At 38.4% G+C, this 60,499-nt stretch overlaps 1 protein-coding gene across 8 annotated transcripts; it reads right to left on the minus strand.

Moving 5' to 3' along the window:
* Positions 1–429: 429 nt before the first annotated feature.
* On the minus strand, positions 430–58,668 carry ICA1L (islet cell autoantigen 1 like). Of its 8 annotated transcripts, XR_009729852.1 has the most exons (14): positions 57,892–58,385; positions 37,785–37,953; positions 34,834–34,906; positions 30,724–30,847; positions 29,365–29,563; positions 26,324–26,449; positions 24,837–24,935; positions 23,538–23,623; positions 21,570–21,613; positions 16,151–16,225; positions 11,321–11,575; positions 10,391–10,480; positions 3,248–3,507; positions 430–2,646 (listed from the first exon to the last, which is right to left on the minus strand). XR_009729852.1 is itself a non-coding variant. In XM_061382058.1 (13 exons), exons 2-13 carry the CDS (start codon positions 37,890–37,892, stop codon positions 3,392–3,394), a joined length of 1,395 nt encoding a protein of 464 aa, XP_061238042.1. In that variant the 5' UTR covers positions 37,893–37,923; positions 58,581–58,668; the 3' UTR covers positions 430–3,391. The 8 variants fall into 8 exon arrangements, 7 of the variants coding, with proteins under 7 accessions (XP_061238042.1, XP_061238015.1, XP_061238025.1 ...); XM_061382058.1 differs by lacking the exon at positions 57,892–58,385 and adding an exon at positions 58,581–58,668 and having other exon boundaries at positions 430–3,507; positions 37,785–37,923; XM_061382031.1 differs by lacking the exon at positions 57,892–58,385 and adding an exon at positions 58,581–58,668 and having other exon boundaries at positions 430–3,507.
* Between the last annotated feature and the right edge of the window lie 1,831 nt (positions 58,669–60,499).

The raw sequence follows: 60,499 nt of genomic DNA on the forward strand, positions 1-60,499 counted from the left end.
GTATATTTAAACGAACCCTTATTGTTGTGTGTTTTAAATGCATTACTTTCAGTACTGCTGAATTGGTTAATATGTTAAAGTTTGTAGTTTAATGTAAAGTTAAAGTTTCCCAGTTTAATGTCTACATCCCAAGATTCTGGGTGTGTTTCACTGCTCAAGGTAAGGAAATGCAGGGCCCTGCCAGTGCTATGGAAGATAGAAGTAACTGGATCAGTTAATCCTGGCTTTCTATTCCTCCTGTCAGCAAATCAAGTTAAATAATATGGCTTATATTTCACTGGTTATTGCGTCCAGGCTCAGAACTTTGCTGTTTAGTATTCTGTATTTTGTTACTAACAGTGTTTACACAAAGAACACACATTCTGTTATTTCCCATATCTTACAAAGTCCCTCCTGCATGAAATAGAAAGAATCAGTCTCACAAGGATATTAATTGCCCTGGTTTTATTTTCATTCTGTGGTATCTGTATCATTCAAACTACCTTCTTACTACTATGGTCCTGAGGTAAAAACCAACGTTTTTGAATAGGGAAACAACAACTAGATTTGTATTGAACACTTTAGAAAATAAACTTTTTAATGCCATCTTATAGTTTTATTATTAATAAAAGAGGCTCAGAAAAATAGCACATTCAAACTTCCTTTGTTCGTACACAGTTAAGACCTTTACATTTCCAGATGGTCTGAAATACAAACACTTTTTCATTGTGGAAATACTGAAACCTGTTTTGTTAAAACAGGTTGTTTCTAATCATATCAGAGTTATGTTTTACACTTAATGAAAGATTTCAAAAAATACAAAGTCACACCAATTTGATCTTAATCTGCCCTAAAGTTGGTTGAAGAAAGATTAGGCAAATTTTAGTTCTTCTGGGGGCTCTTCTAAGTTTAAATGCATTTTTGTCTGCTATTAAAAAGTATAAGATAGCTATCCCCCCCCACTCAACATAAAAAGCATTCATTTATTTTGATAAGAGTTGTTCTCAGCTCACCCTTGGTTAAGGTTAATTCATTTATTTATTGAATGGTGGTTCTAGATTTAAGCAAATAGCAACTGACCACCTTTCTGTTCTGTGTTTATCCTGTCCTTTCCTTTCACTCCCAACTGAATATGTGCTTGGTTTGCTATTATACCTAGTTTAAGTGTAATACAGCCAAATTTCTGTTTCTGGCTCTTAAATTAATGATTGAGCTTCAAATAACTAACCTTGAGGAAAAATAAAGTTTTAAATGTGCACTTCAAAAATGGAGTCATTAGACTTGCTGAAGTTATAACTGGACTTTCTAAGGCAGTGTTGCTTTTGGGTTAAAGGAGCAAATGGATACTCTGTTGAAAGCAAAAATGTTAGAGAAACTAAGAACTGAATAATACAAATTCTGATAATGTTTCTATTTTTTGATAACCTTTGCTCTTGGAAAACTGGGGGGCAGTATCCCCCTACATCCACTGTCAGGGATTTAGGCCTAGGGAGAGTACTGGTTTTCCTCTTTGTTTACGCCATAACAAGGACTGCTCTGCATGGATGTGAGGGAGCTATTCAAGTATTTTTTAACTAATGCATTAGTGAGAATTAATAAGAGAAAAATGGCAAAACTCAAGACAATTAACACTTTCTGAGGTACTCCCAAAGTTGAGAGCTCAGAGTGACCATGGGTATAGACTTCAGATTGTGATTCATAATCATGACCCTGGTGATGGATTTTGGTGGAACAATGTACTGCACTGGCAAATGTCACTGAATACAAAGGGAGAGTTACAAAATGCTTAAGGGTTAAACCAAGTAAATATGAATAAGCACGTGAAAATATTTTAAGGAAAGTTTTACAGACTCTTTTAAGTCCATATTCCTGACCCTCAGTTAAGGTCTTTCTAGCCAGCCACTACTTGACCACAGTTGTGGTTTTCCAAAGACCCTGTGGGCAGTTCAGATCGTAGTTAGGCCAGACTGCTATGGATGGGAAGTGGACTGCGATTTACCTGCCCTAGTCGCTCCTAAGAAAATGTTTTTTCTATATACAGTGACTCAGAGATTACAAGCAATTCTCCTGTAAATAATAGTTAAGCTTGCTTGGAACTAGGAGTATAGTGAAATCTGCTGTGAACATGTTCGTGAACATGGTCACTTATGCAGATACAATGGACTGGACGATGATGAAACAGGACAGCGGGTGAACTGCCTCAGAACTAAGGCTGGGCAGGAAGAAAGAACAGGACATAGAGTGACTGTGTCTACAATGGCTGTGCTTGTATCAGCATATACTTCAACTTCCATTAAAGGAACTGCCTTCTGATACTTAAGACTCTAAACCTTCCAAGGGTAAGTTTGTCCTTAGTAATCAAACAGAACCTCAGCTGATGTCACCCACAGAAAAGTGGAAAAATGAAAGACTGCTTTACTGATGGTATAGAGCTTTCTGTAACTGTGCCAGAAAGTATTCTGGGTTAAATCATGTTAAGAAATACTGGGTAAGTATTGCACATCTGTTCGAGGGTGAGTTAATCAGATTTTTCCCTCATTCAAGTAGACGTTTCCGGGTGGTTGCAGGAATACGACTGCCAGTTGCCCAGGGAGTATCCTCCCTGGTCTTCTTTCAGGCAGCGTGTGAATACAGGGCACTGTGACGGCAGTGTGTGAAGACTTAGGCCTGAAGACAAAATGAAGTACAACGTCTGAAATACTGTTGGACAGTCCTGTGGTTTATAAGATGGGAAGAGAATTTTCTGTTTCTACAGAGGGTGGACTTAGCAAATAACTCGTCCTGCTACTTTCCCCAAAAAATTCAATAATGAAATTGGAGGGTGTCCATGATTTTGTATGAAGGAAAAGAACTGAGATACTACATTTTAGCCTCCAAGTGGAGAGAACAAATACCAAGTTTCTCTGTGATTTCATCAAAGAAAACTGAGTTCTCAAATCTTATTCTACCTTTCTAAAGACAAAACTAGTCTTGTTTCTAGTGCTATGTTCCACAACAGAAAATCCCCCCTGCCAGTGTTTTATTTAAAAACCAACCCCAAATCACAACCCAGTTTACATGCTGTCCTTCATCTATATATAGAAATCTCACAGCCAGCAAGGCAACTCATACATAAAAGGTTTTCCAAATCAATAAACCCAATCCCTACTAAGTTTTGGTATCAATTTCAGACTCAATAGTTTTGTAAAGGTTTACATATATTACCAACTGCTGCAAATCCAAGATATTAAATAGACACTTAATGTATAAAAATGTGGTTGGTCCTTACCATCTGTCTAAAGTTGGCTGTCAAGTGTTAAATTTGCAAACACAGTGTCTTCATATGTGAGTGACAACATAAACTCCTTTTCACTAAGGCAGTAAGTTGCAAAACTGGTGTCTCAAGGCCATTGAAGTGGCATCGTAACTTCAGTCAAGCATTAAGAAGTTCATCATCTGAGTGTCCGATAGCATCTGGGTTTGAAAGTGGATCCAAGTCTGCAAATAGATTGAACCAGGCTGACATGTCTTGGTTACCACTGTTGGGAGCTAGTAAAAAAGAAAAAAAAAAACAACAACACATTGAAGAGTCCCAGATTTTTAAAAAATCACATCACTGTACCACATTTATAATTTTAAAGTAGATGCTGCTTCTTTTGAATCAAATTTAAGACAACTGACAAGAATAAACATCGATTATGTCTCCTTGAGGATAATTTGGAAAGCTAATTGCATGTTGCTCTGAGAAGGACTTGATTAAAAGTGAAAAGGCAGGAAGTAATAGAAGACTCTCAGATAAGGCTCAAGGTTAAAAGTAACCTTTGTTCCTACACTTGCAAACTTAGTGCTTGGAATACATATTTATTATCAAAGTAATCTTAAAATATAGATGTAGGGAGGAAACAATCCCCTAATCCTGTCTCTCAGCAGTTGTCCTTTTCATTTACAGTTGTTTTGTCTTTTCCACGTGTACTTTACAAATTTTTGATAAATATGGAGTGAATTATGTCTCAGACACAACTTCCTGTTAACCAACTCTCTCCCTGTGGAGAATGGAAAATTGCATATATGGATAATCTACAAGTAATGGGCAGATAGTCAAGAATAATACATTTATGCTGAAGGCTGGGGCTAGTGAAAGACTGTTCAGTGGCATGGACAGTGGGTCATCTCAGAAGGCCAGGGGGTCCAGAAAGCAGGGCTGAGACCCAGGGGACAATCCGAAGGTTACATATGAGACCAGAGACGCAGTGGACAGAGGACGGAAGGCAATCCAACTCACGAGGCTAAAGCAACCCTCTCTTACAAGCATGGCTGTCACTTTACACAGAGGAGGGGGCTGGAGACTGGGCTGTGGGGATCCCAAGCCTCAGGGATCCGGACAGAGTGAAAGGCAGCTTTGTGTATCCAGTTCTGTTTCTGGGAACCCCAAGGTAGTGTCAGTGATGCCCACACAAAATTCTGGCTCTGAGTCCTGGGTGTACCTACTAATAAGTAATAATGAGCAAGTCATTTAACCTTGGGTCCTCTTGCTTCCTCATTTGTAAAGATCATATAATTTATTATTAAACCAGGATACTTGAGAGGAAGTAGGGCGGGGCGGGGCTTTTAATAATTAAACTTGAAGAACAGTGTCAAGCAGGACATTTGATCATTTCATTAACACCTGAACTCCCTCAAACAGCTGTTGAGAGGTTCTGATGAGCATACAAAAGTCGTACAGTATTCTACAAATGTGGCATGGTTTTATATTTATCTGTCACAGTGGGAAATGAAGGTCTTAATTACGTTATTTTCATGGGGGCTTTCCTTGTGCACTTTTCTTGCCTACAGAGATTCTTAGAGGACAACAAGTAGAGGGTGAATGAGTGAGTCAGGTGGCGCTAGTGGTAGAGTCCAGCTGCCAGTGCAGGAGGCATAAGAGACGTGGGTTCGATTCCCTAAGTTGGGAAGATCCCCTGGAGGAGGGCATGGCAACCCACTCCAGTATTCTTGCCTGGAGAATCCCTTAGACAGAGGAGCCTGCTGGGCTATGGGTGGCCCAGAGTCAGACATGACTGCAGCGACTTAGCACGCACACATGTACAGAGAAAAAGAGCCTAAATAACTAATTTTCATACAGTAAAAGCAACCATAAAAATACCAACATCAAGAAACAGAACATGACCACTCCTTAGAAGCTGGCACCCTCCGGTCACTACTCACACCACCCTCACCCAACCTCTCACCCAGCATCACAGACAAAATAAATACCATTGGGGCTGTTAGCAACAGTGCTGTCAAAACATCCTTTTGCATCTATTTTGGTTAACAGTTGAATGCATTTCTGTTGGAAAAGTACTTAGGAGTGGAAAGGTACATGCATCTTGTGGTGCGTGTATTTCAGTTTTAGCAGAAACTGCCAGTTTTCCAAATGGTAATGCTAATTTACACTCCCACAAGTAGTGTCCAAGTTCTTCCATATCCTTGTTAGCATGAGTGGTTTTCAGTTTTTATTTAAGCTGTTCTGATAGGTGGGTAATGGTATTATTGCATTTTTGGTTTTAGTTTGCATTTCCTTAAGGTGGATCAGCTAGTCAAAGAACTCACCTGCAATGTGGGAGACCTGGGTTCAATCCCTGGGTTGAGAAGCTCCCCTGGAGAAGAGAAAGGCTACCCACTGCAGTATTGTGGCCTGGAGAATTCCATGGACTGTATATAGTCCATGGGGTTGCAAAGAGTCAGACATGACTGAGCAACTCACCTCACTTCACTAATGACTAATGAAGTGGGGGGTACTTAATGAGTGAATTTTAAAATTGTTAAGAACTTTAATTTTTATTAAAATTCTAAGGTTTAATTTTATTGTAGCTTTTTGCTGAAAGCTTTTTCCCCCTATTTTCCCCCCACTAAGCCTCAAGGATTATAAGCAAATAGCAGTATTCTCAGTATCTCAGCTTTTTTCTGTTCAGTGGTAAAATTTACTCACTTTTTTAATGATTAAACACAATTAAGTTTTAGTGAGTTTAAAAAGAGAAAACTAAATAGTCTGAATCCCTAAGGGTGTCTGTATTCAGAATTGGCTGCTGTGAATCTGTGATTTGCTTGGAATTGACAGATTCCCCAACTGATTTATCCCAAAGTATTAGGAAGAATAAAATAGGATTCCATGAGTCCACAATGATACATATCAACAAGTAAGTAAAAGTGAGGACAAGACAAAGCTTTTCTGTACAGCAGAACGCCAACTAGTAAACGTAGAAGGAATGACCAAACAGAAACCTATCATCTGGTAACAACCACAGTAACAGACGTTTCATGCAGGAATTATCAAGGAATGCTGAGTTAGTGGGAGAAACTTTGGTAATGAGAAACAACCCATTCTTACAGTTTCAAAATATTTTTCCACATGATAATTATTCATCACAAAGGAAAAAACAGAATAGTAATTTGATAGTGAGTAAACCTGGCAGACACCGCCTTAACCAAGTGATCGAAGTTAATAACATCGTGAGCAACGGAGCACAAGAGGCACCGTGTGCCTCCCGGTATGGTTTCCTAAGAACACACAACATCATTCCTGTGCTGCTAGTCCTGACAAAATGCATAACCTGAATCTATGAGACAGCGTCAGATAAACTCAATTCGAGGAATATTCTACAAAATTAACCACACACACACACAAAAAGCCACAACAATGGAAGGCAAAGACTGAGGAACTGTCCCAGATTAAGAGGCTAAAGAGACCTGACGACAAATACAGTGTGATCCTGCATTGGATCCTGGATTGGTCTAGGAAAATATCTTTTTCTCTTGTTATAAAATACATTATATAATTTGTAACACTACTGTATTTTATAACAACTGAAATAATCTGAATAAGATCTATAGATTGCATAACAGTAGTAAGGTAATGTTTAATTTCCAATTTTGATCACTAAATTGTGATTATGTAAAAGGATGTCCTTCTTAGGAAACAGATGCTAACGTTTTTAGCGGTGAAGGGCATTACGTCTGCTATTTAAGTCTCAGAATAATTTCAGTTCACAAAAAATTACATATACTGCACACACAGAATAAGGCAAACATGGTAACATTTTTTGAAATCTAGGTGGGAAAATATGGGAATATTTGGTACGATTTTTGCGAGCCTTTCTGTAGGTCTGAAATGGTTTGAAAATTTTAAAATATTGATACTACAAAGATTTAGATGTCAGTCTAAAAGTGCTCCCACTGGTCAACATGGGGACAATTTGAGAACCAAAATGATTAAGAACAGCAGTGATTATAAACCACAGAAAAAGTATGAATCCATTCTGACAGTGAACACATATGTAAATAGGGAATAAGAGATAGTTTTCTGCTTACAGCAGAAGGGATAGGCCACTCATTCTAGTATTCTTGGGTTTCCCTGGTGGCTCAGACGGTAAAGAATCTGCCTGCAATTCGGGAGACCTGGGTTCAATCCCTGGGTTGGGAAGATCCCCCTGGAGGAGGACAATGGCAACCCACTCAAGTATTCTTGCCTAGAGAATCCCCACGGACAGAGGAGCCTGGAAGGCTACAGTCCATGGGGTCATAAAGAATTGGACACAACTGAGTGACTAAGCACACACAGCACCGGGCAGGTCAGTCAGTCAGATCAGTCACTCAGTCATGTCCGACTCTTTGCGACCCCATGAATCGCAGCACACCAGGCCTCCCTGTCCATCACCAACTCCCGGAGTTCACTCAGACTCACATCCATTGAGTCAGTGATGCCATCCAGCCATCTCATCCATCCTCTGTCATCCCCTTCTCCTCCTGCCCCCAGTCCCTCCCAGCATCAGAGTCTTTTCCAATGAGCCAATTCTTCGCATCAGGTGGCCAAAGTATTGGAGTTTCAGCTTCAGCATCAGTCCTTCCAATGAACACCCAGGACTGATCTCCCTTAGGATGGACTGATTGGATCTCCTTGCAGTCCAAGAGTCTTCTCCAACACCACAGTTCAAAAGCATCAATTCTTTGGTGCTCAGCTTTCTTTAGGAGACGGCAACGGCACCCCACTCCAGTACTCTTGCCTGGAAAATCCCATGGACGGAGGAGCCTGGTAGGCTGCAGTCCACGGGGTCGCTAAGAGTTGGACACGACTGAGCGACTTCACTTTGACTTTTCACTTTCATGCATTGGAGAAGAAAATGGCAACCCACTCCAGTATTTTTACCTGGAGAATCCCAGGGATGGGGGAGCCTGGTGGGCTGCCGTCTATGGGGTTGCACAGAGTTGGACACGACTGAAGTGATTTAGCAGCAGCAGCAGCAGCTTTCTTCACAGTCCAACTCTCACATCCGTACATGACCACTGGAAAAACCATAGCCTTGACTAGACAGACCTTTGTTGGCAAAGTAATGTCTCTGCTTTTTAATATGCTGTCTAGGTTGGTCATAACTTTCCTTCCAAGGAGTAAGTGTCTTTTAATTTCATGGCTGCAATCACCATCTGCAGTGATTTTGGAACCCAGAAAAATAGTCAGCCACTGTTTCCACTGTTTCCCCATCTATTTGCCATGAAGTGATGGGACCGGATGCCATGATCTTAGGTGGAAGAAGCCAATTGTATGGCATGTGAATTATATGTCAATAAGGCTGTTTAAAAAATGTGATTAACAGATGAGTGGATAAACAAAATGTGGTATATCCATACAATGAAATATTATTCAACTTTAAAAAGGAAGGACACCCTGTCACGCACTACAACACGGATGAACTTGGAGGACATTACGCTAAGTGGAATCAGCCAGGTACAAGAAGACAAGTACTTGCAGGACCCTGTTTATATAAGGTGTGAAGGTAGTCAGATTCATAGAAACAGAAAGTAAAATGCTGGTTACCAGGGGCTGGGAAGAGAGAACAGGAAGTTACTGTTTAACGGGTACAAAGTTTCACATTTTTCACAGCAATGTGCATATACTTTACTGAACTGTACACTTAAAAACGGCTAAGATGCTAGATTTTGTTCTGTGTTTTTACTACAATTTTTAAAAAAGTGTGGAGAGAGTGCTAGGGTTGGAAAATCATCACTTTTCACCTGTAACAGGACAGGCTGAATCAGGCAAAAAGCAAAAACGGATGCTAAACCTAAGTGGAAATTCTGACAAACAGAAAAGCAGGACGTGTCCCAGGTTTCAGTGTCTTCCCACAGACTGCTCAGTAACTGTCAGGGAGGACAGAACGAAATAGTGATCATATAGGAGAAAACCTGGACAGCTCCCTGGGTGAGTGGTCAACGTGACACCCCTAAGGGAGAGAGGGACAGCTCTGAGCTGTGAAACACTGAGAAAGGAACATCACCTATGTGTGTTCTAGTCAGGATAATCTGACTAGATATTCAGGAAAACGAACAACCTAAATTTAATTACAAGGAGACCTCAAATCAAATTGAATAAGGAGCCTTCTATTAAAAACAACAGTGGAGCAGAAAGACAATATTCTTTTAAGATGCCCATGTCCAAAAAAACCAAAAGTTGTGGAAAAATTTCAGATTAAAAGAGTCTAATGAAATATGGCAACTGAATACATTACATGACCACAGACTCCCCCTACCCCCTGCCCTGCCAGGCAGACTCAGGACAGTGCTATAAAGGACATTACTGGTCAACTCAAACATAAGATACAAATACTTAGTAGATTATAGAAACGCGTGTTAACATTTCCTAACATTACAGCCATGTTGTGGTTGTGCAAGAGAATATACCTGCTCTCAGGAAACACAAGCTGCAGCGTTTAGGAGGAAAGGGTCATGGTGCATGTAACTTACCCACAAGTGGTTCAGATAAAACAACACGTGCATTACACACACGCCTGTATAAAGCAAATGGGATAAAATGCCGACAACAGGGAAATCTGCATGAAGGTGTTCTTTGTGCCGTTTTCATTTGTGAAATATTTCTGTGTGTCTGAAATTCTGTCCAATTAAAAAGTTAAGTCAACGTCAGTGACTAGGATTAATATGTATAAGATCCTGTAAGACAGGGAATGGGTCTATTTTCTATGTATATCCTACATGGTAATTACAACATGAACCAGCTCTGCAGACAAAATACAATGAGTACTCCATATATGAAAGCAATTACTATGTACCCGGTCCTGTGCTATAAGCCTGAGTGCGTTCTCTGTCAACAGGCATCCTGTGCACACAGAGCATGTTCTATTCTAATGGCATTATCCATTATCAATAGACTTTAACACAAAACATAAAAGACTGAAGTAGAGGATGAAGTTTACCATGGCAAGCCCACAAAGTCTAGTCACTGCTTTCCACAGTGAGGGACAGCCAAATACAGCTTTCATTTTAATTCATTATTAACAAAATAATTTTTTGGACAATATGAGGCAAAGGCTATAAAATGATTCTTTTCTAAATTTACTTGAATTTGACTTATTATGATGGCAGATAATGTAAATAAGTAACTTACACTTTGTTAATTTCTTTGGACTCTGTGAAGGCACTGGCTGGTTATCAATGTGTGACAGAGGAAATTCTAAACCCCCATGGGAGGCCCAGCCTGGGGAGAGAAATAATGAATTATGCATTGTTAATCAAGTGGGAAATAACAACAGAAAAACAAGGGAAAAATATCTAATAAAAGTCCTCCAATCTTTGTACCAGGGTAATATTCCATAATATAATTAGGGTTTGGGAGACATGTTAGGTGGAGTCACAGAAACCCAGGAAACCAAACGACGTTCTAAATGGAAGAGGAGTGGGAATCTGAGACACAGGTTAGAAATGTAATTGATAGGACTTAGGAACCACTATCCAAGTGGGGAACAGTATGATTCCTAAGGCGTCGGGCTGGACACAGGACGGTGGAACAGCAGGTGAGTGGAGAGACTCCCTGACATGTAAACAAAGCAGGTGGCCCTTTCCTGCTCCCAGCTTTCCACACAGCCCTCCACTCCCACCGCATTGCCCCGAAGGCTGTCAGGGAACCAGCTCCGGAGTTGTTCCCTTTTCTTTTGTCATCTCTGAGCTCACAAGAAGAGAATGCATCAAGTTTTGCTAGGTGGAAGAAACAGTGTCACCTGCCCTAGGCAGGGATAACTTCGCAGATCAAGAATTTTTAAACAAGACACTGGTTTTCTATGTAGAGAAGATACCTGGAAAAATCAATGAAGAAAATATGGGGTTTAGGGGAGGTGGCAGGAAAACACCCTTTGTTTCACTCTCCTTGACAGACGCCAGTGATATCTGTTGTTTTTCTTGTTGACTGGTGTGACTGAAGATTTTATCTAGCAGTACTGAAGCTAACTTTGTTTCCTTGTTGATTTCAGCATCCACACGTACCTAGTTTTGCTTCACAAATATACAGCAATTCAGGGGTATCCAAATATTGCACACTTACTGTTGAAAGCTCCAGCAGCATGAAGGCCAAGGTCAAAGAGCTGTGAAGGAAGGAATCCTGCGGAGTGAGCAAGAGGCTCAGAGCCCCCAGAAGGCTCCTGGCACGTGAGACTGGCCTTGGGGCTTCCAAAGACAGCCTGGCATTCCTGGGAAGATTCACCAGCACTCCAACAACCAGGACTTAGAAGGCTGTTCAGAAACGAGAATTCCTTCTCAAAATCATCTTCCAATGAATCTACTGGCAAATCTTTTGCAACTGTTGAGTGAACATAAAAACAAAATGGCTTTTATCTTTTCAAGGAAATAAGAGTAGGATATACAGCAAATCAAGTTTGTTTCATTCTCATATTTTATTAACATAATTTTAACAAATAAAGTGATTAGAAGTTTATGTGAAGACAATTTCTAATTAGGTAGGCTACATATCAAAATTCTTAAAGAATTCTTAAAGAAATTTGTGGAAAATTCTTAAAGAAATGGGAATACTAGACCACAATTGGAGAAGGAAATGGCAACCCACTCCAGTATTCTTGCCTGGAGAATCCCAGGGAGAGAGAAGCCTAGTGGGCTGCCGTCTATGGGGTCGCACAGAGTTGGACACGACTGAAGCGACTTAGCAACTTAGCAGACCACATTACCTGCCCCCTGAGAAATCTGTATGCAGGTCAAGAAGCAATAGTTAGAACCAGATGTGGAACAACAGACTGGTTCCAAATTGGGAAAGGAGTACATCAAGGCTGTATATTGTCACCCTGCTTATTTAACTTATATACAGAGTACATCATGCAAAATGAGCACAAGCTGGAATCAAGACTGCCAGGAGAAATACCAATAACCTCAGATATGCAGATGATACCACCCTTATGGCAGAAAGCAAAGAGGAACTAAACAGCCTCTTGATGAAAGTGAAAGAGGAGAGTGAAAAATCTGGCTTAAAATTCAACATTCAAAAAAACAAAGATCATGGCATCTGGTCCCATCACTTCATGATAAATAGACAGGGAAACAATGGAAACAGTGACAGACTTATTTTCTTGGGCTCCAAAATTACTGCAGATGGTGACTGCAGCCAGGAAATTAAAAGATGCTTGCTCCTTGGAAGAAAAGCTATGACCAACCTAGACAGCATATTAAAAAGCAGAGACATTACTTTGCTGATAAAGGTCCATCTAGTCAAAGCTATGGTTTTTCCAGTAGTCCTGTATGGATGTGAGAGTTGGACTATAAAGAAAGCTGAGTGCCAAAGAACTGTGATGTTGGACTTTTGAACTGTCGTGTTGGAGAAGACTCTTGAGAGCCCCTTGGACTACAAGGAGATCAAACCAGTCAATCGTAAAGGAAATCAGTCCTGAATATTCACTGGAAGGACTGATGCTGAAGCTCCAATAGTTTGGCCACCTGATGTGAAGAAAAGACTCACTGAAAAACCCTGATGCTGGGTAAGATTGAAGGCAGAAGGAGAAGGGGACAAAAGAGGATGAGATGGTTGGGTGGTATCACCAACTCGATGGATATGAGTTTGAGCAAGCTCTGGGAGTTGGTGACGGATAGGGAAGCCTGGCGTGCTGCAGTCCATGGGGTCTCAAAGAGTTGGACATGACTGAGTGACTGAACTGAAAGATCAAAATGACATTTCACAGTGAAATTAATAGCTATAAATACTTATGTATAAAATAACTAAGCAACCACCTGTGTAAGACAGAAACTACAGGAAACACGAGGAAAAACAGAAGCTAATAATAGGAGACTATAATATACCAAGTTAAAAAACAGGCCAAGAGGACAGAAGTAAAGATGTAAAAGATCTAAACAACATAATCAACAAGTAGTTTTTTTTTTTCCAGCTGTGCTGTGCAGCAGGTGAGATCTTAGTTCTCCAACCAGGGATCAGACCTGCACCCCGTGCATTGGGCATACAAAGTTTTAACCACTAGACTGCTGGGGAGGTTCTACTGTGGTTGTTTTTGAATATATACAAACCCTAATGAAAATATACCTTCTTTTGAAGCACACATTGAAAATTCATGGAAATTAGTAACTAAGGCACACACACAAATCAGTTTCTTAAAATAGAGATATTACAAACAACATGCTCTGATTGTAATGAAATAAAATGAGACAATTCTTGGAGAAGGAAATGGAAACCCACTCCAGTGGGATTTCCTGCCTGGGAAATCTCATGGACAGTGGAGCCTGGCGGGCCACAGTCCATGGGGTCACAAAAGAGTCAGACATGACTTAGCAACTCAGCAACAACCACAGTCGATTATAGGCAGGTCTTTCAACTGTCGGAGGATGGGGGCCCAGAACCCCCACTGAGTTCAAGTGTCAACTGTATTTGGTCTTGTGACTCCTATATTTATGAATGAAACAAAAACTTACTAAATTAGTACCTTAAATAAAGTTTAAGGGAAAAAAATGAGACCGTTTTTTAATGAAACCAGAAACTAAAGGGCTCTTCTGCCTGCACGTTCTTAATACCTTCTTTTAAACAACTCCTGGTTGAAAGGTGAATGTAATTTCTGAAAAATAGTGATAAAGAAGACGTTTCATATCATAACCCATGGGGTATTTAAATAATAATTAATAGAAAAATCATGACTACATTTATCAATAAAAATCAAAGAGGCTTCTGGCATGACAGAATGATGAGGTCTAGGGACCTGCACATCAGTTTTTAAGTAACTGGTGAAAATAATTTTAAAATCTCTGGAAATTTTCCAAGGACATACTTCAAATGAAGAAACATTTACACAAGAACATCTATTACAATTCAGAAAGAATGAGAGACTATAGTATTTGAACTAAGAACCATTCCTTTCCACCCCCCTTTCTCAATTCAACAAGATGAAAATTTGCTCTAGTCTGGTGGGAGTCAGGGAGGGGACCAAGGAATAATTGCAAACAAGCATGAGAGAATTTGGAGGGTAATGGAAATATTCTAATTCTCAATTGTGATGGTTGCCCAACTCTATAAATTTACTAAAAGCCACTGAATTTTATACTTACAATGGGTGAATCTTATGGTATTTAAATTATATCCCAATAAAACTTAAAAAATCAAGAGAGATTTTATACAAGTCTATGCAAATAAATCTGAAAACCCAGACAAAATGAATAATTTCTGAGAACAATATAACTTATTAAAATTGGTCCCAGGACAGGTAAAAAAGGTTAAACTGATCAATTTCCACAAAGAAGAAAACTAAAAAAAAAAAATCACAGGCTGAGATATTTTCACAGGGAAATTAATATCAATGTAAACATAGTAAATAAAATATCAATAGACAATGCACAATGACAAAGCTGGATTTCTAACTGGAATCCTATTAATATAGCTCACCATCTTAATGTATTTAAGAGCAAACATCAAATAATCACTGGTAGAGATGCTGAGAAAGCTGCTGGCAAAATTCAACAAGGAGTGGGTGTGCAACCATTCCTAATAAAATCTCTTGAGAAAACAGTAATGTGTGGATACTTAACATTATAAATTATATACCTCAATCTAAAAGCTAGCATCTTAATTAATTCAGAAACAGGCACTGACACCAAGATCAGGACATGCTTGCTATTATTTCACATTGTTCTGGAGGTAGTAACCAATTTAAAAAAAGAACTTAATTAGTCACAGGAGTTATTAAAGAAAAAACAAGACTATCTGTATTTGCTGAAGACATGATGGTTTACCTGGTAAGTTCCAGAAAATCACTCATAAAACTAACTCAAAGTATAAACAAATTTAGCAAGGTAGCAGGATACAAAACTAATATGTAAAAATCAATAGCACTTATATACACAAAATAGTAACCAATTAAAGATGAAATGGAAAGAAAATGTCATTTATAATCACAATAAAAGAAAATATTCAGAGATGATCTTAACTAGAAATGTTCAAAACCTACATAAAAAGACTATATATGAAAGCTATACAAGTAAACTTGAACAGAAAGATACCCCTTGTTTGACATCATCAACCTGTCAGTTTTCAGATTTAATGTGATCACAAAGTATCGATGAAACTTTCTTATGGAGCTAGACAATAAGCCTTTAAATAAAAAATGTGGCAATGGTACATTGACACATCTATAAGCTATAAAGAAAGTCCAGAAATTGACTCAAATACGTATAGAAATCTAGCATATGAGTGGAAGTTAATTTCAAATTACTGGGGCAAAGATGGCATTTAAAAAAATAAAGGATAGCCATTTGGAAAAATATAACATTCAATCCATTGTTCCAATACCATTTGCGTGAATAAACTCCAAATGAATTGGAGATCTAAACGTTAAAAAAAACAAACTATATAAATACTAGTAGAAAGCAGCAGCAGCAGCAGCAGAAAGCACAAATGAACTCCTCTAACCTGGGCTTTGCATAGGACATAAATCCAGATCCAATGAAACAAAAGATGAATAAATTTGACTATATAAAATGTTTAAATTGTTTTCATGGCAAAAAACAACTATAAGAAAAGTCAAAAGACAAATGACAAACTGGGAGAAAACATGCAACATAATTGCTTGGGAGAAATGCTCAAGGTAGTGCTGACTGAGTGCCTGCGCTGGTAGGTGGCAGAGATACGTGAGACAGTAAGTGGGGCAACAGTCCCGCACGTCCTCACAGTCACAGACGCTCCCACAGGGCCGAGACATACAGAATAAACAATTATTTAATTTCCATTGTGACATGCTATGAAGTAAAAGAGTAGGATTGTATTCCTGTGAAAAGACCTATCAGATTTTCATGTTATGAAAATGAATATTAAATAAAAACTAAAGCATTTTAAATAATAAATTATCCATATATATATAGTGAAATTATAATATACCATTTTCAGAATCAGAAAACTGAGGTGCTACAAATTCTTTTATTCCAGAATGTTTTTCCTTATGATCTTCAGTTGCTGAAACAAAAGCACATGAACGATTAAGTTGAAGAAGAAAAAATTCAGCATGCTGATTTACTATAGTAGTTTATAATAATTTAAACCCAACTGTTCAACTGACCAAATCAGATTATAATCCATATATGTAAAATTTAAAGATCTATAGATAAAAATCACGTATGTATAAATATAGCAAATAATTTTATAATACCCACAAATATTGGGGTCCTCTGTTATATCCATGCCCTCTTAAAAGTTAAAAGTTTTCACATTGCATGTAATTGGCACAGTGCCTACGAAAAACAATATGGAGGTTCCTCAAAAAAACTAAAAATAGAACTACCATATGATCCAACAATGCCACTTCTGAGTACTTTATCCAAAAAATAAAAACAAAAACCCTATTTCAAAAAGATACATGCACCCCACTATTCACTACAGCATTATTTACAACAGCCAAGACACTGAAAGAAACCAAATGCCCATCAATGGGTGAAAAAAGAAAATGCGGTTCATAGATGCAATGGAACGTTATTCAGCCATAAAAAGAATAAAATCTTAACATTTATGACAACATGGATGGACACTGAAGGCATTATGCTAAGTGAAATGGGTCAGAGAAAGACACATACTGTACCATCTCACTTATATGTGGTGTATCAAGAACAAACGATACCTGAGCTCATAGATTTAGAGAACACTGGTGGTTGCCAAAGGCTGAGGTGGGGGCACAATGAGTGAAGGAAGTTAAAAAGTACAAACTATTATAAAATAAATAAGTCATGGGGATGTAATGTACAGAATGTTGATTATAGTTAGTACTTTGTTACTATTTGCAACTCCAAGGACTGCTGCAGGTCAGGTTTCCCTGTCCTTCACTATCTCCTAAGTTTGCTCAGATTCATGTCCATTGAGTCGGTGATGCTATTTACAAGCATCTCATCCTCTGCCACCCTCTTCTTTTGCATTCAATCATTCCCAGCACAAGGATCTTTTCCAATGAGTCGGCTCTTCGCATCAGGTGGCCAAAGTATTGGAGCTTCAGTTTCAGCACCAGTCCTTCCAATGATTATTCAGGATTTATTTCCTTTAGGATTGACTGGTTTGATCTCCTTGCAATACTGCTGTTGCTGCTGCTAAGTCGCTTCAGTTGTGTCCGACTCTGTGCGACCCCACAGACGGCAGCCCACCAGGCTCCCCCGTCCCTGGGATTCTCCAGGCAAAAACACTGGAGGGGGTTGCCATTTCCTTCTCTAATGCATGAAAGTGAAAAGTGAAAGTGAAGTTGCTCAGTTGTGTCCAACTCTTAGCGACCCCATGGACTGCAGCCTCCCAGGCTCCTCCATCCATGGGATTTTCCAGGCAAGAGTACTGGAGTGGGGTGCCATTGCCTTCTCCCTTGCAATACAAGGGACTCTAAATCAAGTCTTCTCCAGCACCACAGTTAGAAAGCATCAGTTCTTTGGTGGTCGCCTTCTTTATGGTCCAACTCTCACATCTGTATGTGACTACTGGAAAAACTATAGCTTTAACAATATGGATCTCTGTCAGCAAAGGGACGTCTTTGCTTTTTAATATGCTGTCTAGGTCTGTCACAGATGTCCTCCCAAGTAGCAAGCATCTTTTAATTTCAAGGCTGCAGTCACTGTGTGCAGTGATTTTGGAGCCCAAGAAAAGAAAGTCTGTCACTGCTTCCACTTTTCCCCCTTCCATTTGCCATGAAGTGATGGGACTGGATGCCATGATCTTAGTTTTCTGATGTTGAGTTTTAAGCCACCTTTTTTACTCTTCTCTTTTACCCCCATCAAGAGGCTTTTTAGTTCCTCTTCACTTTCTGCCATAAGGGTGGTATCATCTGAGGTTGTTGATATTTCTGGCAATTTTGATTCCAGCTTGTGCTGTATCCAGCCGAGCATTTTGTACGATGTACTTTGTATATAAGTTAAATAAGCATGGTGACAATATACAGCCTTGACGTACTCCTTTCCCAATTCTGAACCAGTCCTTTATTCCATGTCTGGTTCTAACTGTTGCTTCTTGACCTGCATACAGGTTTCTCAGAGACAGGGAAGGTAGTCTGGTATTCCCATCTCTTTAAGAATTTTCCACAAATAACAAAGAATTTGTTAAGATAGACAGTCAAAGGCTTTTGCATTGTCAATGAAGCAGATGTAGATGTTTTGCTGGAATTCCCTTGCTTTCTCTATGATCCAGTGAATGTTGGAAATTTGGTTTCTTGTTCCTCTTCCTTTTCTAAACCCAGCTTATACAGTTAGTAATACTTTCAAATACTGCATATTTGAAAGCTGCTAAGAGAGTAAATCTTAAAAGTTTCATCACAAGAAAAAAATGGTCACTGTGTATGAGGATGGATATTAACTAGACTTATTGTGGTGATCATTCTGCAATATATACATATAGCAAATCATGTGTACACCTGAAACTAATACAGTTTTATGTCAATTATACCTCAGTTATAAGTAACAAGTGTACAACAGACTGATTTGCAATTTTTAAGTTATGCTCCACTTATAATTATTATAAAATATTGACTATATTCCCTGTAGTTTATTTTATACATAATTGTTTATATCTCTTAATCCCTTAGCCTTATTTTGTCCTTTCTCCCCTCCTTGTCCCTGATGGTAAATACTAGTTTTCTCTATATCAGTAATTCTGGGTTTTTTGTTGTTGTTATGTTCAACAGTTTATTTAGCTTATCATATAAGCAACATTATATAGTATTTGTCTTTCTCTGACCTATTTCACTTAGTTCATCCATGTTGTTGGAAATAGCAAACTTTCATTCTTTTTTATGACTGAATAGTACTCCTATATGCACACCACATATTCTTTATTTATTTTCATCTGTTGATGGACAGTTATTGCTATGAACAATGGGATACGTGTATCTTTTCCAATTACTGTTTTGGGGATTTTTTTCAGATATATATACCCATGAGTGGAATTGCTTGCTCATATGGTAATTTTATTTTTAGTTTTTGGGAAACCTCTATACTGGTTTTCATTATGCCTGCACCAATTTACATTCCCACCGGCAGTGTAGGAAGTTTCCCTTTTCTACACATTTTCACAGGTATTTATATTTGTAGTCTTTGTGGTGACAGCCATTCTGACAGGTGTGAGATGATGTCTCATTATAGTTGTATTTATTTTTAAACAGTTGTTTGGCTGTTTCAAGGCCTTAGCTGGAGCACACAGGAGTGTCAATCTTCACTGCAGCACGTGGGATCTTTAGCTGTTTCATGTGGGATACAGTTCCCTGACCCAGTATTGAAACCAGGCCCCCTGCATTGGGAGCACGTCTTAGACGCTGGATCATCAGGGAAGTCCCTCGTTATAGTTTTAATTTGCATTTCTCTGATGATTAATGGCGTTGAGCATATTTTCATGTTCCGGTTGGCCACCTGTATGTCTTTGGAAAGATGTATGTTCAGGTCATCTGCCCATTTAGGTTGTCTTTTTGATCTTGAGTTGTATGAGCTGTTTATATATTTTGGATAATAATTTCTCATAGGTCATATCATTTGCCAATTTTTGTCCCATTACACAGGCTGTCTTTTGATTTTGTCAATGGTTTCCTTTGCTGTGTGTGCAAAAACTTTTAAGTTTAATTAGGTCCCATTTGTTTATTTTTGCTTTTATCTCCTTTGATTTAGGAGAAAGATCCAAAAGAAAATTTTGCTATTTATGTCGAAGAGTGTTCTACATAGGTTTTCTAGGATTTTCATGGTTTCTAGCCTTACATTTAGGTCTTTAGTCATTGTGAGTTTATTTTTGCCATGTATAGTAACATGGATGGATTTGGATGGTATTATACTAAGTGAAATAAGTCAGACAGAGAAAAACAAATGCTGCATATCATTTAGATGTGGAATCTACAAAACAGAATAGACTCGTGAATGTAACAAAAAGGAAACAGACTCGCAGATACAGAAAACAAACCAGTGGTTACCAATGGGGAGACGGAAGAGGGAAGGGCAACTTTGGGATAGGAGATTAAAAGATACAAACTATTATGTATAAGATAAGCTAGAAGGATATTATATAACAGTTTATATAATAGTATAACACAGGGAATATAGCCAACAATATCTATAAATGGAGCATAACCTTTAAAAAGTGTGATCACTCTGTTGTATATCTATAACATATAATATTACATCAACTGTACTTCAACAAAAAGGGGACATAACTACTGATACAGCAGGCTTTAAAAGATAAAATAATACTATAAGTGGATATTGAAACTACAACAGTGCCCATTATATTTCATTTATGTTGGTTAAAAAATATTCTCTAATTGGATACAGGATTATATATGCACAATTAGATAACATTTAGAACATATGTTTGATGGTATGTTAGATATATAGAGCTCATGACTATTGTAGTCTTTAGTTTCTTTTATCAGTATGGTCTGTATTTATGTGTATGCTTAAAAAATATTGGACACCTACTATGTGCTACATAGTTTATAAATATATCTAGCATCCTGCCAGGTAGGAGTGTATGAGTCATTTTTCTGAAGAGAAATATGAAAAAGGCATAAATGACTCATTTAAAAAAAAAAGTTAGCCTTTAAATCCAGATTTTTATGGCTCCAAAGCTACAGTAATTCATATATATGTTGATTGTACATATAATGTATATTTATTTTAAAATAACGTAAATTTAAATATGAGAATAATTTTTGAAACAATCATACTGCCCTGTGAAATGAATATCTACACTAAAAGCAATTGTCTCTAAGAAGGCCAGAATTCCCTAAAGAAGATAATTGGACACTCTAATTATGATTGCCTGAAAGCTAACTCATTGCCAAGCACAGCCTCCAGTTCCACCCGAGCAGGAAGCCTGGACTGAGACCCTGGGCGGCTGCAGAGCAAATCCTACCACCTGCCCAGGCAGGGAAGCAGGTGAGCAGTCCCACCCAAGAGGGGAGCGTGGTCCTTGGCCCACCTGACCAGGATGCCTTAAAAGTGACCCTGGGGAGCCTCAAGCCCAGCTTACAGTACTGCCCAGCACCACATCCCAAATTAAATACAGTAACTATGTGAGGTGATGGATGTGTTAACTAGTCTAATGGTGAAAATCATTTTGCAATATATACAAGTACCAAATCACCCAATCGTACACTTAAACTTAGAGTGTTACATGTCAATTACAACTCCATAAAGCTGTTGTAATGCGAACTCAGAAGGGTTTGTACAGAGACATAAAGCGACTTAACGTTTTTTAATTAAATGGATATTAATACAATCTCTCTGAAAAGGCTGCAACGAGCTGTTTTCACATTTGTATGTGGTCATTTCACATTGTAATGAATCTACCATCTTACCTGGTTCACTTCCCAAGTTCACTTCCTCATCTGACAAAACTAACCTAAAGTAAAACAGAAAAATGAAAAGATTTTGGTTAAAATACACTGGGGACTCATACTCTACAAACAGTTCTGTATGGCTTAAAAAGTTTTTTTTTTTAAACTGAGGAGGCAGTTGTCTGGTAGATCTCCTAAAATCTGAGACAAATCTTTTCTAGAGCTACACAGACTGTAAAAATAACCTTTCACCTCTTATTCTTTCAATGCATTTATACTGAGATTGACTGAAGCACCAGGTACCATGTTCAGCATAGTGAGCACCGTGTGAAATACCACACAGAGAACATCTGTCACCAAAGCCGTCGAGTATGAAGTTTAGTTTTCAAGCATTAAAAGGTTTTTGCTCAAGAATTCTTGGCAAGTAAAGTATTGAGAGGTTGGGGTTGACACGTACACACTGCTGTATTTAAAACAGATAACCAAAAAAAAAAATAAAAAATAAATAAAACAGATAACCAACAAAGATTTACTATTTAAAAAAATTAAAAATTTTTGAAAAGAGATTAAAAAAAAAGAGTGCTTGGGAACTACAGGGAATGAAGAACTGCAGAAAAAATGGAGTACTCTATTTTGAACAAGAAATTGATGGTTACATTTGGCTAAAATAAGACACATTTGGCTAAAACATTCTCGACCAAAACTAATTTTGGAAAGTGTTATCATCCATCTGGTATAATAATTTTAAAAAATGAGATAAAGAAAGTTTTATCTTTTTTTTTTTTCGGCTGTACCAAGCGGCATGTGGGATCTTAGTTCCCAGACCAGGAATGGAACTCATGCACCCTGCGTTGGAAGCACAGAGTCTTAGCCACTGGGTCACCAGAAAAGTCCCGAGATACAGAACCATTTTTCATAATTCTTGGGGTATAAACTCACAACTCTAGTGTTGGTTTTTTTCCTAATAAGCCTTTAAAGACACTTAAAAGCAATACAATATTTATTTGCAAATCCCACAGAAATAAACCTACAGAACAAATGGATAGTTTGATATGGAATGAAATGTTCAACAATAGTATACCTAGATTGTGTTTTAAACATTTTGGACAGAAGAGAGGGTTGAGGTGCTTTGGAACCTGTTAGTTAACGTGAAAGGCAGCTTTCATAATGCTGAAGATGGGTGAGGAGATTTCGAATAAAACTTCCATAAAATGTGATAACAAATATAGCTACTAAATTAATAAACAATGTACAATTTAAAGTCTCAATATATGTAACTAAGTTAATACATTTAATTCATATCTATACATTTGATTACTTAATCTATATTCTAAAACATTGTATATCCAAGGTGGTTAAAAAAATTTTTTTTGTTTGGATATCCCCCTGGGGAAAAGAGTGAAATGCCTATATTTCAGATCACCTTTCACTCAACAATATAGTGTTGTCATTGTTTGGGCCTATTTCTGGGTTCATCATTATACTCAGCGCAATCTAGTTAAAATGACAAGTGGCAGGTCTGCAAGGAAAAGAAAGGTAACATGTCACTACAGGGGAACGGGCAACATGAAGGATGAGCACAGCAAGGGCCTCCCTTTCTAGGGAACCAATCCCAGTCCCCTCGGTGTTGTCTTGGAGACAAACTGTCACCAGCTTCCATCTCATAGGTACCAACACCTAGCTCTTTCTTTTTCAAGCAGTCCCTTCTGGGATTCACTAGAGACAGGCTCTTAGTATAAGACCCAGTCTCCTACACTAAATAATTTGGGATTATCACCCAACTGTTCTGTATTCCTATCACCAACTTTGCCTGCCATGCCAAAACTGGGGCAAGGGGTAAGTTTCAGAGCAGATGTCTAACGTTAACTGGAAAGATGACATAGAAGTATTCAGTATTTGGTAAACCAGAGAAGAAACAACTCTTTACAAATATATAATACAATGGTATCCACAACTTCATAGCACGATCTGTAACTTTTGTCTGCTCACCTATTGAGGTTTTCAGGGAGAGAACTGTCTTCTCTTCGTTCTTCCTTGTGGTCTTCAGTAAGCTTCATTGGAGTGTCTTGTAGTTGCTAAGGATAAGAAATTTAGTGTTAAGTAAGTGGGAGGAATCTTTTTCTCTCTTTGTGCAAACAAAAATGAGAATAAAAATTCTAAAGAACAATATAAAACAGGAAGAGTTCTGAAGTCAAGAGTGGGAGATGTATGCTGTATAATTTGACCCGAGCCCTGCGTCCTTTGTATCCTGGCTGTCCATGGCCATGACACACACTGTGGACTAGTCACAGGGTCCTCCACGCTAAGATACGCCACAGAAGACCTCACTGTGTTGCCAGCCAGCACTGTGATGCTCTAAATACAACTAAAGATTTTCAGTTTCAAGTCTGAGCTGAAATTGGATATGAAAGTTGCCTAAATACACAGTATGTTATCCAGTAAAACATTAACACAGAAAAGTAAAAAACCAAAACACACACAACAACAACAACAAAAAAACAAAAAATCCCCAAATCTATTAGATTGGAAGATGCTATGTCAGGACCTGACTTAAAAATAAAAATCTACACCAAGCCCCAGTAACACACGGTTATAGAATATGAACCCATCACAAACATCACATCCAGCTTAGGCAAACTTAACATTTTCAACTTCTACTGAAAATAAAGCAGAATGATTAGTTCAAAGGAACTGAAACGTGGCCTACTAGAATGGATGAAAGGATTAGCACAGTGCATCTCTGCTGGGTAAGCCACACACACAGAAAGTTCACAGGAAGAGTACGTTTTACATGTAGGTGTTATGGAAAGAGCTGACCTAATTCGGTACTCCTCAGCAGCAATCACACATACATAATGACCAAAACTGGCATAATGGTACCGTGGATCACATCTATGACATAAGTGTAAAAGGAAAGCAAAGAGACTTTAACTCCTAAAACTGTAATGTCATTTTTGAAAACACATGACCACTTTCCATCACCTGTTTCTCTTTCCATTACCTTTTCTTTTTGCATTTTAATTTTCTTTTTACTTTTTCTTTTATTCCCTTCTCCCCCACTCTACTGATATCATGAGCCCACCAGCAGCGTGCCCATGTATTTGTTTAGTGCTGCTGGCAGCATTTGGAATCTGGGAACTTCATAAAAATGACTAACTGAAAGAGTATAAAAAAATGATTCCCCGTTGTTTTGTAAGTTTGAAATTAGGCTTAGCAAAAAGCAGTCTCAAGGTTATCATCCAGATGAAGTGTCATATATCTAAGAAAAGAGCACTGAAGGGAACGTACCTTGAGAGCTACAAAGTCGTATGGATGAAGGCCTATACAGGTCCCATGAATCTGGGACATCATTCGAGCTGTTTTCTCCCAGAATCCAAGCAGTGTTCTCTGTAGAGAAAGAAACGGTGACACTACAGTCTTGCTTCCTCTCCTTTTTTCAGTGCTACTTTTCCTCGCTATCGTAGACAAATAGTTGTTGTCAAATAACAAGAAATAGGATCTAAAATCAATTTCCAGGTCAGGTCTGGGGAGCCCGAAAGCTCTGTAAACAGTAACTGCACAAGGACTGGCACTGTGTCTGCACGTGTGTGCGCCCGTGCGTGTGCAGCACTGACACATAACCGGAGCCAGCTCGGGAGGAACTGCAGCCAAGAGAACGATGCTGGCCGATGAGAACACCTTCCGAGGGACCCAGGAGAAAAATGTTCAAAGCACCAAAATATCATATTTGCATCGGAGGTGTATGTGTAAACTTTTATGTTGGTAAGCATGTATAAAACTTTATTAATTGGAGTAAAATAGTTTGTACCATTAAATTTGGACTTTCATTTAGGGCTCAAGAAAGATTTGTCAAAAAAAAAATGTGTTATCAAGCTAACTCAAGTAATTGTACATTTTCCTCCCTGCTTCAAGGTTCCTGTTCAAAGTGAGGAGGTGAGTGAGGAGAACAAGGGAGAGCTGGGTAACAGCCACGGTGTTCCCGGCATGATGCGACACAGATCACCACGTGCTTTTATTTTCAAGTGTCACTTGTCTTGATTCTTAAATCCCACAGAATTGAACTGAAGTAGGCAGATTCCTTAAAAGCAGCATCGAATGCCATTTCTTTTAGTTTATTATCATTCTCCTATGCAAAAGTTTATTTTGCCACTGACGGATAAAATCAGTAGCTGTTACCTGTTAATATCTAACTTACTCACTGTATGCTATTTATGTGTGACTTGGACTAAAGTAAACACAAATGTAATCTCCTTCTGAGATGACAGTGGTATGGAATGATGATCTGGCAGAACTGAACATAAGACTTAGAAAACCTAAGTTTTTAAGCCCAACACTGCCATTTCCTTTAAGTATCATTTAATTTTCACTTTCCTCATCCACCAATGGTAGAAAAGTGTTAAACTTTTGGGTCACAGCATCTTTGCTTCAAATAAAATTGTGTGTAGAATTAGTTCAAAGTGGAGCATCTCTGAATGAACCAGGCTAAGAGGCCTTGAATCCTGACTCCTCTCAAGCTCCTAAATGTCTGTCTGTCTCTCCTTCCTAGGATATCAAAGGGAATAACATGAAGCTACAGGAGCAGGTAATCGCTAAAGTCTTTTCCAGTCTAGTATTCTATGATTCTGAATGTCATAACCTTAGTAAGTCAAGTTTAACAAAATCAAAGGAATCTGATCAATTATACAATTTTTTTGCACCCTTTAGACAGCTTTTAAAAAGGAATCTCACCACTCATCTTTTTACTGCAAGGATATGCTGACCATGGAGGTGGGTACCTGGTAGGTAGCAAGTGAATGAGACAACATGTTGCAGCGACTAGCTCCAAGTAAATCCACTTTTTGACAAACATCCATCTTTAACTTGTCAAAAGAAGTTTTGCTATTTCTCACTTGGATCTGTACCTGCAACCACAAAAATGTAGCTTATTAATACTTCTAATATAGAAATAAACGTACCACACAGGTTCATGACACATGTTTTCAGACACATGAAATTATAACAAAGAAGATTCTCCTTCCCTGAATTAGTATTTCATGATTCATTGAAAAGATTTTGGCTATTTTTGGTAACTGTGGGAGATTCTTTCCACCAGGTATTTTTATGCTGAGAAACTATGTGACGAAAGACACATAGAAAGAAAAAAAAGTATAAAACTAAGAAGAAAAAACAGATTCCAAGTAAAAAGAAACATCCAAACCCACTGATAGATAATATTTAGCTAAGAAATAGTAGAAGAATAAATGGAAAGGGAACATAGTTAAAGTGTTATAAAGCATTAATAACAGCTCTGAATCATACAGATGTATTTATGAACTTAAATATAGGCTTATATTTCTTACACATAAGGTGAGTCATTTGTCAGTAAGTCATGTGAATATTCAACTTTAAATGTACTCATTCATTCAACGAATACTTAAAAGGTATCTATTATGTGCCAGGCACTGCTCAAGGAACGGGGATACTGTGGTGAACAATGTTCTTCGCCACCATCCCTGAGTGAGGGGGCACAGGAAAAAAAAGGAAGTAAATAAATATATAAGATGATCTCAAGTCACAAGATAGCATATGCATGAAACAGAACTGAGCAACAACTTTTGTTAAGATGTCAGCAAAGCCATTGATGAGCTCAATGCATGATGTCTGAACTGGGACAGGAGGACAATGAGCGGATGAGCGGACCATGCTAAGACACTGAGGAGAGCCTGCTAGACCCAGGGAAAAGGAAAGACAAGTTCTAGGTATGGGGGGGTGTCTGCAGAAAGGGAAGGAATGGGGTAGAGCATATTCCTTCCTTAAGCACAGAAAGTAAGTATGAGATGTGGCTGCAGAGGGCCCAGGGAATGGAGTGTGCAGGGCTATGTGGGCCTAGATAGGAGGTGTGGATCCTATTCTTTTTGTTTAATTGAAGTGAAATTCACATAACATGAACTTAACCATTTTAAAACTGTACAATTTAGTAACATCAGTGCACTCACACTGTTGTGCAAGCACTCCCTTGGATTGTATCTGTCAAGGATTATAAAGGGGACAGAATGTCAGGTTGACTGAGGCCACGTGTCCACCTACTGCCCATGTCTCTTGGAGAAATCAATGAGGCAAAGCACTTGTAACAGCTAGTAGAAAGATTCCATCTATATTAAATATAAGTATGAATTATTACAGCTACTTTAAATATTTATAAAATGGAGTGAGTACATTTTAAAAAAATATTTATTTGGCTGCAGCGGGTCTTAGTCATGGCACGAGTGATCTTTTAGTTCAGGCACGCAGCATGCAAACTCTTAGTTGGGACATGTGGGATCTAGTTCCCTGACCAGGGATGGAACCGAGGCCCCCTGCATGGAGAGCATGGAGACTTAGCCCCTGGACTACCAGGGAAGTCCCAGAGTGAATGAATTTCACTATTTATGTATGGTAAATTCAGGGGATACAATTTATAATAAATAGATTATTTAGCTTATTTAACTAATATGCAGAGCACATCATGTGAAACGCCAGGCTGGATGAAGCACAAGCTGGAATCAAGATTGCTGGGAGAAATAATCAAGAATCTAAGATACGCAGATGACACCACGCTTATGGCAGAAAGCGAAGAGCAACTAAAGAGCCTCTTGATTGAAAGAGGAGAGTAAAAAAGTTGGCTTAAAACTCAACATTCAGAAAACTAAGATCATGGCATCCGGTCCCATCACTTCATGGCAAATCAATGGGGAAACAATGGAAACAGTGAGAGACTTTATTTTCCTGGGCTCCGAAATCACTGCAGATGGTGACTGCAGCCAGGAAATTAAAAGATGCTTGCTCCTTGGAAGAAAAGTTATGACCAACCTAGACAGCATATTAAAAAGCAGAGACATTGTTTTACCAATGAAGGTCTGTCTAGTCAAAGCTATGGTTTTTCCAGTCGTCAAATATGGATGTGAGAGTTGGACTATAAAGAAAGCTGAGCGCTGAAGAATTGATGCTTTTGAACTGTGGTCTTGGAGAAGACTCTTCAGAGTCCCTTGGACTGCAAGGAGATCCAACCAATCCATCCTAAAGGAAGTCAGTCCTGAATGTTCATTGGAAGGACTGATGCTGAAGCTGAAACTCCAATACTTTGGCCACCTGATGTGAAGAAATGACTCACTGAAAAGACCCTGATGCTGGAAAAGACTGAAGGCAGAAGGAGAAGGGGATGACAGAGGATGAGATGGTTGGTTAGCATCATTAACGTGATGGACATGAGTTTGAATAGGCTCCAGGAGTTGGTGATGGACAGGGAAGCCTGGTGTGCTGCAGTCCATGGGGTCGCAAAGAGTAAGAAATGAGTGACTGAACTGACTGAACTGATATGTTCACACACACAGTTGCTTTAAAAGTTTGTGGTGTGCTGCAGTCCATGGGGTTGCAAAGAGTAAGAAATGAGTGACTGAACTGGTATGTTCACACACACAGTTGCTTTAAAAGTTTGTGGTCAAACTTATGTATTGTGGCAGAATGAAAAATTTGATAACCTTCACTTATAATTAATAATCACTTTACATGAGTTTTCACTTAAGTACTTTCCCTACTTAATGAATGACTTTCCTCCTGAAAACCACTCCTAAAAGCCCAGGTAAGCAATATTTGAAAGGCAATTATATCTATTACGCCAAATAGTGGGGGGAAAAAAAAAAGTGCGTGACAACTTTTTATATTTACTTCAACTGGAGATTTCCAAGCAATTTAAGAATTTGTAATATAACACATTTTCCAAAACTAGTCTGATGTTTTATGCTCTTAAGTTATTCTGTAGAGGTTCAAAAAAATAAATTAAAAGGATGTATTTTCATACTTTTCGGAACTTTTCCACTTGTTTTAAGGTGTCTGGGTCCAGTTCTTGAGATACATCTTTCATCCACAGCAGGGCTCCTCTGTATTCTGTGCGCGCCTGCTCCATCCGATTAATTGTCGTCAAGGTATCAGATATCGCCCTTTGACTGAATGTTGCTACTTCTTGCTGAAGTCGAGACAGGGGAGTATACAGGGCCAATCTAATGACAGAGAGGTAAAAATCAGAGGAATGTACATCCCACAAGCAAAATAAAGACAACCATAAAGCAGAATTTGCTGTCAAGATGAGTCTATAAACAGGAAATTATTAAGATGCCTAAGAAAATTAGAAAGCAATAAGGCTCATACAGCTAACTCTGAATTGTTAATATAGGTAATGTTCGTATTTCTCCTTTTTCTTCTTTTAGGGAATACATCATTTTTGCAACATTTTGGGATGTTTACCATGTATAAATGATCTGCCAAGTAAATCTGCCACTTAGAAAAGAATTTCATGAGTAAATGAGATCCTGTATTTATAAAGCATGTTCCTATAAGCAGAAAGTTGGGGTTTTTTGAAAAATTGAAGGAAAATCTGGGTGTTAGAAAAGTAGATAAAATGCTAGATGAGCTAATGAGGACAAAATCCATAGCATCTGAGGATGAGAACAAGAGAAATAAAGGATTTAAGAAACATAAGTCAAACCCAGTTTCTCTATCTGCTTCTGACTCTGACTTAGTGAATGGAGGGACTTGTATTTCATGTCCCTCGATCATCTCCTTAAAGATGGACTTTTGCACTAATGTGGTGTTTCAGCATAAAGCCACTTAAGTTATGCAATGCCATTTACAGGTCTGATAAAGCCTGCTTTTATTTTTCTCTAAAAAAAGGAAATATGTTGGCTGAATTTAGTAATTGCAGAGGATTCTTTGTAACAAGTATCTTTATGCTAAAAAGTTATAAAATAATAAATGTAAAGTATGTAATTAAGAAAATATTTCCTCTGCTTAAAAAGACATGTTCCAATGTACTCATAGATGGTACAGCATCCAAAAAGTGAAAAAAAAAAATATATATACACATACTTAAATTTTAGCCATTGGTTGCCTCTATTTCACTAAACCACTTAAGAAATTTAAATACAGGCCTAAAGGCTATTTCCAGGAATTAAGCAACCTATGAATATAAAATTTTAAGTAATGATTTTAAGTACAAAATAAGAGTTAGGCATCAAAACAGTTATATACTGCAATATACAATTCTTCTCTTTTAACCTTCCACTGGAATCAAGAGAAACCTTAAAATATTTAAATTTAGTTACATACATCAAAACTGTCATACTGACTATAAAGTTAAAGATGATGCAAAACCATGATAAACCTTTGCTTGGCTGAAGAACAGAGTGCCTTGCCAGTGGCATCCATCATTTTCCCAGCCTGCGTTGTATCCCGTTCTGCTTGGAACTTTAAAAAGAGCCCTAGTTCGTTTTCTTCCTCCGATATAACTAGGGGAAAAATTACAGTATAGTTCATTGTTTCATTTCATCATTTGTTTAAAACACACACATATACAACTAACATTCTCACAGCAATAATTCTCTATACTTAACAATTACTTAGGGGCAGGAGGAGAGAGACTTGTTTTTAAAATGTAAATTCCTGGGCTCTGTTTCCACAGACTTTGATTTTACAGGTCTGAGGATCTCTTTTTTTTTTTTTTTTTAAACAAGAATTTCAGATGGTTCTGATCAGTGACTCCATAGACCTCACTTTGGGAGAGACTGATCTTTAGTGGAAAAAAAAAAAAATTCCAAAATGATAAAACCACAGATGACACATTTTCAAATGTGCAGAGATGCATATTAGGATCATTAGCACTTATAAAGTATTTGGTGGCCTATTTAAACTTATTCTTGTCTCCCATCCTGGCTTCATCGTCTATGTTCAGTACCACAGATTCACAATTGCCCACAATTTTGCTGCTAAAACCCTAAAAGTTGTCACATAGTGCAATACTACTCAAAGTGTGGTCTGTGGACCAGTGCTGGCCAGGCTAGTCCAATGGTCTGATCTGTGGACCATTTGCTACCAGCTTGCGACAAATACTCACACTAAGATACCATTAAGAAACTTTTACCTGTTTGACTATCTTATATCTGTTGACTCTAATCACCAAAAAGTATGCTTATATTTGTGCATGTCTTTTTAATTTTGTTTTTCTAAAAATTTTTTATTGTATTTTCAAAAGTGTCAGCTGACGACAGATTGAAAATAAAACAATGACCCTTCACCACAAAGTTTTAGAAGTACTGATCTAGTGGAAGATGACTTTTCATCACAATAAGACCAACAGGTGAGGTGAGCCCATAAAGTGTTCACACTGTGAGCTTAAAGTGAAAAACATGACAAATGTCATGACTCGTTTCACTCTAGTTTACTGATGGAAAAACTGAAGTTAAACACTGAAAGGGAAGTCCCTTGAGTCCCTCTGAAGCAGCAGGGGAACTCGGGCCTTCTCACCTGCTAGCTGCCCCCTCACTGGTCCTCCCACTAGTAGTGCCTACAAGGAAGTCCCTAGGAGGGCATGTGGTGTTTGAGAGAGGGCGTCTACACATCTGTAGTCTCGTCTGAAAAAAACATGTGCTGTTTTATAAACAGTTTGCCTGATCAAGAGTGGATTGGATCTGAGGAATCTTGTTAATATTCCAATTACCTCAGAGATGTACCAGTTACACATTTCCTCTGAATCAGAACTTCATAAAATTCATAAAATATACCTCAATGAAAACTACTAGAAAAAGATATTAATTTGTAGATGATGATCCGGAAAAGCCTCACAAAACATGGACCACCTCCTTATCAAATATCAACTGAACAGTAACCGTAATTGAGCCTCACCCTTATCAGTGCAGAAAGGGAAGGAGATGAAGCTGAGTCTGTGCTGATTTGGTGCTGAGACCTGATGCCAAAACCCACTGAGACCCTACTCCTATGTGTCCTTCCCCAGTCAAGAGATTCTCATAAAGGTTTACAGTGCTGGAAGAATCTATGCAATGGTCTGATGTTAGTCTCAACAGAAGATCTATTAACCAAATAGTCTTCAAGAAATCACACAGTTATATACAATCTTAAAGAGAAAGCTATGACAAACCTAGACAGCATATTAAAAAACAGAGACATTACTTTGCCAACAAAGATCCGTCTAGTCATAGCTATGGTTTTTCCAGTAGTCATGTATGGATGTGAGAGTTGGACCATAAAGAAGGCTGAGCGACAAAGGATTGATGCTTTTGACTGTTGTGTTGGAGAAGATTCTTGAGAGTGCCTTGGACTGCAAGGAGATCAAATCAGTCAATTGTAAAGGAAATTGGTTCTGAATATTCATTGGAAAGACTGATGCTGAAGCTCCAGTACTTTGGCCACCTGACGTGAAGAGCTGACTCATTAGAAAAGACCCTGATGCTGGGAAAGATTGAAGGCAAGAGGAGAAAGGGACGACAGAGGATGAAATGGTTGGACGGCATCACCGACTCAATGCACATGAGTTTGAGCAAGCTATGGGAGATGGTGAAGGACAGGGAAGCCTGGTGTGCTATAGTCCATGAGGTCGCAAAGAGTTGGACACGACTGAGCGACTGAACTGAACTGGAACATTTCAGGATAAGGAGATGTACAGATATAGATTTTATCATATACTTTCTCTTTATTGTTGTTCACTCAGTCGTGTCCGACTCTTTGCGACCCCATGGACTTTAGCACACCAGGCTTCCCTGTCTTCAGGCTTCCCTGAAATGCTCTACCAGCGTGCTAAATGATCTGGTGATTCCAGGACAAAATGCAGGATGCACAAACCGGCCAGTGTTTCTTTACATTTCCATTTCTATCACAGAACTCCCTTGGTCCAATGACTGCTTGATTCAATGACTCCCTTGGTCCATTTTACTGCTTGGTAAAATATTTAAGGTCCTTAGCAATCCGACTGGAACCTTCCTTTGCTCGTATATCACCCTATTATTCTCCATTACAAACTCTTCTGTCATGCTTCTCACCCTTCAACTTTATTCCCTTGACTCTGACTCCCTTTTTTCCCCACATATTCAACTTCTATAAACCCTTTGAGTTTTACTTCCGTTCCCATCTAAGTAGCTGCCAATCTGTCTAATACAGTTATTTTTTACTCCAAGAGAATTCAGAGGCATGTCTGCATCACAATCCTGAATTCAATTACATACTATTCTTTGTCTCTTATTTTATTACAGAAAGTTGTTTCTCCAACTGTTTCCTGGGGAAAAATACATAGTTTTACACATGGCAGGCACTAAAAAAATTATCATGCTATAATGGATTTCTTGCCTTAATGGAAAATATATGAACTTTGATTATCAACTTTTGATACTAATTTACATTGCTGCACAAAGAAATCATTCATTGAGCAAATATGCACTGCACATGGACTATATGCTAGACACTGTTTCAAGGCTAGGAGATACAGAAATAAACACACAAGTTTCTATCCTTAAGGAGAGCATATTCTAGTGGTGGTAAGAAAAACAACAGATAAAATATACAGAACGTTGAATACTGTTAAGTGCTATTGTTAAGTAGACAGAGATTGATGAGAAAGAGGGGTATATTTCATTTCAGATATGGGAGTCAGAAGGACTCACTAATAAGATGACACTTGACCAAATACCTAAAGAGGATTAGGTATGCAGATAAGACTACTGTAGAGGAGATTAATGGCTCAGAAGGAGAGAGTTTTAGGAGATGAGACCAGGGAAGAAACCAGGATCAGAGAGGTGGCCATGCCCAGTAAGGCAGGAGGAGAGATTCAAAGATTGAGTTCTAACCAGAAGAGGTGAAGAAGAGAGGAGGTTCCAGCAGTTAGAGGATACTGAGAAGGAACAACCATTAAGAAGAAATCCAGGAATGCTGGTACCTGGAAGCCAAGTGAAGAGAGTACAGTGTCTCAAGGAGGAGGGAAAATCAACTGTGTTAAATAATGTGACAACGACTGAGAACTGGTCCCAGAATTAAGTTCTTCATGACTGTGACAAGAGTGATTTGGTGGAGTGAAGGGGATGAAAACTTGACCGGGTGAGCAGAAGAGAAGGAGAAGGAATAGAGACTGTGTGTACAGATAATTATGTCAAAATTTCCTGTGAAAGGAGCAGAGAAATGAAGGGTAACTGCTAGAGCAAGTAGGGGTGGAGAAAGAGAGCTTTTAAATGATGGAAAAAAATCCACTTAAGACTCTGGGAAGGAAAACTAAACTCAGCAAAATCAATCTGTGTCAGAGGATTTGATGAATTGAGCATGCTGGGGGATTTCAGGGTAGATCACTGTAAATATTCATTTTTGTCATAAGAAACGATTCCAAAATAGTTCAGTAAATTACTATTTTTACATTAAATCTTTCATCTCCAAAAATGCAAATGAATATTTATTTTAAGCAGGAATTGTTGGTGGATAGATATCTATGATTTCATACCATTGAGTCTTAGCTGATATTTCTCAACTATCTTCAGAAGTTCAGTACATGTCTCTTGAATGGAGTGAAAAACCTTTGAAATATAAATTTTATTAGGACAATTTAAAGAACCATAAGCAAATACAAAATATAAAAAAACACTTCAAAAGCAAAACATTTTCTCATAGGTATTGTCTATTTTCCTTGACTGTGATATACTTCAGTTTTGGTTTTATTTCAGATGTAGAAAGCACATTTAGCTTTCTCCCATTAGAGTTGGAAAAAATGATGATAAATACATGGAAACTAATAAAAATTTATGACTGTGGAGTTTGTCCTCCCCTCAGCTCCAAACTATCTAAATAGCAATTTAAAAATGTACATTAAATACTGTCTACCACTGATGAAAAGAGTATAGATAGTTTTAGACAATATTAAGTAACTTAGAGTCTGGCTTTTCTCCAATATTGGTCTAAGAAAAATAGGTCAATGAATTTACCATAAAAATTAAATAATGTTGTTATAACAACAAAAATAAATTACCTTCAGGTTATTTTTGTTTAGAATTTTCCATGAATATTAATCCCTTCATTACCACTGCTGCCAATAGCTAACAAAAAAATAAAATATCTAATAGACTCCCATTTCAAACTTAGTGGCTCAGTCATGTCCAACTCTTTGTGACCCCGTGGACTACAGCCAGGCTCCTCTGTGCATGGATTCTCCAGGCAAGAAAACTGGAGTGGGTTGCCATGCCCTCCTCCAGGGGATCTTCCCAACCCAGGGATCGAACTCAGGTCTCTCGCATTGTAGGTGGATTCTTTACTGACTGAGCCACCAGAGAAAGTGAAAGTGAAAGTTGCTCAGTTGTATCTGACTCTTTGTGACCCCATGGACTATACAGTCCATGGAATTCTCCAGGCCAGAATACTGGAGTAGGTGGCCTTTCCCTTCTTCAGGGGATCTTCCCAACCCGGGGATCGAACCCACGTCTCCCCCAATGCAGGTGGATTCTTTACCAGCTAAGCCACCAGGGGAGCCCAAGAATACTGGAGTGGGAAGCCTATCCCTTCTCCAGGGGATCTTCCTGACCCAGGAATCAAACAATGCAGGGGTCTCCTGCATTGTAGGTGGATTCTTTACTGCCTGAGCCACCAGGGAAGCCCATCCCTATAGCAGTTTTGCTTTTATTTTGATGTTTGATCAGGCCAAAGGAAGACTGATAACAGATACTAAATTCTAAATGCAGGAGTGACTATCAATTTTCCACATAAGTTTAAGTATGTTTGAATTGCACTTGGTATATGTATTTGTGTGTGTGTTAACTTGCTCAGTTGTGTCCAACTCTTTGCAACCCCAAGGACTGTAGCCACCAGGCTCCTCTGTCCATGGAATTCTCCAGGCAAGAATACTGGAGTGGGGTTGCCATTTCCTTCCCTAGGGGATCTTCCCAACCCAGGGATCAAACTTGGGTCTCCTGCATCACAGGAAGATTCTTTACCATCTGAGCTACCAGGGAAGCCAGAGCTGCTGTAAGTCCATGTGGAAGATTAGAAAAGAATACAAAAATAATAGTTCCATTAACACTATGGTGAAGCAATTACAGTTGATTTCCCCCCCATGGGTCCTTGAAAGATACATATGCTATTGCTTTTCTTTTTTTTTTTATTTTATTTATTTTTTTTGCTTTTCATTTTTACAACAAAAATATTTTTCTGTTTTAGTGAGGTATAAAATTGTAATATATTTAAAGTGTACAACATGATAATCTAAGTACATACTTGATGCATATGTATACTTGAAAATATTTCTCATTCTTAAAAAAGATAATACAATTGTGGGAGAAAGTTCTTGGGTGATTCCAAATAATTCTCTAATGGACAAAAATAACACTGAATATAAAATGTCACCCACAGATTACCTATCAATGTGAAATAAAACACAAAAAATCTACTTCTGTGGGAATACATGAATGGGTAGTGAAGAGTTCCCTTAGTGATAAAACATATTACTTATAATAAAGCCCCTTCATTTTTTTTTTCACAATTTGTCACTCAATCCTAAGAAGAATACTTTTTAACACAAATAGTAAAATCTGGCTAAATAGAAATAATTTTTATTTTCATATTTGTTATGGCAGTGATCAGAATTATAGAAAAAATTACTTAGTAAATTAAGACATTTTATTAGACCTATATTTTTTAGACCTATATTTATTTATTAGACCTATAATTATTAGACCTATATTTTTAAGAATCCCAACAAATCATTATATTTTTAAGCATAACAGAGCCTCTGGCTAGAAATGTTTGTAAAAGGTTACCTAAATTAGTATATACACATGGAATTGGCAAATCTGCATTAAAAAATTCAGACTTCATTAATATACATGAGACCTTTCTTCTAATTAGCTTGATTACTTAAAAGTATAAGTTTACATATAGGTTTAAAGTTGTTTCATGGTAATTATTTCTTTTATTTAAAATAAAAAACAGCCAAAAATACATTATGACATACTTTAAACTCCATCCTTAATAAGAGAAACAAAAACTCCAACTTGTAAAATCCTCACTCACTATTTGATCTCAGTAATCTATAATTATCACTATGTCAGTGAGGTATAGACTTCAGATAAAAGTAGTACAAAATACTAGTGACATGATACATAATGAGTATATGGTCCCATTAGAACATAACTAATTCACTTACATAGCACACAAAGTATTACACTAGTGCCAGAGAAATTATCTAGTTCATGGTCTACCTACTATGGACTCCAGCTCTGCCAATGCACAATTTGCTATGGCTTGCTTATCCAGAAGATCTGATCAACAAATAGATACAACTATTCTATTATCAAATTCTACATGTATCCAGGTCAGCTCTTCAGTGTGAAACTTGTCATAGTCCCCCTAGTAGTCCCAAATAACAACAAGTTATATGCAAAACGCTGAATCCTTATAAGAATTTACCTCAAGTTTAGCATCCAGTTCAGCATCAGATGCCACCACGTGCTCATCCTCCTTCTTTCCAGTTGCTTTGATGAAGACCTGTTTGGTTTTCCAGTATTTCTTCTGCATTCTACTGACTACTGACTGGTTATCTTCTGATCTGTGCTGCCCAAAAAAATCCATGGAGTGACTACAAGAAACAGACTAAAATTAAATTTCTTTAAATATATTTTCAATAATAAGTATCCATTTAGCCAATATTTAGTTGAAAAACTGAAACAGATACTAAATAGAGTATTAATGTTAATAGCTAAACACACTGTTTACTTTGTATGGTCTAAATTTATATTTTAATTATAACTTGCATAAATAACAGGCTGAGAGATTAATGACATAATAATTAGGTAACAAAATGATCAACTGTTATGATTTTCCAATAATGACTGGCAATAATTTTTTGTTCAACCAAGTGTCTACTTGCAGACACTTCTTAGTTTCTAATTTTTGCTTTTGTAAAAATACTGACAAATGAACTTATACACACATCTCTGCATCCTGCTATTATTTCCTCAGGAAAACTTGCTATGGATTAACTGCTATTTCAGAAGAAAACACATTTATTATATATCCTCAGCTATGCAAAGATTCAGATATATATTCTTCTTTAAAAGTCACTTAAAGGAATATTTTAGCATCCAATAAATTAAAAAAATAAAGATCTTAAGTATAAGGGAGACATGTTGTAAAAGAAATAGAGGTGAAAACTGTAACCATTTGTAAACTTAAAAATTAATGGTCTAAGTAATTGTTCTTAACAAGGCTAACAGGGCTACATTTAGGAAATGCAAATGTGAAGTGTTCCTTAATGAAATGTGAAAAAAAAAAAAAAGAAATAATAATAATAGTTTTAAAAGCCCAAGTGATTCCAATCAATGGTGGGAGGTAGGAACAAAAGGAGGTACTAAAGTGTGTGACTCATTTTGAGGGGAATCAACAGATGACTAATGTATTCTTAATGTTGGGAAAGAAATAGAAGTTTCCTTTCCTTTTATTTTGAAGTAATTACTAATCAAATAAAAATAGGGTGTCTAATTTCTAAATTACTAGGAGCAAAACAAGGCAACAAGAAAAACTAGCAAAAGCAAAAGAAGATTGAAAAAACAGGAGTAAGGCAACATAAACAGTGCAAACAAAGATCACAGAATAAGAACAATTATACTGTTTAGTATAATAAATGCAAGTTTCCTCTTAAATAGATTCTTTAATCTCAAATCATAAAAAAAATACTATATCCAACTACATGCTACTCAGGATCCACCTAAAATAAGATGACAGAGACAAGTATTAGTTAAGACATACCAGGTAAATATAGTGCAAACACAATGAAAGCGGGGATGATGGCCGCATTAATATCAGACAAAGTAGGTTTACATAAAAGCATTATATGGAACAAGGACAAAAATATAAAGTCCACAGGTAGCCACTCTTCCAGATACTTGCTGGATATTCTCCTTCGTGTATCCTACTGGATTTCTGGACAGAGAGATCAGTCATCATCTAACTACACAACCTCTCGTGTGCTATGCTGGTAACTTGGCTGGACATGATTTGGGATAGAAAGCAGTATGGAGGGATAATGGACTTGATATAAGCACTACATTGTCTGACACTAGTCTTGAGGGAAAACTAGCAGTTCATTTTTCCCCTTCATTTTCTGCCTGTCTTTAGTTGCTCTTGATGGTTTTCAATTAGTTTTCCCATCCCATCAGTGTGATGGTCAATCCAGTCGTATGACAAACTGCTGGTTTCTTCAACTACACTGATGCTTTGTTCTTGCTGTTTAGTTGCTAAGCTGGATCTGACCCTTTGCAACCCACCCCATGGACTGTAGCCTGCCAGGCTCCTCTGTCCATGAGATTTCTGAGGCAAGAATACTGGAGTGGATTGTCATTTTCTTTCCCGGGGATCTTCCCAACCCAGGGATCGAACCTGAGTCTCCTGCGTTGGCAGGCGAATTCTTTACCACTGAGCCAAGAAAGGCAATGCCAAAGAATGCTCAAACTACAGGACAACTGCACTCATCTCACATGCTAGTAAAGTAATGCTCAAAACTCTCCAAGCCAGGCTTCAGCAATATGCGAACCGTGAACTTCCAGATGTTCAAGCTGGTTTTAGAAAAGGCAGAGGAACAAGAGATCAAATTGCCAACATCCAGTGGATCATTGAAAAAGCAAGAGAGTTCCAGAAAAACATCTACTTCTGCTTTACTGACTATGCCAAAGCCTTTGACTGTGTGGTTCACAACAAACTGTGGAAAATTCTGAAAGAGATGGGAATACCAGACCACATGACCAGCCTCTTCAGAAACCTGTATGCAGGTCAGTAAGCAACAGTTAGAACTGGGCATGGAACAACAGACTGGTTCCAAATAGGAAAAGGAGTACGTCAAGGCTGTATATTGTCACCCTGCTTATTTAACTTACACGCAGAGTACATCATGAGAAATACTGGGCTGGATGAAGCACAAGCTGGAATCAAGACTGCTGAGAGAAATATCAATAACCTCAGATATGCAGATGACACCACCCTTATGGCAGAAAGTGAAGAGGAACTCAAAAGCCTCTTGATGAAAGTGAATGAGGAGGTCAGCCCGGCAAGTCCTCCGTACTTCTGCAGGGGTGACGTGGGTGGGGATGGTCAGACCCTCAGCTGGTCATGGGGCCTACATCGCCTTTAAAAAAAAAAAAGAAAAAAAAAAAAAAAAAGAAAGTGAATGAGGAGAGTGAAGAAGTTGGCTTAAAGCTCAACATTCAGAAAACTAAGATCATGGCATCCGGTTCCATCACTTCATGGGAAATAGATGGGGAAACAGTGGAAACAGTGGCTGACTTTATTTTTCTGGGCTCCAAAATCACTGTAGATGGTGACTGCAGCTATGAAATTAAAAGACGCTTACTCCTTGGAAGGAAAGTTACGACCAACCTAGACAGCATATTAAAAAGCAGAGACATTACTTTGTCAACAAAGGTCTGTCTAGTCAAGGCTATGGTTTTTCCAGTGGTCATGTATGGATGTGACAGTTGGACTAGAAAGAAACCTGAGTGCCAAAGAATTGATGCTTTTGAACTGTGGTGTTGGAGAAGACTCTTGAGAGACCCTTGGACTGCAAAGAGATCCAACCAGTCCATCCTAATGGAGATCAGTCCTGGGTGTTAATTGGTAGCACTGATTTCAAAGTGGAAACTCCCAATACTTCGGCCACCTGATGCGAAGAGCTGACTCATTTGAAAAGACCCTGATGCTGGGAAAGATTAAGGGCAGGAGGAGAAGGGGACGACAGAGAATGAGATGGTTGGATGGCATCACCGACTCAATGGACATGGGTTTAGATAGACTCCGGGAGTTGGTGATGGACAGGGAGGCCTGGCGTGCTGCAGTTCATGGGATCGCATAGAGTAGGACGCGACTGAACTGAACTGAACTGAGCCACTAGGGATGCAGGCTTAGGCAAAATCAGTGAAGAGTACAAGTCTTCACAGTATCAGGAGAACCTCTCTTCCCTACCCCAACTCATGTGCTAATATAGCTCAAAAGTATATGCCTGAAAAAAAAAGTGTATGTCTGGCCTGTTTCCATTCCCTTACTAGTTTCTTCATAGCAGACAAAGAGTAACTTATCTGATTGGTGGTGGTTTAGATGCTAAGTCATGTCCGACTCTTGCAACACGATGGACTGCAGCCAGCCAGGCTCCTTTGTCCATGGGATTCTACAAGCAAGAATACTGGAGTGGGTTGCCATTTCCTTCTCCAGAGGATCTTCCCGACTTGACTGGATTTCAGAGTGATCAACTTAGTCCTCCCTTTCCTGTTTGAAATCTATCCTGCCTGCAGAGAGCACACATTCCCTGGCAAAGGGAACACAGTGTCTGGGTGGGTAAATCTGAGAAAGGTGAGATCTGCACATCTGTGGTTTTTTATAGAAATGAAGTGTTAGTTGCTCAGCCAAGTCTGACTCTGCAACCCTGACTGTAGCCCGTCAGGTTCCTCTGTACATGGAATTTTCCAGGTAAGACTACTGGAGTGGGTAGCCATTTCTTTCTCCAGGGGATCTTCCTGACCCAGGGATCAATCCCAAGTCTCCTGCACTACAGATTCTTTACCATCTGAGCTACCAGGGAAGCTGTTTTTGACAGAGGGCACTGCTAAATCTGCTTGCCACTGGGGGCCTGAGTTAGATTAACACAGTGAAAACCACAAACAGGCACATCCTAGATAAACTGCTTAAATCCAAAGAGAAAAACTATCTTGAAGCAGAGAAAAATGGTGTATTACGTAAAGGGGGACAAATACATAAATGAGATGCAAGTTCTCAAGGAAAACAACAAAGCCCAGACTGTAATGGAAGGATAAATTCAAGGTGTTGAAAGAAAGAAAGAAAAACTATCAACTCATAACTCTCTATTGAAACTGTCCTTTAAAAATGAAATCAAAATAATAAAGACATTATCAGATAAAGAACTGAGACAATTCATGGCTGGGGACTTTTAGAAATGCTAAAAAATTCTAAAGGGAAATTACAGTAGTAATTTGGATCTACAGTAAAGAGATGACTGGAATTGATCAATGTCTGAATAAACATAAGACTTGTCTTTTTTCTTAATTTCTTCAAAAGTTTTATAGTTTAACACACACGGACAACAGTAAAATGATAGCTCAGTCACCATTCTGTCATTTTTTGTCATTTATATGTCTTCCCTACCACCTTACTCCATAATCGTTTTCATCATCATCACCATTATATGATTCCTTTTGGTAATACTTCCATACATTGAAATGTACAATTTTTAGCTATATACTTTTGACAAAAAGATATTATGTTACAGAACATTTCCAGCACCCCAGAAATTTCCCTTGTATCCTTTTCCAGTGAATGCCTAACCTATCGCAAGTGATGTTTTGCTTTTTGCACCTTTAGTTTTCCTTTCCTACTTTGTTCTTTCTTATCACTGAACAGTAGTCCATTGTATCCATATTAACAGTATGTTTTAACTTTCAACTTGGAATTAATTGTAAATAAATCTGCTATGAACATGCCTAAACAAGTCTTTTCATGGACAAATGTTTCACTTTGATAAAACCTATAAATGGGTTTTTCTGTCAAAGGATTGGTGTACATTTTATAAAAAACTGTCATTTTACATTCCCATTAGCAATGTGTGAGAGTTACAATTGTTCCACAATCTCAGTAACACTTAATGTTGGCAGACTTCTTAGTTTTATCTGTTCTAGTTGTGTATTGGTATTTCCTTATGGCTTTAATGCATCTTTTTCTGATGACTGACGGTAGTGAACACTTTTTCAGGTGCCAATTGGCCTTCTGTAAATGCTCCACTGTTTTAATTCTTTTGCCCATGTTTAAATTGGGTAGTCTTTTTTTTTTTTTTTTTTTTTTACTATTGAGATGTAGAATTCTAAGATTTAGATTGGGATGGCACTGAATCTACAGATCAATTTGTGAAGGATTGGCATCTTAATAATTTTTGAGTCTTTCAACTCATGAATATAGCATTTATCTCCATTTATTTAGGTCTTCTTTGATTTCTCTCAGCAGTGTTCTGAAGTTATTTTAGTATAAGTTTATTGCTTTTAATTTATTCCTAAGTATTTTTGGTCTTTAGATGCTTTTATAAATAGCACATCTCCTAGTCTCAGCAAAGCTCTTTCTATCTGTATATTTTACTTTACTAAACTCCACATTTTTATTTCCTGATGTTCTCATCATTACATGAAATTGTGGGATCTTTGAGGGGACCCCAAAAAACGGTATAACTTTTCCCTGAATTATTCTAAACTAGTTAAACAAATAATATAGTATAGTATCTGGAGGCCAAAATATATATATATATATATATATTTTTTTTTTTTTTTTTTTTTTACAAATAATAGCAAAGTTTGTGAATATAGTTTAGTGTGAGGTAACTGGTCCTCCTAACTGAGCATCAAGACTAAACAAATTTACCAACCAGTCAGGTAATTCGGTTTATGGAAGGCTTCCCCATATGGGAAGTGGAAGAAGATTTCTTTTATCCTATACTTTCCTTCTTTCCTCTTATATAGGACAATACTTTAAAAGTTCATTTAGTGAATCCTGTGGGGAGAAATTCTCTGTTTTGGTACCTGTGAAACTCTATTTTGCCTTCATTCATAAATGACAGTTTAATTGTTTATAAAAAATATAAGGCTGGCAACAACTTTCCTTTATTTTCTTTTTTAAAGCTATCATTATCGATCCATGCAAGACTCATTCTTTTGTTTCTTCATTTACTTGTACATTCCTTTTTAACCCCTTCCTCATATCTATCTCCCCTCACAATCATTCTAATGTGTTTGATGTGTGCCTTTTTATTTGAATGCGTTCTTAGAAAATGTTATATACATATGCTAATCTCCACAAATGATAATGTGCTGTAGATTTCATTTCTGATTTTTCAGGGTTTTTTTCACTCAGTACTTTAAGTGCTATGTATGTTGCTATGTATCCATCTCTTTTGCTGTTTCCATTATATTAACATTTCTTGCTGCTGCTGCTGCTGCTGCTGCTAAGATGCTTCAGTCGTGTCCGACTCTGTGCGACCCCACAGACGGCAGCCCACCAGGCTCCCCCGTCCCTGGGATTCTCCAGACAAGAACACTGGAATGGGTTGCCATTTCCCTCTCCAATGCATGAAAGTGAAAAGTGAAAGTGAAGTCGCTCAGTCATGTCTGACTCTTAGCGACCCCATGGACTGCAGCCTACTGGGCTCCTCCGTCTATGAGATTTTCCAGGCAAGAGTACTGGAGTGGGGTACCACTGCCTTCTCCATAACATTTCTTAGTGTTCCTTAACTCTTTGAAGACAGAATCCCTACACCTTAGTTCATCTATTGTAGTCAATGGGTCTGGGCTCTACTGCCCCTCCTTTTTCTCTTTGAATATTTGAAAAAGTGTTTTAATCTGTGATGTCCTGAGGTTGTCTAAGATGCATTTATGTAGATTTTTTTTTCATTATGGAGGTTCATATTTTAATCTTTCGCTCTAGAAAGTTTTAAGCTGTACTCCCTTCAAATATTCCTTTTCAGCCATAATTTCTTCTTTTTATCTGAATCTTCTATTGGGTGTTATTCTTGATATGTCCTATGTTTTGGATAAAAATAGTTCATTTTTATATCTGTTTTTCTGTCCTATATTTTGGACAAGTTCTTTAGTACAACCTTCCAGTTTATAAACCTTCCAGTTTAAAAATTCTCTTTTCAATTCTGTCCAGGCTAGAGTTCATTCCACCTACTGAGGTTGTTTGTTTTTTTTTTTAATCCAGTGACTTTTTCTTTTTTAATGTTCAAGATTTCTAATTGGCTCTTTTTAATATTCTAATGAGAGCCAATTAGAAATCATGGACATTAAAAAAGAAAAAGTCACTGGATTAAAAAAAAAAACAAACAACCTCAGTAGGTGGAATGAACTCTAGCCTGGACAGAATTGAATTTTTAATTGGTTCTTTTTTTTAATATTCTAATTCATTGGAAAAGACTCTGATGCTAGGAGGGATTGGGGGCAGGAGGAGAAGGGGCCGACAGAGGATGAGATGGCTGGATGGCATCACCGACTCGAGGGACATGAGTTTGAGTGAACTATAGGAGTTGGTGATGGACAGGGAGGCCTGGTGTCCTGCGATTTATGGGGCTGCAAAGAGTCGGACACGACTGAGTGACTAAACTGAACTGAATATTCTAATTTTGTATCCTTTTTAATAACATCATTCCATAATTTTTCTCTTTAGCACTCTAAATATATAGAACTCTTAGACTTTTTACCTGGAGTAAATTCATGTTCCAAATATTGACTGAATTCCAAATATTGGCTGAATTCTACAAGCTTATTGTGAGTATATAATCTTTACTTTTTTCTTTCTTCCTCTCTGGTTAATCATCCTTATCTAGTGATTATCTATAATCCTTAGTTGTCTCCACTTACCTTTCAGGGTTTCTACTTCCACAGTGTCTTCTACTGATATTTTAGGGCCCCTGATACAGTGCTATCTGAAATACCTTTGGTGTATTCAGGTTACTGAAGGACCACTGCAGGTGAAACACTTAATTCCTACCAAGCTGCAGAAACTGAATCCCCAGAAACAAGGACCTCATTGTGTATTAGGAGCTCAGTGCATTTGTTTCCGTCCACTCACCACTTTGTCCTTCTGTTCTGTTTCTAGTCCATGTTTATCTTATAATCTAGCCAAGATAAATTTCCTGGGGTTTGTTTTATTTTTTATAATTACTATGAGTTTGATGCAAAACTTACTATGCCATCTAAACTAGAAATCTCCTTTATTTTTCTTTTTCTGGCTTCACCACAGGGCATTCAGGATCTTGCCTGATCAGGAATCAAACCTGTGCCTCATGCAGTGGACACACAAGAGTCCTAACCACTGGACTGCCAGGAAGTCTATAATCTCCTTTATTTCCAGAAAGTGTACAGTATTTTTTACTTGAACACAGTCACCTTGTAGACCACTTTATTCATTTTTGCACTATATAATATTTAAATCTGTATTTGCAGCTATCTCCTGGATATGGAATACAAATATTAGAATAAAACAAATCAGTATTCTCTTTAGAGGTAGTTCTGTACTCACCTTACTTATTTCATTACTGTGTAATCACTAAGAAACAAGCGAAACAGACTGATGGTAATATGCAAACTGAAGCTCTGAAATCCCCTGGAGAAAAATAATCTGTGAAGACTTAACTAAATATAACATCACTGTTTGATGCAATTAAGGAAATACATTAGCCAAGTTTGCTGTTTAATATTAATGTAGTATTCTTGATTACTCTGGCTCTGAAGCCATGAATTTTCTTACAAACACAATCAGCATTTCCCGAAAGATTCAGAGTTTACTAGTAAATTCAACTTGAGTGAAGGCAAAACTGACAGAAAACACTCCAAAATGTCAACAAAGGTTTTCTCTGCAGTGGGATAACAGATGACAGTTTTCTGCAGTTTCCAAGTTTGCTACAATTAACATGTACAACTAGCTACTGTAGCACTCTTATGAAAAACATTTACTTGATTATCAACGTTTTTGCTTTTGTTTTTTTAAAATTTACTGCTGTATATTGTCACCCTGCTTATTTAACTTATATGCAGAGTACATCATGTGAAATGCTGGGCTGGATGAAGTACAAGCTGGAATTAAGATTGATGGGAGAAATATCAATAACCTCAGATATGCAGATGACACCACCCTTATGGCAGAAAGCAAAGAGGAACTAAACAGCCTCTTGATGAAAGTGAAAGAGGAGAGTGAAAAAGTTGGCTTTAAAACTCAATATTCAGAAAACTAAGATCACGACATCTGGTCCCATCACTTCATGGCAAATGTATGAGGAAACAATGGAAACAGTGACAGACTTTATTTTCCTGGGCTCCGAAATCACTGCAGATGGTGACTGCAGCCATGAAATTAACAGATGATTGCTCCTTGGAAGAAAAGCTATGACCAATCTAGACAGCATATTAAAAAGCAGAGATATTACTTTGCCAACAAAGGTCCATCTAGTCAAAGCAATGGTCTTTCCAGTAGTCATGTATGGATATGAGAGTTGAATTATAAAGAAAGCTGAGTGCTGAAGAACTGATGCTTTTGGACTGTGGGGTTGGAGAAGACTCTTGAGAGTCTCTTGGACTGCAAGGAAATCCAATCAGTCCATCCTAAAGGAAATAAGTCCTGAATACTCATTGGAAGGACTGATGCTAAAGCTGAAACTCCAATAATTTGGCCACCTGATGCGAAGAGCTGACTCATTGGAAAAGATCCTGATGCTGGGAAAGATTGAAGGTGGGAGGAGAAGGGGGTGACAGGAGATGAGATGGTTGGATGGTATCACCGACTCTAGGGACATGAGTTTGAGTAAGCTCTGGGAATTGGTGATGGACAGAGGGAGGCCTGGCGTGCTGCAGTCATGGGGTCGCAAAGAGTCTGACATGACTGAGCGACTGAACTGAGGAAGTGATTACTATTTAACACCAGCAGCCTTTATCCAAAGTAAGAGCCATTCATTTATTGTTATATATTAAGTACTTATACTTTTATGTAGCAATTTTACTTATCTGAAATGCGTCAGAACTAGTTTAACTCCATAAAAATATCTGAGAAGTCAGAGAATTCCCTGGCTGCCTAGTGGTTAGGGCTCAGTGCTTTCACTACTTTTGCTGGGTTCAGTCCCTGGATGGGGAACTAAGATCCCATAAGCTGTGTGGCATGGCCAAATAAAAAGTCAGAGGAGTTAAAATAGTTATTACAAAGACTATCACATACACATTATTTTTAAGGGAGCTCCTATTCCTCTCTCCTGCCAACAACCTCATACTGTCACTATTTGCAGGTAACATGATATTATTCATAGAAAATCCTAAATATACCATGAGAAAACTATTAATGAATTTGGTAAAGTTGAAGGATACAAAATTAATATGCAGAAATCTGTTGTATTTCCATATGCTAATAATGAACTATCTGAAGGAGAAATTAAGAACAATCCCACTTACAGTCACGTCAAAAAGAATAAAATACAGAGAAATAAATCTAAGGAGGTAAAAATCCTGTACTAAGAAAACTGTAGAATGATGATGAAAATAACTGAAGACTACCCAAAAAGATGGAAAGATAAACTGTGCTCATGGACCAGAAGAATTAATACTATTAAAAAGATCATACTACTCAAGGAAATCTACAGAGTCAATGCAATCCTAACAAAATACCAATGGCATTTGTCACAGAACTAGAACAAATAATTCTAAATCTGTATGGAAACACAAAAGACTCTGAATAGCCAAAACAGTCTTGAGAAAGAACAAAGTTGGAGGGATCATGCTGCTTGATTTCAAACTATACGACAAAGCTAAAGTCATCAAAGCAGTATGGTATTGCCACTAAAACAGATACATAGATCAATGAAACACAACAGAGAGCTCAGAAATGAACCCACACCTACACTGGTAATTAATCTATGACAAAGGAGGCAAGAATATACAGTGGGGAAAAGAGAGCCTCTTCAATAAACGGCTTTGGGAAAACTGGACAGCTATGTGAAAAAAATCAAACTGGACTACTTTCCCAATGATAAAAAAAAAATTTTAAATGGATTAAAGACTTAAATACAAGACCCCAAACCATAAAACTTCTAGAAGAAAGCATAGGCAGTATGTGCTTTGAAATTGATCTCAGTAATATTTTTTGACTAAGTTTTAAAGACACTTGTTAGTTCACAGTAACATAAACACTTACTTGGTTTAATAAAATTATAATACAGCTATACTGGGGAAGAACAAAAGGGGATTGTGGTGGTGAAGGAGAGCTAGTCCTCATCTGCCATATAGAAAGTAAGTAGATAATGTTTTAAATTAATAAATCAAAATGTAGCATATAAACATGTGATTTAGAAAAGGTAAGGTAAGTCACTTCAGTCGTGTCCGACTCTGTGCGAGCCCATAGACGGCAGCCCACCAGGCTCCCCCATCCCTGGGATTCTCCAGGCAAGAACACTGGAGCGGGGTGCCATTTCCTTCTCCAATGCATGAAAGTGAAAAGTGAAAGTGAAGTCGCTCAGTCGTGTCTGACTCTTAGCGACCCCATGGACCACAGCCTACCAGGCTCCTCTGTCCATGGGATTTTCCAGGCAAGAGTACTGGAGTGGGGTGCCATTGCCTTCTCTGGTGATTTAGAAAATACCAGCAAAAACACAGAGGTGAAGGTATGAAACACTGGAGATTGGAACTGGAGCAGGAATGGGAGAACTGCTTTTATACATTATAATCCTTTTAACACTTGACTTTTAAACATTATGGACATGTACAACTTTAACAAAATAATAATTATGAAAAAATAAGCCTGAATGTGAATTTTACTAATTAAAACAGAATGGCACTGATACTAGAACCATAAAACAGTGGAAACAAATGAAAAGAAATACACAAAGAGATTTAAAAAAAAATAAAAAGAATGTAGTATATGGTCTATATGTTAATTTCCTAGGGCTGCTGTAACAAATTACCACAAACTTGATGGCTTAAAACAACAGAAATTTGCCATCTCAGTTCTAGAGGCCAGAAATCTGGAACTAAGGTCTCAGCAACCCTGTACTTACTGTGCGGCTCTAGGGAAGAACACTGTCTTCCCTCTTCCACCTTCTGGTGGCTGCTGGTAGCCCACGGCCAATAGCAACGTAACTCCAACCTGCCTCTATCTTCACATCACCTTCTCCTCTCTGTATGTGTTTAATCTCCCTCTCTCTCTCTAAAAATTGAGGACACTTATGATGGTTCTCAGGACCCTCCCAGGCAATCCAGAATAATCTCAAGATCCTTCACACAATCTAATCCTAACCACATCTGTAAAAATTTTACCATATAAGGTAATATATACACAGAGTCCAGGAATTAGGACTTTTTATCTTTGGGGATCACATTTAGCTCACTACAGTGAATGTAGCATTTCAAATCACTAGGAAAGTGATATATTATTCAATAAATATTGTTAGGATAATTAACTGTCTATTTGGAGAAAAAAAGTGTTTTATTCTCAGTCAGTGTAAGGATGGTTCAAAATTTAAATGTTAAAATATTGTAACAGTGACATGTGAAAATATAGATGCATGTCTGGGGCCAGAAAACTTAGGTGGAACCAGGCACAGAAATCATGTAAGATATTGTAAAAAAAAATCCTAATTCATATAACAAAATGGGCCATAAGTAAATCTGGAAAAGAAATAACTGGGTAAAGTGAGATATAAAGAAGAAAAAGTATTTTTAAATTAGAGAATTCATAACTCAATAGTGAAAAGATAAACTAATTTAAGAATAAGGGTGAAACAAGAATAGGCAATTCACAAAAGGATTTCAAAAGCCCAATGTTTTGTGTAACATACACAAAAATGTTATTTAATCACGTTTGCAACTAAAGCACAAATGAAAGAAAAATATGTTTATCCTTTTGGATGAGCAATGATTTAAAAGATGAGCGAATGAGCACATGTCTGTATCATTCCTTTCCCTGGAGAGACTACTTTCTTCCAACCAGTAGGTTGTCTTCTCATTTCGTTTGTTTCCTTTGCCATACAAAGCGTTTAAATCTAATTAGGTCCCACCTGTTTATTCCTGCTTTTATTTTCTTTACCTTAAAATTAGGCAGAAGGAGATTTCCCTGGGGTCCAGTGGCTAAGACTCTGCACTCCCAATGCAGGTCACCCAGGTTCCATCCCTGGTCAGGGAACTAGATCGTACATGCTGCAACTGAGAGTTCTCCTGTCACAACAACAGATCTCTCAGGCCATAACAAAGATTGACAATCCCATGTGCCACAACTAAGACCCAGCACAGCCAAGAAAAGAAATAAATTTTGTTTTAAAAAGGCAGAAAACCTGAATAGACATTTTTTCAAAGAAGACATACAGATGACCAACAAGCTAATGAAAAGATACTCAACACGGTTAAACATCAGGGAAATGGAAATTAAAATTCCACAATATCACCTCACACCTATCAGAAAAGTTTCCATAAAAAAAGAATACATACAAAAAGTACTGGGGAAGATGTGGAGAACAAGAACCCTTGTACATTGTTGGTAAGAAGATAAACTGGTACAGTCATTGTCGAAAACAGTATGGCAGTTTCTCAAAAACACTAAAAACAGAACTACCTTATGACCCAGCAATTTCACTCCTGGGTGTATATATCAGAAAAAAATAACACTAATTTGAAAAGAGACATGTATCCCAATGTTCGTAGCACCACTGTTCACAGTTGCCAAGATATGGAAGCAACTTAAGTGTCCAGGGCGTCCCTGAAGGCTCAGAAGGTAAATAATCTGCCTGCAATGTCGGAGACCCGGGTTCAATCCCTGGAGAAGGGAATGGCAACCCAATCCAGTATTCTTGGCTGGAGAATTCCATGGACAGAGGAACCTGGCAGGCTACAGTTCATGGGGTCAGAAAGAGTTGGACATGACTGAGCAACTAACACTTCTACTTCCACTTACTAAATGTCCATCAATAGACAAATGGATAAATAAGATATGGTATATATACATAAAATGGAATAATATTCAACCATAATAAAGAATGAACTTTGTCATTGGCAACAATATGGATGGACTTGGAGGTTATTTTGCTAAGCGAAATAAGTCAGAGAAATACAAATACTGTATGGTATCACCTATAACTGGAATTTAAAATACAACAAAAAGGAAACAGACTCAGATATAGAGAAAAAAAACTAGTGGTTACCAGTGAAGACAGGGAAGAGGGGAGGGGGAAATAGAGGTAGGAGATTAAGATGTACAAACTACTATGCATAAAATAAACTGCAAGGGTATATTGTACATCACAGGGAATATAGCCAATGTTTTAAAATAACTATAAGTGGTGTATAACTTTAAAAAATTATTGTACACTTGCAACATATAATACTCTACATGAACTATATCTCAATTACAAATAAAATTTAAAAATCCCTCTATTCATTAAATCAGGTTCCCAATGAGAAAAAAATTACCACATTTCATAGCACCGATCATTCAGTGCTTACAAATCCCTTACGATTATACAATAGAAGTGACAAATAGATTCAAGGGATTAGGTCTGATAGACAGACTGCCTGAAGAACTATGGATGGAAGTTCATGACATTGTACAGGAGGTGGTAATCAAGACCATCTCCAAGAAAAAAAGAAATGAAGAAAGGCAAAATTGTTGTCTGAAGAGGGCTTACAAATAGCTGAAAAGAAGAGAAGTGAAAGGTAAAGGAGAAAAGGAAAGATATAGCCATCTGAATGCAGAGTTCCAAAGAATAGCAAGGAGAGAGAAGAAAGCCTTCCTCAGCGATCAGTGCAAAGAAATAGAGAAAAACAATAGAATGGTAAGGACTAGAGATCGCTTCAAGAAAATTAGAATTACCAAGGGAACATATCATACAAAGATGGGCAAAATAAAGGACAGAAATGGTATGGACCTAACAGAAGCAGAAGATATTAAGAAGAAGTGGCAAGAATACACAGAAGAACTATACAGAAAAGATCTTAATGACCCAGATAACCATGATGGTGTGATCATTCACCTAGAGCCAGACATCCTGGAGTGTGAAGTTAAGTTGGCCTTACAAAGCATAAAGAGGTGATGGAATTCCAGCTGAGCTATTTCAAATCCTAAAAGATGATGCTGTGAAAGTGCTGCACTCAATATGCCAGCAAATTTGGAAAACTCAGCAGTGGCCACAGGACTGGAAAAGGTCAGTTTTCATTCCAATCTCAAAGAAAGGCAATGCCAAAGAATGTTCAAACTACTGCACAATTACACCCATCTCACACTAGCAAAATAATGCTCAAAATTCTCCACGCTAAGCTTCAGCAGTACGTGAACCAAGAACTTCCAGAGGTTCAAGCTGGATTTAGAAAAGGCAGAGGAACCAGAGATCAAATTGCTAACATCCATTCGATAATACAAGAGCAAGAGAATTCCAGAAAAACATCTACTTCTGCTTTATTGACTATGACAAAGCCTCTGACTGGGTGGATCACAACAAAGTGTAGAAAATTGTTTAAGAGATGGTTATACCAGACCACCTGACCTGCTTCCTGAGAAACCTGTTTGCAGGTCAAGAAGCCAACAGTTGGTACAGGACTTGGAACAATGGACTGGTTCCAAACTGGGAAAGGAGTATGTCAAGTCTGTATATTGTCACCCTGCTTATTTAACTTCTATGCAGAGTACATCATGTGAAATGCTGGGCTGGATGAACCACAAGCTGAATCAAGACTGCTGGGAGATATATCAATAACCTCAGATATGCAGATGATACCACCCTTATGGAAGAAAGTGAAGAGGAACTAAACAGCCTCTTGATGAAAGTTAAAGAGGAGAGTGAAAAAGCTGACTTAAAACTCAACATTCAACAAACAAAGATCATGGCATCCGGTCCCATCATTTCATGGCAAATAGATGTGGATACAATGGAAATAGTGACAGACTTTATTAATTTTCTTGGACTCCAAAATCACTGCAGATGGTGACTGCAGCCATGAAATTAAAAGACGCTTGCTCCTTGGAAGAAAAGCTATGACCAACCTAGACAACATATTAAAAAGCAGAGACATTATTTTGCCAACAAAGGTCCATATAGTCAAAGCTATGACTTTTCCAGTAGTCATGTATGGATGTGAGAGTTGGACGATAAAGAAAGCTGAGTGCAGAATTGATGCTTTTACACTGTGGTGTTGGAGAAGACTGTTGAGAGTCCCTAGGACTGCAAGGAGATCAAACCGGTCAATCCTAAAGGAAACCAGTCCTGAATATTCATTGGAAGGACTGGTGCTAAAGCTGAAGCTTCAATAGTTTGGCCACCTGATGTGAAGAACTGACTCACTGAAAAGATCCTGATGCTGGGTAAGACTGAAGGGAGGAGAAGGGAACAGAGGATGAGATGGTTGGGTGGCATCACCAACTTGATGAGTTTGAGCAAGCTCCAGGAGTTGGAGATGGACAGGGAAGCCTGGTGCACTGCAGTCCATGGGGTCGCAAAGAGGCAGACATGATTGAGTGACGGAACTGAACTGATAGCACTGAAGCCAATGAATAAATGTCAGATACAATGAAGTCTGCATTAGATTTAAAGAGGATGTCCAAATCTGACTAGCATCTCCTCTAATCTGAAGCAGATTCGATTTTGGCAAATTGAGTAGGTTCTGAAGAACAATTCCAATGATTAATCACTAATTTGAAGACATGAATTCTTGTGCAAGCACAGCCAGACTTAAGGAGACAGTTTACTTGGCCTGTCTTCCTATACTATCATATGCTTGCAAAGACGACTACTGAAGAAGAGATCGTTGTGTTTATGGTGGGAAATGTTTCTTTTAAGCTCTTCTGGTTTCTATGAAGGGCAATTTTCTATAAATATTCCCAGCTTCTTGCCCTTTTTCTCCTACAGTGAGAAACCTGACTGGTGAATTAACCACTGGTCCATATTTCTTGACTGAGTAGAGCTAATCTATCAAGCCAGAGAATTAGTGAATTAGTTCTTTTTTTAAACCTCTAATCCACCACTTGCAACCTAATCAGAATGAGGTAAAAGTCTTAGGCAAGTGTGTCTATTATGAAGACCCAAACTTTCCCTTGAGTGGGCTATTTCAGGTATGGACTAGGGGACAGAAATATTAAAAGACCATTGATATGATACACATCCTCTAACAGTTCTCTCAATATTAAAGTTTATCTCCATCTTCCTAGGTCTTGACCACATCTGAATTGGTTTCAATCTTAAGGGATAACAAAAAGGTGAGAGGTATTATGTACTGGGCTCCCTATACCCTACAATGGCCAGGGTGTTTTTAGTTCTGCCTGCCAAGAGGCAAGGCATGGCTGCAGAGAAACAGAACGAGCTGGTAGTGAACCTTGCACAGCAGACAAAAGCACCTTAGAATAACCACAGATTTATCAGTATTCACCTGCCTCTGGAATCAGTGACTACACATGCTAAGGGAAACCGCTTAAAGAGAACATATAAAAACTGTCCCCAAGAAGCCAATTAAAGAAGAGATCACAATAAGGTACCTATTCACCTATGCAGCCTCTGAAACTGTTATTCCAAGGTACAGGGATATATAATAAACTACTTCCACTACTCTTGGGCAAAAAACAGGCCAGAACAGAACTGTTCTTTCCAACAATAACATGCAAAATAAATAACATGAAAAAGTAGCACTACAGGAAAAGAAAGTGAAACTGAAGTCACTCAGTTGTGTCCAACTCTTTGTGATCCCATGGACTACAGCCTACCAGGCTCCTCTGTCCAGGGAAGGGTACTAGAGTGGGTTGCCATTTCCTTCTCCACGGGATCTTCCCAATCCAGGGATCGAAATTGGGTTTCCCGATTTCTGTCTGCAGGCAGACACTTTACCATCTGAGCCACCAGAGAAGCCACAAGAAAAGGAGGGATCATAACACAAGAAAGGGGAAAAATACATACATCTGAAAAATTGCTTCATTGAACAGGTTTAAAGAAACACTGGTCTGCCTGAAGATAAATGGACCAAAACTCCATAAAAGAGATTATTTCAGTAAGGGCTAAAGGAAGCTAAATATATAAAGAAAAATACGAAAAAAAAAAAAAAAACCCAGAGAATTCAAAACTACATTAGAAACAATTCCAAGTAGAATAGATACTTCAGAAAACTAAGTTAATAATACTGATGACAAACCTGGGAAGATCATTCAGAATGAAGATTATAAGATAAAGGTGGTTTGATTTAAACAAAGTGGTTAGACAGAACAAAATGATGTATAGGTTTGGAATATAAACAATTGAGATCTAATCTAAGTAATATTCTTGGACAGAGAAAGAGATATATGGAAAAGCCAAAATATTCAAGAATATAAAGCTGAAAACTGAAGGGGTTCATCGTGTTCCAGTAAAAATCAATACAGAATGATCAAGAATAAGATATACTGTGGAATGTTGCTGAATTTTAAGGGTAAAGAAAGAATGCTACTAGGATCTAGACGAAAAAAGAGGACCACCTACAAGTTAAATTATTTATCCTGACCTCAGGCATCTCCTCAGCCACATTAGATTATGGATACAAGTGAGACTGTCCAGTGCTGAGGGTAAAAGAATATGACATGGAATTTTCTACATAACTGTAATACAACTGTAATGGATATATAACATTTCATTTGTATGGATGTACTATAATCTACTTGACTGGTCTATTATTGACAGATATTTAGACTGCTTCTAGAATTTTATTATTTCAAACCATGCTGAAATTAATAAACATATATGTATTATTTAAAATACATGTAAGTGTACTATAAAATTAATTCCTGGACAGATAAGGGCTGAATCAAGAGTTTATGCATTAAAAAAACTTTAAACCTAAAGTGATATTTGCAAATGAATCAACAAGGGGAAAAAAATCATCATCATAATAACACAATAAAGAATTACATAGAAAGCAAATATTGGATGCGAGCAGAAGTTTGAAAAGTCTGACTTCAGAAAAAAGGAAACACATAACAGATGAAAGAAAAACACAATGGAAAAGGGGAATAAGGATATTATATAACAAAAGCCAGTTCACATGAGGAAATCTTTCCAGTCATAGACATACTGAAAAGTCTTTCACACACCCCATCTGTTGTTGTTAAAAATTTAAAGGAGGCACAATGAGTACTGAGAAAGGTAAACAACAAAGGAAAAGGAAAAATTTTTAATAAAGCATGTACTACCACACAATGAAATATTTGACAGAGTTTGACAGTACAGTAGAACAAAACAATACTGCTTTATATCTGATATTTAATATTTTGTCCCAGTTCAGTCATTGGTATAAATTTTATTGCTTTATAATAAATATTTCTAAAAAAAATATGGCTTCCTAGTTTTTCCACCAGTCTTAATGTTTGCAGTTTTTACACTTCGGACTGGCTGATCTCTGAGCAACCACCTAACCCTAACATTAATTACTATTAATTAGAACAATGTCTTGCACATAACTGTTTCAACATCAAGATGTACAATAATTTTGCACTATTAAATACATAATTTCAAAGCATACTGGATATGTCAGGCAAAGACGAATACAAAAGCGACTAGAAAGTTTAGTCATATAAAAAATATATACATACCATTGGATGATGTTTATTTGGCCAGTAAATTATTAGTATAATTAACTCCTACTAAAGGATGAGGGCACCTGTGGCTACTGCATAAATATTGATGTGAAGATCATTAAAGGAATATCACCTTACAGTGCGTTAACTGAGTCAGAACCAAATCAATACATACTTAAAAAAAAACCCAAATCATGGTTAAACGGTATCTTCCCAATAAGCTATTCCACATTGATCCATAGTTTATGATAGCTTTTATGCTCCGTGCATCAAGATAATCTATTACTTGAAAAATAACCCCACCCCCTCTACCGGCAAATCCACAGCATCGCGGGTTAATTGCCAGGATGGATTTTTTTTTCCCCTCCCTTCTCCATCTTTCTCAGAGCATCAGGTATTTAACTGCTGACAGCACTTGGGCACTGACCAGGTGATCCGAGTTTCCATGACCGCCTAGGATCGGTCCGTGACGCTGGAATAAAGGCCTCAGGCTGCAGGATTTGTGCGCCGGGACTCTCGGCAGGTCCTGCCGGCCGCACTTCGTCTTAAACCGCGCCTTTACTTAGGTTGTGTTTTTACCCATTGCTAGCCATTTAATTTCTAAAGAAGACATTCCCATTACAAAATAACGACAGGAAAATAACAAGATAAAAAGGAGGTCAGGAGGAAAGCACCTAAAGGCCGGGAGCATCTGCTTCTAATGGAAGTGACCTCCACCTTCGAGAGAAATCACTCAATCAAGCCTCAGGCCCCGGCGCTCCTTCGCTCCCCGTGGGGAGCGTGGGCGGGACTCCCTCAGTCCCGAGGGGACGCAGGCAAGCCTAAAACCACTGCCAGCCGGATCTGCCCAGAGTAAGCCCGGAGGAGCTCGGCCAGGACCTCGTCCGGGAGGGAGGCCACAGGGGCCGGGGTCCCCAAGGGAACCGGGAAGGCCGGCGAGGCCCCGAGAGACCGCGTGCGCGCGTGGCGGGCGCCTCTCGCTGGCGCAGCCACCCAGGGGCGTCGCCATGGGAACCAAGGGTTTGGCCTCCGGGCCCCAGTCGGCCAGGAAGGGCACGGCCCTTCCGCCACCACGCAGGATGGGAGCCCGGGGAGGCCGCCGCCGCCGACACTCACCTCGACGCCGGAGGCGCGACGCGCACGTCCTCTGCCGCCTCGGGTCCCGCTCAGCTGCGCGGGGGTCGGTCCCGGTGTCTGTTCCTGCCGCCGCCGTCGCCGGGGCTCTCCCGCAGCCGGTGCCCCTCCGCACCAGAGCGTGGAGGTGTCGGGCTCCAGCCGCGGGAGGCGGGAGATTTAAACGCTGCGGCCTGGCGCACGCGGGAGCCGCGCTGCCCTCGGCGCCTCGGCCCGGCGTCCTCCGCGTTCACGCCTCTCGGGCTCCCGCCTAACCCCGACCCACGGAGGCCGCAGATCTTAGCTGGTTCTTGAAGAAACTCCGGGACCCTCTCTGCTCCTCCTTTCGGGAATCCCTCTAATAAAATGAAATGACAAACACCAAATCGTTAGAACAGCGGTATAAGGTACTTGAGTGGGCGACCTCCGAGGCGTGGGGAAGTAGGGGGAATTCGGCGCTCCTTATCTGAGCCCGGGACCCCGCCGCCTCCCTGCCCTTCTGCACCTGCGGGCGCTGCGCTGCCACCCCTGCGGAGACAGAAGCTTCTGAGCCCTGGTCATTCCTCGGGTACTTCTCATCACGCCTGGCGGCACGCGGGAAACGTTCACGTACTGTATAACTTATTTGAAAGTGTAAAGAGAATTAAGTCAACGATTTAATAACTGACCTGAGATGCACATTTGTGCCTGAATGCTCAGTAGTGTCTGACTCTCTGCGACCCCATGGACAGTAGCTCCTCAGTCCATGGGATTTTCTAGGCACGAATACTGCAGTGGGTAGCCATGCCCTTCTCCTGGGGATCTTCCCCCCGCACCGAGGGATCGAACCCTTCTGAGCCGTTGGGGAAGCCCCAACTTAACCACAGTTTGTCATAAATTAATCTACAAGAATCAAAGGTAAAATTTGCACCTAAAAACCTCAAGAAAAAATATGGGAAATAAGGCAAAAGTAAAATTCTGTTATTGGTAGAAAATAATTTAAACTCAAGTGCTTTCTTTTTATTTATTTGGTTGCCCTGGGTCTTATTTGCGGCATGCGGTATCTTTAAGTTGTGGCACGTGGGATCTAGTTCCCTGACCAGGGAACAAACCTGGGTCCTCTGCTTTGAGAGCATAGTCTTAGCCTCTGGACTACCAGGGAAGTCCCAAAGAGCTTTCTTTTTAAAGGTTAACACAAGTTATCAGCTTTAAAACTTTACAAAATATGAATTAGTCAAAGCTGTGACATATGGGCTAGCAAGGAAAAAAACTTGAGGTGGTAACTAAAGTCTGTAACATTATGAAAAACATAAACATGGGGTGAGATTCTAGAATATTATTACAAAGTACTTAGCTTAAAAATCTGCGGGAGAAAGGTTTTATAATAAGAAAAAGGGTAAGCTATTTATACTACAGAGCTAATTTGGACTGAAAATTAAGTCTTTGGACCAGGGATTCTAACCCTGAGATATATGAGGTTTCAAGCTGAATACATGAAATAATATGCAAAAATTTGGCTTTTTTTAGAAAAAAATCTTCAGCTTTCCTCAGAATCTCACAGTCCAGATCCTTAAAAGGGTAAGAGTTATAATTTGGCAAATATGATGTTGGCTGTAATTCCACGGATCTTTCCTGACTCAGGAGTCCCTCCTAAAGGCATACGTCTACTCTCAAATTCAACTACTCTACTGTATTTACCTGCCTGTCTCTCCATCAGGTGCTTCTCCATATACATGTCCATAGCCTTATCTATTAGCACAGTGCCTAATGCACACTTCCTTACGAATGAATGTTTATTCAATTAATAAATGAACAGAATGGATAGGTAACTAACAACTTAAGTATACAATGTTAATTACCTAAAAAGAACTGAACACCTTTCTCCCCAAAGAGTAAATGCTTCTAACGTGGTAAGCAAGATGACTTCAAAACTGTTACTATAC

Source organism: Bos javanicus, chromosome 2 (genome assembly GCF_032452875.1).
Source record: "Bos javanicus breed banteng chromosome 2, ARS-OSU_banteng_1.0, whole genome shotgun sequence".
In the NCBI taxonomy this organism is placed as follows: domain Eukaryota; kingdom Metazoa; phylum Chordata; class Mammalia; order Artiodactyla; family Bovidae; genus Bos; species Bos javanicus.

Bases quoted from the DNA above. Each gene is read 5' to 3' on its own strand.
- ICA1L (XM_061382026.1), bottom strand. From the start codon at position 57,911: ATGGAAACTCGGATCACCTG. The intron at 34,907-37,784 runs GTAAATTCTTAT...TATATTTCAAAG, and splicing joins AACTGGATGCTAAACTTGAG to GTTTTTCACTCCATTCAAGA. The intron at 11,576-16,150 runs GTATATTATAAT...TTCACTCAACAG, and splicing joins GTTTTCTGATTCTGAAAATG to TTGCAAAAGATTTGCCAGTA.